The sequence below is a fragment of the Schistocerca piceifrons genome, chromosome 7, assembly GCF_021461385.2.
Source record: "Schistocerca piceifrons isolate TAMUIC-IGC-003096 chromosome 7, iqSchPice1.1, whole genome shotgun sequence".
In the NCBI taxonomy this organism is placed as follows: Eukaryota; Metazoa; Arthropoda; class Insecta; order Orthoptera; family Acrididae; genus Schistocerca; species Schistocerca piceifrons.
In genome coordinates, this window is record NC_060144.1 from 193,074,263 (window position 1) to 193,146,351 (window position 72,089).

The following is a 72,089-nucleotide window of genomic DNA, read 5'->3' on the forward strand; positions in this document are numbered from 1 at the left end:
TCTACAGTTCGTAGTAGCGCTCAGTGGTCAGCTAGCGCCGATGTTAGTCATCGTCTGCAGCTCAGTCATTGCTGCCATCAAGTCTTTGTAACCCAGTTGTAAAGTTCCGTAACAGTACTACAGTAAAGTCAACAGTACAAGTTCTGTCGTGTCGACAGCCAAGTTAGTCTTCAAATTCACCGGATTCGACATTCTTCTACAATTGTTCAAATGGTTCAAATGGCTCTGAGCACTATGGGACTAAACATCTGAGATCATCAGTACCCTAGAACTTAGAACTACTTAAACCTAACTGACCTAAAGACATCACATACATCCATGCCTGAGGCAGGATTCGAACCTGCGACCGTAGCGGTCGAGCGGTTCCAGACTGAAGCGCCTAGAACCGCTCGGCCACAACGTCTCTCTGTATAACTGTCAACCAACAGGTCATGGACTACAACTAAGTTAAATGATAAGTACATTCATAGTTAGTACTCCTGCTAATTAATTGTGTTTTCCTGTTGTAGCTACCAAGCAGTCTTGGCATAGTAGAGCCCACGTTTCCACCTCCTTGGCTACCTCATATTTGCTACCTCATGTTGATGGACTCAGTTATGGTGGAATCACAATAAGTGACAACGCGGACGAAAGTTTGTGTTGGGTGATCGTGACATACGGTCACTGAAGAGGACTGTGGGGAAAAATAAGAAGTCGAGAAATCTGTCTTCAGTAAAACAACATGAAGGGAACTGCATAAGCTGGGAACTGCAGGGCGAGCGAAAATTCCAAAACCACATGTCAGTAATGCAGATGCCCATTACAGGAAAATGTGATGCCGAAGTCGAAAAACCTGGAGCAATGGAAGAAAGTCATCTGGTTGGATGAGTCTTGTTGGGCTCTGCTTCCAGCTTCTGGCTGAGTTTACGTCCAACGAGTGAAATATGGTAGGGTTCGGTTATGATTTGCGCAGCTGTATCGTGATGTTCCATGGTTACCCTACAAGTTCGCATTACTGTCCAGAATTACGTATCCATTTTGGCTGATGAGGTCCATCTCATAGTATTGTGTTGGCTCCCCAGTGGTGATGCCGTGTTCCAAGACGACAATGATCCTGTTCAAGGACTGTCCAGCACTGGTTTGGTGAGCACGAGGATGAATTGTACATCCCCACTGGTCACAACAGTCACTAGATCTCAGTATTATTAAGCATTTGTGGTCACCTCAGGAGACTAGGGTGCGTGATTGCTATCCATCTCCATAATCGTTACCAGAACTTGCCACTATTTTGCAGGAAGATTGGTATAAAATTCCCTTGAAGTCCACGCAGGACCTGAATTTATCCATCCCAAGATGAGACAGGCGAAATACCCTCAGAGTTCAAGAAGAATATAATAATTCCAATCCCAAAGAAAGCAGGTGTTGACAGATGTGAAAATTACCGAACTATCCGTTTAATAAGTCACAGCTGCAAAATACTAACGCGAATTCTTTACAAACGAATCGAAAAACTGGTAGAAGCCGACCTCGGGGAAGATCAGTTTGGATTCCGTAGAAATATTGAAACACGTGAGGCAAACTGACCTTACGACTTATCTTAGAAGAAAGATTAAGGAAAGGCAAACCTACGTTTCTAGCATTTGTAGACTTAGAGAAAGCTTTTGACAGTGTTGACTGGAATACTCTCTTTGAAATTCTAAAGGTGGCAGGGGTAAAATACAGGGGACGAAAGGCTATTTACAATTTGCACAGAAACCAGGTGGCAGTTATAAGAGTCGAGGGACATGAAAGGGAAGCAGTGGTTGGGAAGGGAGTGAGACAGGATTGTAGCCTCTCCCCGATGTTATTCAATCTGTATATTGAGCAAGCAGTGAAGGAAACAAAAGAAAAATTCGGAGTAGGTATTAAAATCCATGGAGAAGAAATAGAAACTTTGAGGTTGGCTGATGACATTGTAATTCTGTCAGAGGCAGCAAAGGACTTGGAAGAGCAGTTGAACGGAATGGACAGTGTCTTGAAAGGATATAAGATGAACATCAACAAAAGCAAAACGAGGATAATGGAATGTAGTCGAATTAAGTCGGGTGATGCTGAGGGAATTAGATTAGTAAAGGAGTTTTGCAATTTGGGGAGCAAAATAACTGATGATTGTCGAAGTAGAGAGGATATAAAATGTAGACTGGCAATGGCAAGGAAAGCATTTCTGAAGAAGAGAAATTTGTTAACATCGAGTATAGATTTAAGTGTCAGGAATTCGTTTCTGAAAGCATTTGTATGGAGTGTAGCAATGTATGGAAGTGAGACATGGACGATAAATAGTTTGGACAAGAAGAGAATAGAAGCTTTCGAAATGTGGTGCTACAGAAGAATGCTGAAGATTAGATGGGTAGATCACATAACTAATGATGAAGTATTGAATAGAATTGGGGAGAAGAGGAGTTCGTGGCACAACATGACAAAAAGAAGGGACCGGTTAGTAGGACATGTTCTGAGGCATCAAGGGATCACAAATTTAGCATTGGAGGGCAGCGGGGAGGGCAGAAATCGTAGAGGGAGACCAAGATATGAATACACTAAGCAGATCCAGAAGGATGTAGGTTGCAGTAAGTGCTGGGAGATGAAGAAGCTTGCACATGATGGAGTAGCATGGAGAGCTGCATCAAACCAGTCTCAGGACTGAAGACCACAACAACAACAAGATGATTGGAAGCTGTATGGAAACCAACGGCTTTCCTACACTGTATTAGGCATGGTAATGTGTAGCGCTTTGGTGTTTCCATATCATTGTGCTCCCCTGTATGTAGAACATTATTCCAATCAGCAACAGTCTTACTCGTTGTTGCAAACAGCTTCATGTAGTTTGCATAGCTGTTGTGTGTGTGTGTGTGTGTGTGTTTGGTGCGCACCTTGGGTGTCTTCCCCTTGTCACAGAGTAACGCCACACTGTCAAGTGAGGGTGGCTCCACCCCCAGCCAAGTTTGAATGGCAGAGCCTGAGACGCTCTGGATGGTCACACATACACACACACACACACACACACACACACACACACACACACACACACAATAGCTGTGCGAACTGCTTTTTTTCCTGTGTTCCACCATATTCTAGCCATCATCGTGCCTGTGAATTGCGTGGCAACCATCTTGCTGTATGTTGTTTTGCAGCGCTTTCAGTCTTACAAAGTAAACCTTATCATCTCGAAAAAATAAATTTACATAATCCTTTTTTTTTATTTGCACGTATATTTCTGCAGTCATGATACGCATTGAAATCCCCGCGCCTCAGGTCCACAGCATGTGCTACAGGAATCAAAATGAAATGGTGCAGGTGATTGAGGTAATTTGTTTTCGGCCGCTGCGTGAATGTTGCTGCTGTGTTAGGACACACTAAGCGGCTAAAAAGGTCATCTGGACTGGCATGACGGCTGTAACAGTTGCGTTGCCGCCGAAAATGAATTACCTCACGATGCTCCATTTTTCTGTCCGTTTCCGCGGTCAGTGCGGCGGACTGCCCTGTGCAGGATCTGGGTTCGACTCCCGGTACTACCAGGGATTTTTACCTTGGTGGGAGGACTGGACTGGGGTGCACACAGTGTCGTGAGGCCATCTGAGGAGCTACTTGGCCGAGTAGTAGCGGTTCTAGGTCACGAAAATTGAAAACGGCCAGGAGAGTGGTATTCATTTATACAGGGTTATTACAAATGATTGAAGCGATTTCACAGCTCTACAATAACTTTATTATTTGAGATATTTTCACAATGCTTTGCACACACACACAAAAACTCAAAAAGTTTTTTTGGCATTCACAAATGTTCGATATGTGCCCCTTTAGTGATTCGGCAGACATCAAGCCGATAATCAAGTTCCTCCCACACTCGGCGCAGCATGTCCCCATCAATGAGTTCGAAAGCATCGTTGATGCGAGCTCGCTGTTCTGGCACGTTTCTTGGTAGAGGAGGTTTAAACACTGAATCTTTCACGTAACCCCACAGAAAGAAATCGCATGGGGTTAAGTCGGGAGAGCGTGGAGGCCATGACATGAATTGCTGATCATGATCTCCACCACGACCGATCCATCGGTTTTCCAATCTCCTGTTTAAGAAATGCCGAACATCATGATGGAAGTGCGGTGGAGCACCATCCTGTTGAAAGATGAAGTCGGCGCTGTCGGTCTCCAGTTGTGGCATGAGCAAATTTTCCTGCATCTCCAGATACACGTGTCCTGTAACGGTTTTTTCGCAGAAGAAAAAGAGGCCGTAAACTTTAAACCATGAAATTGCACAGAACACGTTTGCTTTTGGTGAACTGCGAATTTGCTGCACGAATGCATGAGAATTCTCTACCGCCCAGATTCGCACATTGTGTCTGTTCACTTCACCATTAAGAAAAAATGTTGCTTCATCACTGAAAACAAGTTTCGCACTGAACGCATCCTCTTCCATGAGCTGTTGCAACCGCGCCGAAAATTCAAAGCGTTTGACTTTGTCATCGGGTGTCAGGGCTTGTAGCAATTGTAAACGGTAAGGCTTCTGCTTTAGCCTTTTCCGTAAGATTTTCCAAACCGTCGGCTGTGGTACGTTTAGCTCCCTGCTTGCTTTATTTGTCGACTTCCGCGGGTTACGCGTGAAACTTGCCCGCACGCGTTCAACCGTTTCTTCGCTCACTGCAGGCCGACCCGTTGATTTCCCCTTACAGTGGCATCTAGAAGCTTTAAACTGCGCATACCATCGCCGAATGGAGTTAATAGTTGGTGGATCTTTGTTGACCCTCGTCCTGAAGTGTCGTTGCACTGTTATGACTCACTGATGTGAGTGCATTTCAAGCACGACATACGCTTTCTCGGCTCCTGTCGGCATTTTGTCTCACTGCGCTCTCGAGCGCTCTGGTGGCAGAAACCTGAAGTGCGGCTTCAGCCGAACAAAACTTTATGAGTTTTTCTACGTATCTGTAGTGTGTCGTGACCATATGTCAATGAATGGAGGTACAGTAAATTTATGAAATCGCTTCAATCATTTGTAATAGCCCTGTATATTTCATTAACAGCACTGAGTAACCCACCTCCTTGAAATGTAAGGTGGGTCGAATGCTTCTGAATCTAATAGCAAAGACTTCTCATTGTTACAGTCTTGTTGGTATACAGTTGTTAATGCTTTTTTAAAAATAATATAAAAAACATAATATATAAAGAGTTCTCTGAGGTTACAGCGAATTGAATGCTTAACAATTGTTAAAATGGTTCCATATAATTTCTTACTACCTAATTGATGAGAATATAATTTATACAATGCAAATGTCAAAGAAAAAGAAAAAAAGGAAAATGTAACACAATGAGCGTGGTTAAGAATAATTTGTAATGTAGAGAGAGCATGTTGGTTAGTAATGGCCGATTTCTGTCTATTTCAGATGAGAAGGTCTCGGTACAACCACGAGCTATTCTCATCTGAAATGGTTTGCGCTAATGTATGCTTACACAGATTATACAGATTAAATACTGTTTGAGCACTTCATACATGAAATACATGAATTTTAGCTTCACATGAGAAATACACTTACGTTTGTAACTTGTTAGTTGATATAGAATATAGCTCATTGCTACTTGAATGTATTATTCCTTAAATAACTTAATACATTTCTGATATATGAAATTCATTGATTATAGCTTTGAATAGACAAGAGAATATACTTCTGTCTGCACACAATAAGACGTGCAATACATTACTGCTCGTGTGCAGTATACTTTAAACACTATGCAGGATGCCATTGGGAAGGAGGAGCCTCGGAATAAAAGTTCTTCGAGCCTTCTCCTCCCACGCTACATTACCTTATTGCTACAGTCTTAGTATGTGGTGCCGATGTTTATTTGTTTTATGATTGTTATGTTGTTTGTGACTGTGTTGTGGCATGTAGTGTCATACATTGTTGGTTTTTGTCCGTTGCATGTTGGTCCCTTCGGAGTCATGTTCACTTAGCGTCCTTTCCTCGGTGTGCTGAGCACACAGCCCCCCGTGCTGCATCTAGTTACGCCATTGGCAGAGGATGACACGGCGGTCGGTCAGTACCAATGAGCATGTCAGAGCCTGTGGATAGAGTTACAGTTACGAGGGTTTCCCTGAAAGTAATACACGGCAGTTTTTCTCAGCCGAAAACAATGCTACGAATGCGAAACGTTACGTGTGTGTTATCTGAAGTGTCCTGAGTGAACGCGCCAAGTTTCCATCACTTCCGACAGATAGCGTAGTTTTAGGACAGTTTCGAAATGGCGTCTTTGGGTGATGTACGTTACAAGCAACGTGCCGTCATTGAATTTCTCACTGCAGAGAAAGAAACTGTGAGGAATATTCACAAACACTTGTCCCACGTCTATGGAATATCTGCTGTCGACAGAAGTACGATTAGTCTCTGGGTGAGGTCATCAGAAGGCGGTTCGGCGGAGCTCCACGATTTGCGGCGGTCGGGGAGACCGTCCACGGCTGTCACACCTGACATGCAGCGAGCTGATGTTGTCGTTCGCAAGGACAGACGCATTACGACTCGGCAGTTAGCACTGCACCTGTCAATCAGGAAAGGAAGTGTGAATGCAGTTACTTGCACTCTTGGATATTCAAAAATGTGTGCAAGATGGGTCCCGCAGTGCTTAACAGTGGATCACAAATCTCACAGAAAAAACATTTGTCTTGATTTTTTGCAACGTTTTGAAGCTGAAGAGGAGTCCTTCTTGTCGTGGATTATGACAGGTGATGAAACCTGGGTTTACCATTTTGAGCCCGAAACAAAACGACAGTCGATGGAATGGCGCCATTCCCACTGCCGGCAGAAGAAAACATTCAAAGCAACTACTTTCGCCGGTAAGATCATGATCACCGTGTTCTGGGACTGTGAAGGTGTGATTTTCATTGACGTGATGCGAAGAGGCGGCGCCATGAATTCAGAAGCATATGCAACACATTAACAAAACTCAAGACGCGCTTCCGGAGACTTCGGCGCCACAGCAACCCTGGAGATGTTTTGCTGCAACACGATAACACTCGGCTCCACACAAGTCTAAGGACTGCTGAACACATCGCAATACGGGGTTGGATAATGTTACCTCATCCATCCTACAGCCTGACCTTGCCCCCTCGGACTTCCACTTGTTTGGGCCATTAAAGGGTGCCATTCGTGGAAGACATTTTGAGGACTTTGAGGAGGTGATTCACACAGTGAAGTACTGGCTCCGCCGGCAGGACGAAGATTAGTACTGACATGGCGTAGACGCCCTTGTTTCACGCTGGAGGAAGGCCATAGAATGGGATGGAGATTACGTGGAAAAATAATTGGGGGGGGGGGGGGGAGATAAAACACCATTCTTTCGTGTGTGCAGTTCTCTTGATGTTCAATAAAGAACTGCTGAAGAAAAAAGTGCGGTACATTACTTTCTGGGCAACCCTCGTAAGTTTAATACATTTCACCAATGAGATGCGCCATTTCATTTGGGCTCCTCTAACACGTACTACGATACTGTGGCGGGAGGATTTCAAGGTCTACCAGGGCTGCAGACATATTCTCGTATACGAGGGCAGTTCAATGCAACACTTTTTCTTTCTCGGCCAATTTTGGTTGAAAAAACCAGAAATTTCTTGTGGAATATTTTCAAACATTCCCGCTTCGTCTCGTATAGTTTCATTGACTTCCGACAGGTGGCAGCGCTGTACGGAGCTGTTAAAATGGCGTCTGTAACGGATGTGCGTTGCAAACAACGGGCAGTGATCGGGTTTCTTTTGGCGGAAAACCAGGGCATCTCAGATATTCATAGGCGCTTGCAGAATGTCTACGGTGATCTGGCAGTGGACAAAAGCACGGTGAGTCGTTGGGCAAAGCGTGTTTCATCATCGCCGCAAGGTCAAGCAAGACTGTCTGATCTCCCGCGTGCGGGCCGGCCGTGCACAGCTGTGACTCCTGCAATGGCGGAGCGTGCGAACACACTCGTTCGAGATGATCGACGGATCACCATCAAACAACTCAGTGCTCAACTTGACATCTCTGTTGGTAGTGCTATCACAATTGTTCACCAGTTGGGATATTCAAAGGTTTGTTCCCGCTGGGTCCCTCATTGTCTAACCGAACACCATAAAGAGCAAAGGAGAACCATCTGTGCGGAATTGCTTGCTCGTCATGTGGCTGAGGGTGACAATTTCTTGTCAAAGATTGTTACAGGCGATGAAACATGGGTTCATCACTTCGAACCTGAAACAAAACGTCAATCAATGGAGTGGCGCCACACCCACTCCCCTACCAAGAAAAAGTTTAAAGCCATGCCCTCAGCCGGTAAAGTCATGGTTACAGTCTTCTGGGACGCTGAAGGGGTTATTCTGTTCGATGTCCTTCCCCATGGTCAAACGATCAACTCTGAAGTGTATTGTGCTACTCTTCAGAAATTGAAGAAACGACTTCAGCGTGTTCGTAGGCACAAAAATCTGAACGAACTTCTCCTTCTTCATGACAATGCAAGACCTCACACAAGTCTTCGCACCCGACAGGAGCTCACAAAACTTCAGTGGACTGTTCTTCCTCATGCACCCTACAGCCCCGATCTCGCACCGTCGGATTTCCATATGTTTGGCCCAATGAAGGACGCAATCCGTGGGAGGCACTACGCGGATGATGAAGAAGTTATTGATACAGTACGACGTTGGCTCCGACATCGACCAGTGGAATGGTACCGTGCAGGCACACAGGCCCTCATTTCAAGGTGGCGTAAGGCCGTAGCATTGAATGGAGATTACGTTGAAAAATAGTGTTGTGTAGCTAAAAGATTGGGGAATAACCTGGTGTATTTCAATGCTGAATAAAACAACCCCTGTTTCAGAAAAAAAATGTGTTGCATTACTTATTGAACTGCCCTGGTATAAACATAAAGTTGATTATGTAACTTAATTTTTGGAGGTGTTAATTAAGACTTTATGGTACCCCTCATAATCACACTACTTACCTCCGCTATAATCATCACCATCTCTAAAAGTTCGAGGGATGTCCCAATCCCATAGCATTTCTCTTTACATATAACAAGTCATTCTCCAAGCATTCCAGAGTTACAAGTCACTTGTCACTTCCCTCCCATCGGGTTAAATATCATCAGGACTGCCATTAACATATCCAATAAACCCTAAAACTACGGTTTGACACTTATACTGTTCGTTTTAGATCATTTTTAAAAATTTCGCACTGTTCAAATCCCCCCCCCCCTCCTCCCTGCAAAGTTACTATGGATGTTCTTCTCCTACATGTTATTTGTCCTTATATTGAGTCATATATGTACCATGTTTGGTTGGAATTACTTCGTGTGTTCCACAGCCATGTTCGAACACACACCAATTACATGTAATTTGATACATAAGGAACCTCCGTTAAACCCGCGAAATGTCGCAGATGTGCAGTGTTTGCACATCCATGTTTGATTCATTTAACCAGCGATAAATAACGGTCCAGAGTGTTGATGTAGATCCCCTATGACCTTACCTAGATTCCATTTGTACCTGTGTTTCAGTCCAATATTTCAAATAGAAATGTTTTATCAGAGCAGAATAATCTTTATTCGCTTCTGCGGAACATTTGGCACATGCACTCGACGCTTTGACAAGTGGTTTGTGCTTCAAACATAATTTTAATCCAGAATGAAATTCTCACTCTGCAGCGAAGTATGCGCTGATATGAAACTTCCTACCGAGACTCGAACTCAGTACCTTTGCCCTTGAGAGGCAGGTGCTCTACTGACCCAGCTTTACATCAGCTAGCATCTCACCTCCTCCCAAACACAGGAACTTTCCTGCGAAACTGCTAACGTAGCACTCCTATAAGAAACGATATTGCGGAGACATGGCTTGGCACAGACTGGGGGGTGTTTCCAGAATGAAATTTTCACTCTGCAGCATTAGCCAAAGGTCCTGAGTTCGAGTCTCGGTCCAGCATACAGCTTTAAGGGGCCATGAAATATCATATCAGCGCGCACACAGCGCAAGAAAGTGAAAATTTCATTCTGGAAACAGCCCCCAGGCTGTGGCTAAGCCATGTCTCCGCAATATCCTTTCTTTCAGTAGTGTTAGTCCCTCGAGGTTCGCAGGAGAACTTCGGTCAAGTTTGGAAGGAAGGAAACGAGGTACTGCAGGAACTAAGCTGTGAGGAGGGGTTGGTAGTCGTGCTAGGGTAGCTCGGTCGATAGAGCACTTTACAGCGAAAAGCAATGGGCCCGAGTTCGAGTCTCGGTCTGGCACATGGTTTCTATTTGCCAGGAAGTTTCACCATCTTAATAATTTTCTTTTGGAGCACCAGTGCCTTTCCCATGGAACCACCGATGTTGTTCCAAGCCACAGAGACCTCGTGGCACACCGAGGTACTTCTAAAAATATAGTTCATGGTAGCAGTCACTTAGGGAGTTCAAAGCGACAGTCGATGCAGAGACTGTGCTAAGTGACTGTGGGAGATTATGACATGCGTTTTTTTTTAAATAGTGATTGTACAGAGGAGATCATCGACAGTGAAAGTAAGAAGATCAATGTCTAAAATGGCTTCAAATTCTAAACTTATTGTTACGTAAGTTTGAGTTTGTACTATTGCTTTTGTGAGAGGTATTGAAATGAAACCACAGGGAGAGTATAAACTTTTCACATAAATTTATTTAATTTTGACCCCATTTTTGTTATTATTTAAGAATATAATTTGTTTTAGGCAATATGAGTTCTTGGAAGTTTCGAGATGTGAGATCGTGTTCAGAAAAAACGCGAAATGGGTTCCAGATGTATCACATGAAATTATGAGTCGTTGAAAACTTGTGTACATTGGTTCCAAAGTGAAACCATCTCCTTAAAATAATTATTTGTTTACTTTTTGCCAAATTCTTCCTGAATTCATTGCTTGCTGTAATAATAAAGATTAATTTTGTGAAAACTTTTGAAACTGACATATTTTCCTTTTTTTTCTGGAGTCAAATGATTAACATAGCTACCAATAAACGACTTCAAATTGCATCTGAATGTTACGACAATACTGTTACAAGAATGACTCTTGCCAACATCACTGTCACATAAACATTCGCACTACTTTTCGGTGTTAGTCTGGGTTTTTAGACGAAGAGAGAATCCTGTTCTACATGTGCCATACCCTGCATGTCACTATTTCACAGTTTCTCCGCTGCTGTGGGCTACAGCGGTGATGCAACCATTTATCTAACCTCTAACTGCTTTTAGTACAATCTTATCTTGAAAAGGAGCGTCGTTAGCAACTTCTGTCAATGATTTCTCAGCCACGCTTCGGTGTATAAACTGTCACTGAAATAGTCCGCTCACAGAAAATAACTACATCAAACACTTCGTGATCACTTTATTATGGCTTTCTGCCTGACACCAATTACGTTATTTTCCTCTCCATACAGCAATGATGCGGCATGATAGTTGAAATATTCCCGTACTGCTTGCTATCCATCAGTTCTTTCACATATACATAATATGTGTTGTATGGTAAGGGGGGCACTAGCCCACTTTTGATATCAAATTGATATGCAAATTAATTAAATTGATCAAAATTACCGCCCCAACCATGCCTATCCCTACCTCCACCCACTCCCCGGTGACGTCATACGTTTTCCTCAGCCAGCACGTGGGTCCACACCTACACACCCACACCCTAACACGTCCGCCACCCCCTCCCCCTCTACCCTATTGGCGGGAATTTTGAATTTTGACAGGAATTTCGAATTTTGACGGGAATTTCTTTGTCCCAGAGCTGTGCTGACGTCACACCCAACCCCCTGGTCGGGAACTGGCAGGAAATTAAAAATGGCGGTCCCCTTTCTGGGACTCGAACCCTGCTCCTTCTGGATGGGAAGCGCAAGTGCTTGACTCTTCGGTGAAGGTATGTTCTCAAAGCTTCAACAAAAGCCCATACCGAGCTACTGAGCGTCTCTCCTGCATAGTCTTCCACTGGAGTTTATCTATCATCTCCGTAACGCTTTTGCGATTACTAAATGATCCTGTAACGAAGCGCGCTGCTCTCCGTTGGATCTTCTCTATCTCTTCTATCAACCCTATCTGGTACGGATGCCACAGTGTTGAGCAGTATTCAAGCAGTGGACGAACAAGCGTACTGTAACCTACTTCATTTGTTTTCGAATTGTATTTCCTTAGGATTCTTCCAATGAATCTCAGTCTGGCATCTGCTTTACCAACGATCAACTTTATATGATCATTCCATTTTAAATCACTCCTAATGCGTACTCGCAGATAATTTATGGATTTAACTGCTTCCAGTTGCTGACCTGATATTTTGATGCTAAATGATAAGGGATCTGTCTTTCTGTGTATTCGCAGCACGTTACACTTGTCTACATTCAGATTCAGTTGCCATTCCCTGCACCATGCGTCAATTCGCCGCAGATCCTCCTGCATTTCAGTCCAATTTTCCGTTGTTACAACCTCTCGATATACCACAGCATCATCCGCAAAAAGACTCTGTGAACTTCCGATGTCATCCACAAGGTCATTTATGTATATTGTGAATAGCAACGGTCCTACGACACTCCCCTGCGGCATACCTGAAATCACTCTTACTTCGGAAGACTTCTCTCCATTGAGAGTGACATGCTGCGTTCTGTTATCTAGGAACTCTTCAGTCCAATCACACAATTGGTCTGATAGTCCATATGCTCTTACTTTGTTCATTAAACGACTGTGGGGAACTGCATCGAACGCCTTGCGGAAGTCAAGAAACACGGTTTCTACCTGTGAACCCGTGTCTATGGCCCTCTGAGTCTCGTGGACGAATAGTGCGAGCTGGGTTTCACACGACCGTCATTTTCGAAACCCAAGCTGATTCCTACAGAGTAGATTTCTAGTCTCCAGAAAAGTCATTATACTCGAACGTAATACGTGTTCCAAAATTCTACAACTGATCGACGTTAGAGATACAGGTCTATAGTTAAGCACATCTGTTCGACGTCCCTTCTTGAAAACGGGGATGACCTGTGCCCTTTTCCAATCCTTTGGAACGCTACGCTCTTCTAGGGACCTACGGTACACCACTGCAAGAAGGGGGGCAAGTTCCTTCGCGTGCTCTGTGTAAAATCGAACTGGTATCCCATCAGGTCCAGCCTTTCCTCTTTTGAGCGATTTTAATTGTTTCTCTATCCCTCTGTCGTCTATTTCGATATCTACCATTTTGTCATCTGTGCGACAATCTAGAGAAGGAACTACAGTGCAGTCTTCCTCTGTGAAACAGCTTTGGAAAAAGACATTTAGTATTTCGGGCTTTAGTCTGTCATTCTCTGTTTCAGTACCATTTTGGTCACAGAGTGTCTGGACATTTTGTTTTGATCCACCTACCGCTTTGACATGAGACCAATATTTCTTAGGATTTTCAGGTAAGTCAGTGTATAGAACTTTACTTTCGAATTAATTGAACGCCTCTCGCATAGCCCTCTTCACACTACATTTCGCTTCGCGTAATTTTTGTTTGTCTGCAAGGCTTTGGCTATGTTTATGTTTGCTGTGAAGTTCCCTTTGCTTCCGCAGCAGTTTTCTAACTCGGTTGTTGTACCACGGTGGCTCTTTTCCATCTCTTTCGATCTTGCTTGGCACATACTCATCAAACGCATATTGTACGATGGTTTTGAACTTTGTCCACTGATCCTCAACACTATCTGTACTTGAGACAAAACTTTTGTGTTGAGCCGTCAGTTACTCTGTAATCTGCTTTTTGTCACTTTTGCTAAACAGAAAAATCTTCCTACCTTTTTTAATATTTCTATTTACGGCTGAAATCATCGATGCAGTAACCGCTTTATGATGGCTGACTCCCTGTTCTGCTTTAGCTGTTTCAAATAGTTCGGGTCTGTTTGTCACCAGAAGGTCTAATATGTTATCGCCACGAGTCGGTTCTCTGTTTAACTGCTCAAGGTAGTTTTCAGATAAAGCACTTAAAAAATGTCGTTAGGCCGTCGATTTTAAGCTCTGCAAGTGGTTGTTCTGTTGGTAAATGCACAACATCCCGTCCAGTACACTTAGATGAAACTTAACAGTCCTTTTTAAGCAGATACAGGTCGTAATTAAGCTTTATAAAGAGATGTTTCGTGTGCTCTTTAATGTAGGCCACATGCTCCAATCCAACCTTTTCGGTCAGGACTCCAACATAAGGCCACTTACCATTGCTAATAAAAGTAAATGCAGATATTTTACATTCCCCAGTGGCCGCCAGATTTCACCACATACTGTGTTTAAAGCAGGATGTAAACCTTGCCCGTACATTTGCAATAGCTTCTTCCTTTTCCACTTGCAGTTTATATTCTTCCTTTATGGCAGTTGTTTTCGCTATATACTCCAGTTTTCGTTTCTTGACTTCGATCTCTTTCATTTCCGGTTTTCTTTTTCGTACACACACCAAATTAACTGCACTTAAAGGCGTAATTTCTTCAACGGGGAATGGCTTCAGTCTATTCGACACATTGGTCCTTTTCCTTAAGACTTGTGGAGTAACATTGTTTGTGGGTACCAGTCATAATTCGGCGGTATCTGTTTTTGATGATATTGTGGAGAACTATGTTCTAGCCTGAGAAAAATAAATTTCTCCTGATTTAACATAACACTGCTGTGCAATACTTACATTGTCTTGGAGTCAGAGTTACGAATCTCCACGTAGTTTACAGGTAGGTAATTAAAACTGTATGCAGACGGAGCATAACGTATAAGCTTTTCTCGGTCTTAAGAGTCTGACAGACTTACTTGCACACCAGTCAATTTTCGGGTGTTCTTATTACCCCAGTAGACAAATTGCAGAACGTTGTTAAACAGCACACAGCAACTGTGACGCAGTTGGCCCAGAGTAAAGCGGAGCACATCGTAAATACTGCTTGTTGGTGTCTAATACACTTAAACAGCCTTGCACTGGGCCAGACACATGATCCATTCTGTAAGTATGTTGTAGCCTCCAGCCTGGTAATGCCATGCTCCTTAGCCAAAGAAGACGTAAAAGTTTCTCGTAGTCGCGTGTCTGGACACTTTATGAAGTCTATAAGATGGTTGCCGATAACTCTGTTTATTCCCAGACTTGTGATTCGACATATAAATTTATTATACGTCTCTACTCTACAATTGGAGCTCATCCACATTAAACAGACTATTCCATCTGTCTTGTCGTTGTCGACAATCATATTGCTGCTTCCGTGGCGGTCTCCTTCCATCCGCAAGTCGTGGGTTGATATTAGGTAGTCGCGCATCTCGATTTTATTAAAAATTCCGGCAAAGTCTTGCATTATGTCTAAATCCAGAAGGTAATAATCGTCTGCAAGTAACTGCTGCAATATTCCAGGAAACTCTTCCATTAGTACATCCAATTTCACGTCGGCAAATTCCACTTTATATGGTATAGCCACAGGATTTTTATATTTCTTTGAAATGCTTTCCAGTGATTCCTTGCCGTCACACTGTCACTTCCATGTAGGAGAAATGGTAGCTTCGCCCTGACACCATGTCTTGCAGTGACACACTTGAAGAATTTAGTATGTAGATGATAGTTAAATAAGCCACGTATCTCCTTTAACATTACAGATCGTCTCTTCTCTAACTGCTCCTGACAGTCCACTTGATCACAGATTTTAACTACCATAAAGTTAAAATTACCAAATAAGCAGCAACCAGTCGCAAAATCATGTTTTCTTTATTTACTTTTGCAGTAAAAAGTATGCAAAAGTAAATAAAGAAAACATGATTTTGCGGCTAGTTGATACTTATTTGGTAATTTTATGGTTTACGGTCGCTGCACAACTTGGGAACCACGTGGAGCCCACCATTCAGTACCATAACGTTATCACAAAACAGTTCTGTATTAGGAAATTTAAATTCTTCTTGCTAACGAGTATACCATTTTTGGTGTAATTTATGCTGCCATCCCTGTGACAGAGAAATCCCGCCAAAATTCGAAATTCCCGCCAAAACGCGAAATTCTGGCCGATAGGATAGGTGGTGGAGGGGGAGGCGTGTGGAAGGGGAAGGGTGCAGGGACTCATGTGCAGGCTGAGGAAAACACATTACATCATCCAGGAGTGGGTGGGGGTGGGTGAGCTGTGGTTTGGGGGTAATTACTTGATGAATCTAAGTATTTTGCATATAAATTTGATATCAAAAGTGTTCCAGCACTGCCATTTCCCTACTACTCATATGTGGTTAGTATTTCAGGAAGGTCAACCCTCATCTCCGTCTCTCTCTCCTCCTCTCTCTCCCCCCCCCCCTGCCTCCCTTTCTCTCTCTCTCTCTCTCTCTCTCTCTCTCTCTCTCTCTCTCTCTCACACACACACACACACACACACACTGACACTGTCTCTCTCTCTTACACACGACAGATAAATATAACGTTTTCGCTATTGTCTTAAGTTATCCACTTGTTCCTACCATGTGGTTATAATTAAAGTGGAGCTGCTCATGGAGGTCCAGTGTGGACTGTAATTATGGTATTTCAGCGAGACTATGAACATACGCTAATGCGTTAATGTGGAACAGATTTCCGGTGGAAAAAATTAGTTTCAGTTTTAGCTACCAGGTGCAAATCTGGCGCTGTACAGCATCTCGTCGACATCTCTGGTGTTTATATTAAAGTAATTGTGTAAGTACTAAACTAAATTCCTCCCGAACAGGCCATGAATGCCTAACGGTGCCGACCAGCTGCCATCTTATCCTCAGCCCACAGGTGTCACGGGATGCGGATATGGAGGGGCGTGTGGTCAGCACACCGCTCTCCTGGCCGTATGTCAGTTTCCGAGACCGGAGCCGCTACTTCTCAATCAAGTAGCTCCTCAGTTTGCCTCACAACGGCTGAGTGCACTCCATTTGGCAACAGCACTCGGCAGACCGGAAGGTCACACATCCAAGTGCTAGACCAGCCCGCCATTGCTTAATTTTGGTGATCTGACGGGAACCGGTGTTACCACTGCTGCAAGGCTGTTGGCATTTGTGTAAGTGGCACTTAATAATAAAAATCAACATTTTGCCTTTCTCAATAGTTTGACCTTTTCTGTCCACGTACCGTTCCTAATGCATTACATATGGAAACATTTCTGTTGTGACTTGGCAAGACAGCCAAGCCACTAGGAGGTGAAGCCGAAAGGCACGCGTTTAAGCTCACGCAGGCTGGCGTGAGGTCTGGAACAGTTAAAGGATTTGAGTCTAGCAAATAAAGTACGTAGCTGTTGGAATACTTAACTTTAATCCATAATTGGTGAACGTCGGTCTGACGGTACATGCATCACAAGATAAATAGCAATTGATAATGGCGCCTTGCTAGGTCGTAGCTAATGACGTAGCTGAAGGCTATGCTAATTATCGTCTCGGCAAATGAGAGCGTAATTTGTCTGTGAACCATCGCTAGCAAAGTCGGCTATACAACTGGGGCGAGTGCTAGGGAGTCTCTCTAGATTAGACCTGCCGTGTGGCGGCGCTCGGTCTGCAATCACTGACAGTGGCGACACGCGGGTCCGACGTATACTACCGGACCGCGGCCGATTTAAAGGCTACCACCTAGCAAGTGTGGTGTCTGGCGGTGACACCACAATTTCTATATGTCTTTCTTGCATTAACAGCGCCAGATTTGCACTTGGTGACCAAAATTTGAACTATTTTTTTCGATCTTCAATCGGTTCCATATTAACGCATTATAATATCTGCCAAGTTTCGCTACCATTCGATAATTACATCCCACAATCACAGTGGACCACAGTGAGTAGCTCCATTTTAATAATAACCACCCAGCACACATTGTAGCCAAGCCTTGGTCCCCCTCTACAATTTTTACTTCCTCTCCCCAACATTTCTCTCCATTTCCAAAAGGTCTGTTCCTTGATACCTCAGGATGTGCCCTATCAACCGATTCCTTCTGTTGCACCACGGCATCACGAGGGGTGAAGAACTGTTCTCATATCATATTAACAGAATCTTCCATCGGTTCTTGGTAGAACAACATTGTTCTCATATCGCTCAGCAGAACGACGTCATTATGGGAGAAGGGTCTGACAGCCTGAATACCAGGCACCACTGAGCAAGAGAGCGTATTCAGGACGAAAAATGGCTCTGAGTGCTATGGGACTTAACATCGGAGGTCACCAGTCCCCTAGACTTAGACCTACTTAAACCTAACTAACAGAAGGACATCACACACATCCATGCCCGAGGCAGGATTCGAACCGGCGACCGTGACATCAGCGCGGTTCCCGACTGAACCGTCTAGAGCCGCTCGGCTGTAGCAGCCGGCCGTATTCAGGACGAAAGACATTCATTTGGTGAGCTGATGTTGCGGAACACACTACCAGCACCCCTGAAAGTCAAGTTTGCGGCGTCATACGACTACAGCGGGGCTTCTGGAGGAGCTTACTAGTCAGGGAAACCGGGGGCCAATCACTTCCCAAGCTGGACCAGCCTGGATGGTTTCCTCTGTGGGAGTGTTGCCAATTGAGAAACACTAGACAGCCGGCTCACATGTACAGGATGAGTTTCTTATCTTGAGACAACGAACTTTCTCAAGAACCACGCAACGGTCTAAAAAACGGAAAAACTCGTGATCAGTATTTTTTTAAAATGCTATCCAGTGACACCACTGTTGACTTCTCTGTCTTGTCATGAGGGGGAGGGCAACTTTGGAAACTTAAATAGGAGCGTCATATTTTTATTGCAGAATCGGATTCTACGGGAAAGGTACATAACTTTTGTGGGTAACACTTTTGTCCTCGAGCAATATATGGTACTGAAATAGACAAATAAGACAAGTGAGTTCCAAAACGGTATTATCTCGAGGAAAAAGACGTGTGTCGCAAACGATTCAGCGTTTTACAACTTTCTCTGTGTAGTTGTTTTGAAACTTTCATTCGTTATTTGACTTGATCTCATTGCGACCACGACGTCCCACACTCCTTAATTATGTTCTTTCATAACCTCACTGAGTTGCTGGTTAGAACACAGACAAACAAGGTGCTTCTTCCCGTAGAGGTAAATTGTTATAGTTGTGGGCCTGTGGGCCACATTCAGAAGCAGCAGTACCAGTCGTAATGCCATGAATGCAGAGTGGTGGGACACCTCACGTGGCATTGTAAGAATAGGAAACAGAATGGACTAGGGTGACCAACATTTGTCATGGTTTCAAGGGAGGTTTAAGGGAGGTTCATTCACAACAAATGTCAAATGCACAAATACATAGAAATCTTTTTGAATAAATATAAAAAAACTATCATACTTGCCTTACTTTTACGCTATTATGTCATAGAGTTTCGTGTTTGGGGGTAACTCTACAAAACCGACAGACAGTATTTTTAGTACAAAAATACACCGGAGAAACAGGTGGATAGTAGGGAAGAGGCATAATAAAAAAAAATAATAGTTCGGAAGATCCCGGGAAATACGGGATAGCTGGTTACCCAGGAATGGATGAGGACATGTTAGAGGTTCGTAAAATATTAAACGGTATTTCAAACCTGCCAGACGGCTGTCCCAATAGAAATCAGTGCTACAAAGACGTATGCAGAAATGGAAGTTTTGCTTGGTTGGCGTAAAAAATTGGACGGAACGCCGGCCAGTGTGGCCGAGCAGTTCTAGGCGCTTCAGTCTGGAACCGTGCGATCTCTACGGTCGCAGGTTCGAATCCTGCCTCGGTCATGGGTGTGTGTGACGTCCTTACTTAGTTAGGTTTAAGTGGTTCTAAGTTCTAGGGGACTGATGACCTCAGATGTTAAGTTCCATAGTGCTCAGATCCATTTGAACCATTTGGATGGAACATAAGGTTTTCATTGGACAAGGAAATATGACAGTGACGATTCGGCACCTCTTGAATAGGAGGACACCGAATCCTCCATGCTATAGGCTACATAAAATAATAAACAATGATGTGGAATCCTTAGGTTCAATGTCGGTCAGTTTTTGCTTTGGAGCAAAGAATTTTCGTGAAAATACAGAAGTGTTGCCCCGTGTAGATGAGCAATACTGGGGCTGGATTTATTGAGTAAACATAACGCAAAAAATGATCTTTCACAGCACAGTATCAAACTCAATGGAACATTGTTCCGACTGGGAGAGACCCTGCAAATGATATACAGTCACAAGGTTCTTCTGATATGAGGGAAGAAACGAGTTAACTACATACGCAATCAGTAAGGCTCATTTCGTGTGATGTAATGCCGAACGACACGGGGAAACTAATTTGTGTGAGTGCGGATAGAACTTATCAAATACTACTTTGTGCATGGTAGAGCCATGACGAATTGAATATATTCCATTATTTTATATGTAGGAGCATGGCACACGTGCAGTAAGTGAGTGGAGAATATACGGTTCTGGTTTTTCTGTATAATTTTGCCGCTGACAAGGTGGTTTTGGCAAAAGGGCCATTAGTTGACAATTTGGACATTCTGGATGAGAGCGATTTACACAGGTCAAGCGTGGTCTTCTGCCATAAGTAAATCGTCAATATATCTGCATTATACAAGAAAGTGCAGCATTTCAAAGCAGGAGATAGGATTGCGATGGAAAATTGTTGATAAAGTTCGCAGATTTGTTCAGTCCTAGGGGACCATTGCCGATGACACACATTACATAACATACAATCTCGACGAGGGATAAATCTTTCGTTTATAGGAAACCATATAGAATACGTCACCAGTGGCAATAAAAAATAGAGGAATTTTTCAATTAACAGTTGAATAATGGCGTTACTGAAGAAAGCAACAGATCTCGGGGAGAACCGGCTGTTATTGTGCCTAAGAACCCATCAGAGGGGAAGAAGAAACAACGATTCCGTTGCTATTATCGTTATTTAAATGCTAGAATAGTTATGGATGAATATCCTATACCGAATATAGCGGAAACATTAGATAACTTGAGACAGTGCAAGTACTTTTCAACGACGAATCTAAAAAGCGGTTTCCACCAGTTGAAAGTAGTGCTGGAGGACCAGCCGAAGACCCCATCTATTGTCCTCTGGGTGCATCACCAATACCAATAGATGCCCTTTGGGCTTTAGAATGTACCAACCACATTTCAACGATTGTCAAATGGGGTGTTCAGAGGGGTGAAGCCACATCATTGTATGGTCTATAAGGTTTTTCCCGAGGATCTGAAGGAGCACACACAGTGACTGAAAGAGGTGCTCAAAAGGCTTCATGCAGTTCACTTAATGTTGCGTATCGACAACTCCCACTCTATGATGACAGAAGGTGGACCTGTATAGGTCATGCAATTAGCCAAGACGATGTAAATACTGACCCAAGTTTGATACGTGCAGTGTATAATTCCCCACCAACACAAAGTAGAAAGCAACTATTACTGTTTTTATGATTATCGAATTATTATAGAAAATTTGTCAAAGGGTTTTCTGACATTGTCAGACTGTTGGCACATTTATTAAGGAAGGGCATAAAATTCCGTACTAACAAGCACTATATTTCCAAATTATGTAATATATAATATTTCCAAATTATGAAATAATATTGCCAAATTATGTAAAATAATTTATTCTCTTCTGTCACGTGAGCAATCACGCAGTAGGATGTGTTCTAAGTCAGGAAACAAATGGGAAGCAACACCCAGTAGTGTACACACAAAGAGAGTTAAATAAAGCTGAAAGAAATTACTCGACCACAGAGAAGGAAAATGTTGAGTTTAATACGTATATGGTGTTACCTATATGGCAGAAAATTCAGAGTCTTAACTGATCATGTGTCATTAAAATGACTATTGGAACTGAATGAGCCTTCGAGCAGTTTGCCTCTATGAGCATTGGAATTGAGCGAGTTCGATTTTGTGGTAGTTCACAAAACGGGCAGGAAGCGTGTCAGTGCAGATGGGCTAAACAGAAAGATTGGAATCATACGAGTCCTGGGCTGAAGCCTAGCAAAATGGCAGAACACACAGATCACTGGCACACTGTCAGCTATTCAAAACTCAACCACAGTTTGCTGCGCACAATGGGCTCCTGTGTGGAATGATGAAGTTTCAGCAATGGGTCATATGGCCTAAAGTGCTTAGAGAAGAAGTATTAAAAGTGGCTCACAAGCATGTGTTATCGGGACGAGCAACAGTTGTAGGACAACAGGCAATACTTGTGGAGGACACAAACACAGGATGTTGGCCAGGATGTGAAGAACTGCATGCCATGTGTACAATGTGTCAGTTTGAGCTATCAACAAATACGACTTCAAAGATTATTTGAGGCATGCAAGCCATTTGAGATTTTGGGGGGGGGGGGGCATGGACATCTGGGGTCCATTTAACCACAAACTGGTGGGCAATCACTTCGTGCTATATATGATGGACCATTTTTCATGGTACCATTATGAATAAGTAGCTTAAGCAATGCTGAATATCCGGTTATTGAAGTTCGGCATCCTCATTACAATAATTACCGGCCAGGGCACCGACTTCATTTCCCAACTAAATAAGGAACTATAGGCTATATTACATGGAGCCTATTTGTTCGCTCCATTACATAGTCTTTGTTCGCTTGGCACGTAGGCGAATAGCGAATGAATAAGCTGACACAAAGACGCGCAGAGACGTCAGACGCTAGCGTCTGCGTAACAACTGAAACACAACGAAGCTTATGTTCTTTTGTTTTTGAAGTTAGGTGATTACCAACTGTAAAACATGAAGTGGAATTGTAACCAAATTTCCAAATTTCTGGACTTTTATTACAGTTTTCCAATATTATGATACATTATAAATAAGAATTATATAAATACAAAACTTGAAGTACTCCATTTAACCAACTATTTGAGGAACTGAAGACTGAAGGCCTCTTGGGGAAATGGAAATCAAAGAGCTCAAAACCAAAATCAAAACAATAAAAGATGTTTACCTCAAGGAAGTTGCAAACACTGTTCGTTCCAAGAAAAGTGGTCAAGGAACAGATCATGTTTGTATGCCAAAATTTGCTTGGTTTGAAAATGCGGAATTCCTCAGAAAGGTGATATCGACATGGAAAACAAAAAAATCTGCTGAGTTCGAATTAGTTATAAGCACAACTAATTTCTAATTATGTAGTTACAATTTACAGTAATTCTGTTTGTAAGTAGATCTCATTAAAGTGATAACACTATAAAAATCAGTAGGTAAAATATTTTGGAGACTTTAGATATCCACAAATTGTTTGCAGAACTTACGTTAAACTTGCTGTTCAGCTTTACCCATTGTCATGTCAAATGTGTAGGCCTACGTTGTTAAAGTGGTTCTTTAATTCCAACTTTTTTCCACTACTAAGGTAGAGATCCTTCCTGCAGGAAATAGTCAGCATATGCCCATCGCACGTTTTCGGGTTCTCTTTGATGATTGTTGTTTCCCAAATGAGTCACTGATTGGAGATCAACTGTTTACTCGCGCCATGCTCCTGGAACATCCCCAGCTGTATTAAAATCTTCTTGGTCAACGTGTTGTGCTTGGAAATAGTTTCACGATATCATTCTTAACCAGTTGTGTAGACTGCAAGCAGCCCATATCACTTTATCAGTTGTAGAAAGTTTAAGTTCAATTGGCCCAACAAACATTCCAAATCGTCTTACAAGTATGCCAAAAGCATCCTCCATCTAGCTCTCGACAGTTTGTAATTAAACATTTTTTCAGCATTTGATAGCCCAGTTCTGCTGTAAGGTTTCATTAAATTTTTTCGCAAGGGAAAGGCATCATCACCTTCAATCACTGATTTTTCTGGTATGTAAAGCAGATTATTCTGCATTGCCATATTGAGAGTAGAGTCACGGAAAATGGCACTGTCACTAACACGTTCATTTCCACCCACATTTAAATATCGGAAACAGTAATCTACATCAACCAAGGCAATTAAAATAACTGCGAATGAAAAATGATCGGATGGCATGGTTGGCTGGGAGGCCCTTATCGGCGGAGTTCGGCCGCCGTATTACAAGTCCTTTTTCATTGACGCCTCTTCGGTGACTTGCGAGACAATGATTATGAAATGATGATGAAGGACACATAACACCCAGTCCCCTGCCGGGAATCGAACCCGGGCCCCCTGCGTGGTTGGCGGTAACGCTACCACTACGCTACGGAGGCGGACAAAATAACACTAAAAGTTCCCTTATAGTTAAAAAATGTAAAACCACTACGCGGGGGACACTATTTGGTCGTGATTCCCATCAACTGACCCACAGCATCCTGGAAAATTCCATCGATACTGGAAACTATTTGAAATTTGAATCCATTCATCCCTTTTGCCTGACACCTGAAAATAATAGTAATAATAATAATTTGTTTCAGAAAAATAAAGCAATGACCAGAGGAATCCCTCGAACAGGATGAATATGCATGTAGTAGTAATGATTCACGATTAGACTCGTTTCATGAAGCAACAACTACCTCAGCTAAGACATCACCAGAAAAAATGAAGCCCCCAGCAATGTCAGCACGGAAAATGAAGAAGAAATCGCCATCGTTATTTGACGAGCTATTAGAGAAGTTCAGTAATATTGTCGACAAGCTCAAAAACAAAGACGCATTTGACCATTTTGGAAAATATGTAGCAGCGAAATTGAGGAAACTTTCGCAGCATTCCGCAATTAAATTCCAGTTTGAAATAAAGAAGTCAACTATGGATGCCAAACTTCCCGAGTTAAGAGAAAACGAATGCGGTGAGAATCTTTCTATGTACATTCCATCCTCTCCCTCAAATGACGCAAATGAAGCACATTCGCCAAATGTGCACTATTTTCATTTTAAACCTTCAACCAAACCGGCAACAGGACTCTTGATATTCTGAAGGAAGTCGTTGCCGTTTCATTTATAGACAAAGACGACGAGAGTATTTTACTCAAGTAACCACAGACAGTATTATCATAAATCTTAATTTCAATTTATTTTTTTCGTTCCCCTTGCTTGCTATAAAATGTAGTTTGTAAAAGCATTGCTGTTTGATATTGTTCCTGCTAAACTTTTTGAAGATATTTAATAAATAAATAAGTAAACTTACATGTATATATGGTTTTAAATCCTCTTATTTTATCCTCTACCATTTCCAGTAACGTATCAAAGTTTTCTCATGGCATCCTCATTATATTTCTGTAGGCATAAGGATTCTCGCACGATAATCTCCTCAAAAGATTTGTGGAAGCATCATATTTATCCCTCCTCTCAATCCACCTTATCCATTTTCTTTTATTTTTTTCTACTTTTTTTATTTGACTATGTGTTCTCTTAAGATTGTTGCTAGTAACACAACACCAGCATTTATAGCTTCTTTCGACATTTTCACCCGGCTGATGGTTATGATACACGCTCATGCATATGACACTGGGCGACCGACACTAGGAGGCGACCAAAGAAGCCTCCGACAACCGAATAAAGTAGAGCATACTTCAACTTTTGACGCTCTCGTTTCCGAGTAGCTACTTTGTCCGCTGCGTCCAAGTACGCCAGCGAATAGCGAACGTATACGCTCCGTGTAATATAGCCTTATGTCACCTGTTGTGAATTTGGAAACTAAGAACTAGTCCCCTGCGTCCGTAGGTAAATGAGGGGACTGAGCACATTCACAGTATCATCAGTAAAATATTAAGCTACTGTGCAAATAGTCACCACAATGACTGGGAGGTTTACCTACCCTGTGCCACGGCTGCGCATAATTCAGAAGTTCATGATGGCATTGGCCTCTCGTCATACGAGCCGATGTATGGAAGGAGGATGCCGTCACCTTTCGAGGCTATTAAACCTAAAACTGGGAAAGAAGGAGAGCTGGTACGATATTTATTGAAACCATTAAGAGACATGTGGAATTTAGTGAAAAAGGCAAATACTAAAGCACTCTAATGACAAGATAAAATGGGATGACGTACTGTCAAGTAGCTGGAACATATGGTTGGCCAATGGGTAATGTTACCAAGCCCGTATACACCAAAGGGCCAAACAAACAAATTTCTTGTGTGTTGTCAAAGGCCATATCAAGTCATAGACATGACATCATCTGTAAATGTAAAATTACAGTTGTCAACGTGAACCAACGTTGTTCACTTGGGAAGCATCAAGTCTTTTAAGGGTGCCGCGGATGTAATACCACAAGTGTCAGCGCCACTACCTGAGAATAACGTAACGGGTAAAACAGGAAGAATAGAAGCAGAAACTTGGCGCAGAATGCACGTAAAATGCCTTACGCATTCAGGTTGTACCAATAAAGGATGAGGCTTCAGAAAAGTTTTAGTAAACTGTGTTACATTCATAGCATTATATTATATTTTATTAGATTGTTTTAATATAGGGATACTTTTGTCTTCATTTATTGATACATTTTGGTAATGTGGTTGATAGATAGCAGAGTAATGGTAGGCCATGTACATCTGGTCTTTTGAGAAGGCATGGGAGAGTGATACCAATTTCTTTCCCCGAGGTGGCATTACCATGGAGGATGAACATGATGCGTAGTGGTAATTCTGATACTGAAACTTCCTGGCAGATTAAAACTGCGTGCCGGACCGAGACTCGAACTCGGGACCTTTGCCTTTCGCGGGCAAGTGCTCTACCATCTGAGCTACCCAAGCACGACTCATGCCCCGTCCCCACAGCTTTACTTCTGCCAGTATCTCGTCTCTTACCTTCCAAACTTTACAGAAGCTCTCCTGCGAACCTTGCAGGACTAGCACCCCTGAAAGAAAGGATATTGCGGTGACATGGCTTAGCCACAGCCGGGAGGATGTTTCCAGAATGAGATTTTCACTCTGCAACGGAGTGTGCGCTGATATGAAACATCCTGGCAGATTAAAACTGTGTGCCGGACCGATTCTCGGCAATATCCTTTCTTTCACGAGTGTTAGTTCTGCAAGTTTCGCAGGAGAGCTCCTGTAAAATTTGGAAGGGTGGAGATGAGGTATTGGCAGAAGTAAAGCTGTGAGGAAGTGGCGTGAGTCGTGATTGGGTAGCTCAGTTGGTAGAGCACTTGCCCGCGAAAGGCAAATGTCCCGAGTTCGAGTCTCGGTCGGGCACACATTTTTAATCTGCCAGGAAGTTTCATATCAGCGCACACTCCGCTGCAGAGTGAAAATCTCAATTCTGATACTGACGTTTCGGTGGAGAAGTGATGGAAGCGCTACAGAAGCAGCAACTCGAAGAAGGACGTTGTATTAACCAGCCACCATTGGACACTAAGACTGACTTATAATGTGTGGAAAGAAATGAAATCGGTATAGAGGATGTTTGAGACATTCGCTGGATTAAAGCTCGCGGCTGGAAGGAAAGGAGTATTAAAAGAGATATAAGGAGAGTACCAGGTGTTACATCTCTTGTATGATTGGCTATGAGGCTAATTATGCTAAGTGACGGATGTAGCACCACGCGCATTGCAGCGTCAAAAAAAGGGGTGGCAAGCCACAGCAGGGAAATTACTGAAGACAGTATTTGAAACTGCAGAAACCGACGATATCTGGGAATTTGATTACGCGTTGCGACAAGTGCAAGAAATAGCGAAGAACAACTGAGCAGCTGTGGAGTAGCGTACCACACAGTTGACTATCTTGGAACAGGACATATTAAATAACACGGGAGTGATATAGGAACTGACTATGAAACTAACAGCATATATGAAAACAGCCATGGGCACAGTGAATCAGGATTTAAACGTGATACAGACCTGACTGAGTCTATTGGATGTTAGAGTAGCAGCAGCGAGACTTATACGATCACAAGCAGATAGCATAGGAGATGCAAGAGTGAAGTGACAGTCTTACAGGAGGTACACGGAAAACTGAGTCCTAATACTTCCTGGACAGTTCCTAGCTGGCCTACAGAAGGTTCAGAAAGAACTAATAGCTGAAATGTGGCATATAGTGAAACCTGTTTCTTGCACTTGTCCCAACACGTTTATTCAATTCGCTGATATCGTCGGTTTCTGCAGTTTCAAATACTGTCTTTAATAATTTCCCAGCTGTGGCTAGCCACCCCTTTTTTTGACGCTGCAGTACGTGTGGTGCTATATCCGTCACTTAGCATAACTAGCCTCGTAGCCATTCATAAAAGAGATGTAACATCTGGTACTCTCCTCGTATCTCTTTTAATATTCCCTTCCTTCCATACTTTCAGGTTCGCCGATGACATTGTAATTCTGTCAGAGACAGCAAAGTACTTGGAAGAGCAGTTGAACGGAATGGACAGTGTCTTGAAAGGAGGATATAAGATGAACATCAACAAAAGCAAACCGAGGATAATGGAATGTAGTCCAATTAAGTCGGGTGATGCTGAGGGAATTAGATTAGGAAATGAGGCACTTAAAGTAGTAAATGAGTTTTGCTATTTGGGGAGCAAAATAACTGATAATGGTCGAAGTAGAGAGGATATAAAATGTAGACTGGCAATGGTAAGGAAAGAATTTCTGAAGAAGAGAAATTTGATAACATCGAGTATAGATTTAAGTGTCAGGAAGTCGTTTCTGAAAGTATTTGTATGGAGTGTAGTGATGTATGGAAGTGAAACATGGACGATAAATAGTTTGGACAAGAAGAGAATAGCAGCTTTCGAAATGTGGTGCTACAGAAGAATGCTGAAGATTAGATGAGTAGATCACATAACTAATGAGGAGGTATTGAATAGAATTGGGGAGAAGAGGAGTTTGTGGCACAACTTGACCAGAAGAAAGGATCGGTTGGTAGGACATGCTCTGAGGCATCGAGGGATCACCAATTGAGTACTGGAGGGCAGCGTGGAGGGTGAAAATCGTAGAGGGAGACCAAGAGATGAATACACTAAACAGATTCAGAAGGATGTAGGTTGCAGTAGGTACTGGGAGATGAAGAAGCTTGCACAGGATAAAGTAGCATGGAGAGCTGCATAAAACCAGTCTCAGGACTGAAGACCACAACAACAACAACATACATCAGAGCTTGCCGCTGTTCTACGACACGGCAACCATAGAAATCAGCACAGTTAGAGCCCGAATCTGAGTACTAGTTCAGTTTCCAGCAGCACTGCTTACACATTATGAGTGTGTTATGGTCTACCCCTATCCGGTAAAATGTGAAGTTCTGGGGAAATACATACTGTGATAAGCCGAAACACTATGACCACTGCCCACCGCAAGGTTGGATGTCACCAGGTGGCGTCGCGGGATCATGATACGGTAAGGAAATTATATAAGCGTATCAAAGATGGATAGGGAATCAACCTAGCGACGACACGGGCCGCAAATGGGGAAGTCTGCTGGCATAAGAGAGTTTGACAAAGCTGATATTATTATTACCCAGAGCCTGTCAACGTGTATCTCTAAAACGGTGTAGCTGGTCGAATGTTCACACGCAACTGTAGTGAGCATCTATGGGAAGTGGTAGAACGACACTGAAACTACCACTGGGCGTAAGTCGTTGGACGCCCACGACTCTTCACAGAATGTGAGATTCGGAGGTTTGCCTGCTCTGCAAAGCGGGGTAGATGGGAATTTATTTATTTATTCATCCGTAGAACAATATACATTGCATGGATGTTGTCAAATGTCGGTACAATATTTCTTATAAAATAAACATGTCTCTTTACAGTATACACAGCTCTTATACTTAGTTCTACTTTTCTAATCATGTCAAGTCAAATTTATTACGCAGTATAGTGTTCATGAACATTAGTCTATAGTTATTTTAAATATTCATCTGCAGTGTAACAGCTATCATATAGTAGGTCGGCCGTTGTGGCCGAGCGGTTCTAGGTGCTACAGTCTGGAACCGTGCGACCACTGCGGTCGCAGGTCCGAATCCTGCCTCGGGCATGGATGTGTGTGATATCCTTGGGTTAGTTAGGTTTAAGTAGTTCTAAGTTCTAGGGGACTGATGACCTCAGAAGTTAAATCCCATAGCGCTCAGAGCCATTTGAACCATTTTGAACTATTATCTACTATATACTTTTTAGCCTCTGACTAAAGGTGTGGGGATCACTTACATCTTTTATTTCCAGTGGTAATCTGTTGTACAATTTTATAACATGATATAATACACAATTTTGAGCTTTTGACTTATTTCGTCTGTTGTAAACAGTGTCTGGATTTGGTACAGTTTGTGGTATACAGATTAATGTTTTTCCTTATATGCATTATGTTTTGATAACTATATTCACACGGAATTGGCAGGATTCCTAACTTTCTGAACAACTCATTACAGTGTGCCCTGTTACTGCTATTTGTTACTATTCGAACAGCTCTTTTCTCTATCTTGAAAATAGTTTGTATGTTTCCAGCACTTACCCCCTAAAACATTATCCCATAACTGAGGACTGAATGCATATATCCAAAGTAGGCTACTTTGAGGGATGAAATATTACACACTGGTGCAAGGATTCGTAGGGCGTAACATGCTGAAGATATCCTCTTTGCTAAAATTCTCACATGCCCTGTCCATTTTAGCTGACAGTCTACATTCATCCCCAAGAACTTTCTGTCTGTTACACAATCAAGTACCTCATTGTTTACTTTCAGTGTAATGTCAATGTTTTTTTTATTTAGTAGGAAGTTTATAAAGTTTGTCTTTTTGATATATACATAAGGAAGAGAATTGGGCCCAGTACATTTCCCTGGGGGGGGGGGGGGGGGGGGACCTATATTAATATATATTGGATCACAATGTTGGTGCACGCATATGTGTTTTGGAGTATATCGTTCATTGTACATTGTTGAACATGGGGTTCCACAGCAGACGACGGCTTCACATGTTGACCCATCGAAATCGTCACATTACAATTGCCTGTGTTGCTTCATGCTTAATGTCTTCCACGACGGTGATGTCATCTCTGAGCAGGATAACTATCCATGTCTCAAAGCCAGAACAGTGCTACAGTGTTATGAGAGACGTCACCAAATTCGCTTGATGTGAATCCAATGGATCCCATCTGGGTTGGTATCAGACGCAAACGCCACACCCAAAAATCACCATCCCTTTGTTTACCGAAATTATATGACTTACGCGTAGAAATCTGGTGTCACATACATCCAAAACCTACCTAAAAACTGTCGGATTCGTAATACATTGAATCGATGATGTATTGCGTTCCAGAGATAGCCTAAAAATCTGTTAGGCAGGTGGTATTAATGTTCTAGTTCGTCAGTCTACAAGTAAAGACTCCAGAATTAATTTTGATCTCCAAGGAGAGAGCATGTATACGTTGATGTAAACGAATGAACTCCATCAATACCAAAGGAAAAGAGTTACTATAAGCGTGACCAAGATGGTCAAGAATGACACGAAAGCAATTGGGTTCCAATTATTCTTAGATGAAATGGATGCAGAAGGATGCCAAAGCCAGAACATTGCGACAGGGTTTTGAGGAACGTCACCAAATTCGCCTGATGGGAATCGGTCGGTGAGGCCTGGCACCAAGTCGGCGTTCCAAAACATCCCAAAGGTGCTCTATAGGATTCAGGTCAGGACTCTGTGCACGCCAGTCCATTACAGGGATGTTATTGACGAGTAATCACTCCGCCACAGGCCATGCATTATAAACAGGTGACTGATGTGAATCCAATGCACCCATACTTCCAAGGGGTCAGCAATCATCGGATTTACACCGTGTTCACACCAAAAACAGTAATTATAAATTGTTACAGACAGCGTCGAGCCAAGAGAATGACGAGGATGGAATTGCAAGGTAGTGGATTACTGGTTAATGGTACCACCTGCGAAGTAGCAGGAACTACCTTCTGTCATTCAGTTACTATCACTGGGACCGCTATAATGAATTGGATACTGCGATCGTGTACTGGCTGGAAGAACCATTGGAAGTTTTGTCAACACAGGACTTGACCTACCTAAATACCGTTTAAAACATAAACTTCACCATTCGCTGAATGAACCTGTAACCATGCAGAAGGGTCGTATTACTACTGCACTAGATGCTGCTGCACCTAGTGCAGTGCCACGATAAACAGCACGATAAAACTGTGGCCACGATTGTCTCGGTTTCTGGTACCATTGTGGTTATGACACTGCTTATTGTAACCTGTACATACTTTATGTAGACAACTACTAAAGCTATTTAACTCCCAGTGCACCAGCTCCCAACAGACTGGGTTAATCTTAGGAGATAGCATTTAGATTAGTAGATAGCCAATTAACCATGTGGTTCACGCTACATTTGAGTACGACAACATGGAGAATATTGTATTTTTTACGTCAACCTATGAAAAATGTCTCAAGATTCTTTTGTCCAGAAATATAAACAGGTCAAAATCTGCATATGAGATGTTTTGAGGGAAGGAGGAGGTGGTGGCGAATTGTTTCCTCATCAATCAGACTGAAGACCAGGCGGTATCGAGCAAAAAGATTGTATTCAGGACGAACGAAAACTCATTCAGTCAGCTGATGCTGTTGACTGTGCTAATCAGCGTCTCTGAAAGCCAAAGTTGCGACATCTTACAGTTCCGACATGGTTTCAGGAGGAGCTGACTGGACAGAAAAGCTAGGGACAAATGAAGTAATCACTTCCCAACAGCAACACCTACACGCTCCAGACTGTTAACGTTTCTGGGGTGGGAGTGATGCCATTGGAGAAACACTAGCCAGGGAGGTCACAAACACTATGTGATCAAAAGTATCCAGACACCCCCAAAAACATACGTTTTTCATATTAGGTGCATTGTGCTGCCACCTACTGCGAGGTACTCCATAACAGCGACCTCAGTAGTCATTAGACATCGTGAGAGAGCAGAATGTGCCGCTTCGCAGAACTCGCGGACTTCGAAAGTGGTCAGGTGATTGGGTGTCGCTTGTGTAATACGTCTGTACGCGAGATTTCCACACTCATAAACATCCCTAGGTCCACTGTTCCCGATGTGATACTGAAGTGGAAACGTGAAGGGTCACGTGCAGCACAAAAGCGTACAGGCCGACCTCGTCTGTTGACTGACAGAGATCGCCGATAGTTGAAGAGGGTCGTAATGTGTTATAGGAAGACATCTATCCAGACCATCACACAGGAATTCCAAACTGCCTCAGGATCCACTGTAAGTACTATGACAGTTAGGCGGGAGGTGAGAAAACTTGGATTTCATGGTCGAGCAGCTGCTCATAAGCCACACATCACGCCGGTAAATGCCAAACAACACCTCGCTTGGTGTAAGGAGCGTAAACATTGGACGTTGAACAGTTGTGTGGAGTGACGAATCACGGTACACAGTGTGGCGGCGCGATGGCAGGGTGTGGGTATGGCGAATGCCTAGTGAACGCCATCTGCCAGCGTGTGTAGTGCCAACAGTAAAATTCGGAGGCGGTGGTGTTATGGTGTGGTCGTGCACTCCTTATTGTTTTGCGTGGCACTATCACAGCACAGGCCTACATTGATGTTTTAAGCACCTTCTTGCTTTCCACTGGAGATGAATAATTCGGGGATGGCGATTGCATCCTTCAACACGATCGAGCACCTGTTCATAATACACGACCTGTGGTGGAATGATTACACGACAATAACATCCCTGTAATGGACTGGCCTGCACAGAGTCCTGACCTGAATCCTATAGAACATCTTTTGGATGTTTTGGAACGCCGACTTCGTGCCAGGCCTCACTGGCCGACATCGATACCTCTCCGCAGCTGCCATTCCCCAAGAAACGTTCCAGCACCTGATTGAACGTATGCCTTCGCATAGCCTTCCGCAAATTGCTGCAGATTTCAATACTGGACCATCAAAGAGAGTCAGCGTGCGAACCATTCAATGAAACGTCATCTATATGGGCTCTTGGAGCCGAAGGCCCCTCGTGTACTCTTGATGATTGCACGACACAAAGCTTTACACCTCGCCTGGATACGTCAACACCAGCACTGGACTATTGATGACTAGAAACATGTTGCATGGTTTGACGAGTTTTGTTTCAAATTGTATCGAGCGGATGGACGTGTACGGGTATGGAGACAACCTCATGAATCCATGGACCCTGCATGTCAGCAGGAGAATGTTGAACCTGGTAGAGGCTCTGCAATGGCACGGGGCGTCTGTAGTTGGAGTGATATGGGACCCCTGATATGTCTAGATATGACTCCGACAGATGACAAGTACTTAAGCATGCTGTCTGATCGCTTGCATCCATTAATGTCCATTGTGCACTCCGACGGACTTGGGCAGTTCCAGATGGACGATGCGACATCCCACACGTCCAGAATTGCTAAAGTGGCTCCAGGAACACTTTTCTGAGTGTAAACATTACCGCTGGCCACCTAACTCCTCAGACACGAATATTATTGAGCATATCTATGATGTGTTGCAGCTTGCTGTTCAGGAGAGATCTCCACCCCTTCGTACGCTTACGGATTTATGGACAGCGGTGCAGGATTCATGGTGTCAATTTCCTCCAGCACTACTTCAGACATTAATCGATTCCATGCCACGTCGTGTTGCGGCACTTCTGCTTGCTTGCGGGGGCCCTACACGATATTAGGCAGGTATACGTTTCTTTGGATCTTCAGTGTATTTGATATGCTGTTTGGTTTGTGCAGAACTGATATGTTTAAATTTTAGGTTCCCAGTTTGTAAGGGAGAGGGGAGAAGGAGAAGAGAATTGTGTGTTGGCCCTAATGTTGAGAGAGTTGGTTGATTCCGAACAATCATGACGAGAAGCAACCTGCGCGAACTACTTACTTTTTATGCTTATCCGTGCTTCTTAAAAATATATGTTTCGCTTAGCAAGTTCTTGTATTTGCTGGTGGAGGCTATACGCTAACTGACGGAAAAGTTAAGCACCCAGAAGGGAGGAAGAAAGGAAATGAAAATTCACGAGTTTTGATGGTATGTGATGTAACTTCAGTGTTTGCGAAATCGGGACCAAATGTAGAAAGAACATGACATTATGAGCCCACTTATCAGTAAGACGTTGTACCCCATCTAGCCTAAGTGAATGTACTGATTCTGTTGGGAAAGTGTCATAAATCCTTTCCCGACACAAGCTGGCCCACAACTGTTGTAAATGGTCGTTGATGTCCCGGACTGGCACTGGAACATAGTTGACGTCCAAACTGGGCCTACAAATGTTCTACGGCGGACAGATGCAGGATCGTGTCGGCCTAAGGGGTACTTTAACATCACGCAGACATTTCATTGACATCGTGCCATGCGTGGATTACCAAAAAATTTTGACTTATCAAAAAATTGTTCCATGATACCATAGCATAAGAGATAACATATGAGGACTCAGTATGTCCGTGACATACTGATGTACCATTAGGGTTCCTTCCATCAGTATCATACGTGATGCCTCCCCACACCATGACGCCAGGAGTGCCGGCCGGGTTGGCCGAGCGGTTCTAGGCGCTACAGTATGGAACCGTCCGACCGCTACGGTCGCAGGTTCGAATCCTGCCTCGGGCATGGATGTGTGTGATGTCCTTAGGTTAGTTAGGTTTAAGTAGTTCCAAGTTATAGGGGACTGATGACCTCAGATGTTTAGTCCCATAGTGCTCAGAGCCATTTGAACCATTTGAACGCCAGGAGTACCATCACTGCCCTTCTCAAAAACACTGGAAGACTTGGACCTCTCCGCAGGTCGCCGACATACTCTCCGACGATAGTCAACAAGAGGAACGCAGAACCGCTGTTTATTGTGGAACACAGTGTGACGCCATTCCTCAGGAGTCCATGCACCCCACTCATGGGACCACTCCAAACGCATTCATTTGTGTTGTGGTATTAACAGCAGCCTACGCATGGGAGCGGTAATTCAGATGGTTCAAATGGCTCTAAGCACTATGAGACTTAACATCTGAGGTCATCAGTCCCCTAGAACTTAGAACTACTTAAACCTGACTAACCTAAGGACATCACACACATCCATGCCCGACGCAGGATTCGAACCTGCGACCGTAGCAGCCGCGTGGTTCCGGACTGAAGCGCCTAGAACCGCTCGGCCACAGAGGCCGGCGGAGCGGTAGTTTCCGAGTCTGGCTGGTACTAGTAGCTGAGTTATGGTGTGGGATAACTAAGAATGTGGCAGGGAGTCCATTACTTGTTCCATAAAATTTCGGGCGTGCAGCCGCATAAATTTCACTTCCCGTTCTAATATTTAGGCTGCATACCGTCCAGTCATCTTCAGAGTGACTGACACTCCAACACTTGCTCCGTCCTTGTAAAACCTGCGGACCGCGCCACTGCGCATGCGGCCGTAAATTAGATACACAAGGCGCCAGAGATGTTGATCGGCGGCAAAGAGGTACAACATATGCTTGAAATTAGATATGTGGCTGCATGGTTGATCCACACGGTGATATCGATGTATCATTGCGAGCTGCACCATTGCGACGTCTTTGTGAATTGATCACAGAAAGTGCCAGATTCTATCATTTGTTCAAGCTGAAGCTGTTATCTCTATTAATTAAATCCGTCGCAAACCGAATTTCAGTTGCTTCTTTCACTACTGAGTCCCAGAAAGATGAAGTCGAGGCTAAAATTTCGACGTTATCGTACACAATAGAGTGCCCAGTGTCAATACAGTGCTCTACCACCGCCGATTTATTAGGTTGTTAGAGCCGTGTGTACCTGAGATGCTCTGTGCATCTCTCAGGGACTGTACGTGCGCCTGTTCGATGTACGAACGACCACACTCACAGAGCATCTTGTAAACCCCAGGCTTCTGAAGTACCAAACCGTCTTTAACAGAACGCACAAGCGCTGGTGTCTATGGTGGAAGGCGAAAAATCACTTTTACTTTGTGTTGGTGAGGATGTGTTCTATTTTTGACGTGTAGAAGAAAAGTCACGGATTTAAAACTTTACGTGTATTCATCTGCGTTACTTACGCCCACTGTTGGTTTCATTTGTAGTGCCTTATATATCTGCTGTAGAGAGAACCCTGTGGCTTCAAAAACTCCTCTCAAATGTAGAAACTCGTCCTCCAAATTGCTCTCGTTAGCAATGACGCGAGCTCTGTACATCATAGTTGTGAGAACACTCGTCGCCTGCGAAGGACAGTGGCAGCTATTTGGACTTAAATATAAATCCGTATGGGTCGGTTTCCGATATACTGCATGTCCGAAAGTGCCATCATATTTTCATGGTATCAAAACATCCAAAAATGAAAGGCACCCATCTCTTTCGATTTCCATCGTGTACTGAATTTGTCTACTGATGGAATTCAGATGATTTAAAAATTCTTCTAATTTATCCTCAACATGGGGCCGCACTACAAACGTGTCATCAACATACCTCCAAAATACTGTGGGCTGAAAGCTAGCAGATATCAGCGCCTTTGATTCGAAGTCCTCCATAAAATGGTTGGCCGCCAAGGACGGCAAAGGACACCCATGGCGACACCGTCAGTCTGTTCATGAAATTCGTTGTTGAGTCGAGATCAAAACATGTTCAAACAAAGCTGAAATCTATATCAGAACTGTTCAGTTTGAGTGATTATAGTTTGCACAATGATGCCAATTTCAAACTTTGTCATGTACAGATAACGCTGCCTCACATGATTACGCGGCACCTTCACGTTCTTAACAGTGATCACTCAGCATCTGGCGCTGTTCATACCCCTTATATACCCTACCTGGCCTAATAACAACACTAAGCACGAACAACACTAACGAACTCCGGTGGCTGATGTACCTGTTACTGAGAACTGTAACTCTAAATCACTTACATACCCAGCGATGATGTGTACGTGTGCCAAATTACGATGTATCCGGCCATGTCTTTTGGGTGCTTCACTTTGTTTGTCAGGCAGTGTTTCAGGACATGAACGGCCTGTAGCTAGGTGTCCTTGGCGGCAATGCAAACGAGTCACAAGTGTCTGTTTTGCACTGAGCTAACGAATGGTCCCCGCCACTTTCATTCCTCCGTGGCTGTTCTCGACACTACTTGCTTATGTATCCATATCTTAAGCAGTAACAACACATGACGGAATAAAAAGGCCTACAGTACGTCTGATTTCCTGAATCTGCACATAGTGTGGAGGAAACTGAAAGTCAGCGCCCAAGTTTAAAAGTTGCTAATAGTCTTTTCATTATTTTGCAGCTCTAATTTCCTCATCCCTCTCGCATTTAAGACTTTAATATGTGATTGTATTTCTACTAATAGTTCTTCCATTTTTACATCCTGATGCAGACCGTTTATGACACCTTTTCCAAATATCAAATAATAGGGAACGCAAACGTCAGTCTCAAAAATGGTTCAAATGGCTCTGAGCACTATGCGACTCAACTTCTGAGGTCATCAGTCGCCTAGAACTTAGAACTAATTAAACCTAACTAACCTAAGGACATCACACACATCCATGCCCGAGGCAGGATTCGAACCTGCGACCGTAGCGGTCACGCGGTTCCAGACTGAAGCGCCTTTAACCGCACGGCCACACCGGCCGGCAAACGTCAGTCTCTTTACTTGCAAGTATTGCTGTCTTCATAATGTTATCAGCAACATCTGCACTGTATTTTAAGCCTGTTTGTACCTGAATTACAAATATTTAGTTTGTTATCCTTAGTTTTTGGACTAGAAGAATGAATCGGTTTCTCATCTGGTCCGCCTCTGCAAACACAACGTATGGCCCAACATCAGTTAGCCTATAAAGCGTTGGTAGGCTGGAGATCTTACTAACACCTTTAACATTGTTATTATTATTTACGATACTGACAGATTGTGCACACTTTTTCTACGTTAGTTATATTTTGAGAGCTATTTTTTGTTTGAGAGACCTCTCTGGGGTATTTGAAGTACGTAATGTATAATGGCAACGGCTATGGTTAGTATGTATTTCGTACACAGAAGCACTGCAATCATTTCTTTTCATATTCAGTGGAACTGATTCACAAGCAAACATGACCTACCGGATGCAATAGGGCAGCGGGTGTGACCAGTACATGCCTCCTATACAAAAGCACTGCAGTCATTTCTTTTCAAATTCAACAAAATTCATTTAAAAACAAAGGTGATCTTTGACGTTAAGTGGTGGCCCCAGCTTCAGCAAGAAGGTTTATGTTGATAACATTGTTTTAATTGAATTACAAAAGTATTATCAAATCATTCAGAGGGAATTAAAAAGAAATTCTACACATGGACATAACACAGCGCTGTGATAGGAAGCTATTAGTACAGAGTAGGGTAGAACAACTTATTTGAATTTGGCGCCCTGAAGCTCGGAGGAGGGTGAGGGTAGCCACATTCGAGAGGGTGGGGCGTACAGTTGTAGCTCCGCTTGGTTCAGTTAGCTTAGTGCTGTGGACGAAAGTGGAGAGCGCGTTGACTGCCGAGGCATACCTTTCTAAGATTAAGTGCAAAGTGAGGCGAATATAGCACGTGTGGAGTAACAAAATGGTTCAAATGGCTCTGAGCACTATGGGACTCAACTTCTGAGGTCATTAGTCCCCTAGAACTTAGAACTAGTTAAACGTAACTAACCTAAGGACATCACAAACATCCATGCCCGAAGCAGGATTCGAACCTGCGACCGTAGCAGTCTTGCGGTTCCAGACTGCAGCGCCTTTAACCGCACGGCCACTTCGGCCGGCTCGTGGAGTAACACAAAATTTGGTTAGCCTGTTGTATGATTAGTTTATTAATGCTGATAGGTGCACGCAACAACTGAAATACTTTTTCTCGTCACAACGATCTGATTAAAACATTGTCGTTCGTGCGGGTTGCTCGACTATTTCCGGCTTACAGAAAAAAAAGTGATGTCCGCACGATGTAATACGATGTCTCGTTACAGTACATCCAGATCCAAATAATCATAGTGAAATGTGCATACTTCAGTTGCTGGACGTTTTTTGCGGGAACACAAAGGGGATACATCTTTAGAAATTCCCACTTTTTGAATTTTTGTAACAGATCATAGCGATAATCCAGCATAACAGGCAGAAGTAGGAAACCTTGTTTCACTATATATTTAATCATCCGCGCGCAATGCGCATTCTTTACCCATTTCAATATTGCAGGCCGTGGCCGTGTTCCTGGCCGGCGGCCATTATTTAACGGGTAAACAACTTTAGGGAAACTGTTGATATGAAAAAAACCTGGGCTTCTACGAACAGTAAGGTCACCATGAAACACTGATGTGGTAAGACTTCCTGTTTTGCGATCACCTCGGCGTTCTGTCCGCAAACATGGGTTGTCTGCTCGTTCTGTGAGGCGAATACTTCATGAAGAATTAAAATTTTGTCCCTACAAACCGTGTATGTAGGCTGTTTAGGTTTTTTATTTGTAACGCTACCTCTGTATGAAAATCACTGGCTGTGCTGTGTGCAGTCTGTGGCTGCTTTGCATTGTTGTAATACTCGCCATTGTAGCGTTAGGCAGCTGGCTGTGAACAGCGCGTAGCGTTGGGCAGTTGGAGGTGAGCCGCCGGCAGTGGTGGATGTGGGGAGAGAGATGGCGGAGATTTGTAATTTGTCATCAACTGCTATATTTATATATGATGATATCAAGGTAAATACATTGTTTGTTCTCTACTAATATCTTTCATTTGCTAACTATCCCTATCAGTAGTTAGTGCCTTCCATAGTTTGAATCTTTTATTTAGCTGGCAGTAGTGGCGCTTGCTGTATTGCAGTAGTGGGAGAAACGAAGATTATTGTGAGGTAAGTGATTTAGTGATTTGTGAAAGGTATAGTTTAATGTTAGTCAGGGCCATCCTTTTGCAGGGATCTTTGAAAGTCAGATTGCGTTGCGCTAACAAAATATTGTGTCTCAGGTTAAGCACAGTCATGTATAATTGTTCTAAGGGGACGTTTCATATGTCGACCCTTAGCCTAGGATACCTCACTGGAATCTTCTGATTTTTTTCTTGTAGTTTGTGTAATTAGTGTAGCTATTGTTTATTGCTAGCGCGTAATTATAGAGAGAATTTCCTTTGTAGTTGTAGTTTTTCATTGTTGTACAGTAAAACAGTTGTGGCATGCATGTAGATTTGCACCAAGTATTTCGCAGCTGCGCTGGCAATTAAGTAGACATTATTTCCATTGCTATGTTATTTTATTTTGCTCTTCAAATTGCGCTTTTCTGTGTTGTCGTGTGAAATACTGTGACAATAATGGCGTGTGAAAAACGTAATACTAGGCTCCAAAGTAAACTGAGAAATGACAGTGAAAATGAAAGCAGTGTGTTAGCGCCACCGAGTAATGAATTAACTGATGTTCAAAGTAGTAATTTGGAAATTGTGCATAGGGAAATGGAGCGGGCGGCAAACAATGGTGTAGACAGTGAAACAGGTAGTGAACAGGGAAGCGTTATCGATCGATTGGTCGGCAACAGCTCGCCTCAGGAATCGGGAATGACAGAACACAATATTGCAAATACTGCAGACTCAGGTTTTGCGTCCTCACCGTTTTCTCAAATGAGTCAAGACACATTTTCCACTTGTCAAAATGTGAATGTTGCCGGTGCAACTTCACTGCCGAAAAGCACTGAGGAACATGTTTCAGACACCAGTGCGTTGTTATTACAATTAATGCAACAAATGGGACAAAAGCTTGAAAAGTTAGACACAATGGAACAACATCAGAGACAAACACAGCAACAGTTAGACACAATGGAACAACATCAGAGACAAACACAGCAACAGTTAGACACAATGGAACAAAATCAGAGACAAACACAGCAAAAGCTTCAAAAGTTAGACACAGTGGAACAAAATCTTAAAAAGTTAGACTCATTGGAACAAACACTTGAACAAACACGTGAAGATTTAACTACTGAGTTACATAACATTGAATCGAAATGTCAAAAAGTCTGTAATGACGTAAAAACACAAATTTGTGAGCATTTTCAACCTATTTTTTCGCGGCATGAAAATGCATTACAGAATCACGAAGCAGCCATAAAAGAACTGCAAATTATTGTTCATGAATATCATGAGACCTTGCAAGCTAAATTTGACTCAGTTGCATCTACCGATTCGGTTACGCAACTTGCAAAAACTCAGGAAAACTTTAAGGACACAGTAGATACTCTGAAACTTGGTTCAGAAAAACACATTGAGGAAATGTGTTCACTATCGAAGAAAGTAGCCGAACTTTCGGATCAGTTCACTAACTTATCTACGAAGGTAGATGATAATCTGAACGACACAAAACTGGTAGTCTTTAATGACACAGAAGAGTAGGAACAAATTAGGAAATTCAAACAAAATCAGAATCAAATTAATACACAACACCAAAGAGAAATCCGGGAAGTACAAGATCAGCTGACACAGGTAATACAAGAATTACGTATTTCAGAGGACACTCCCACTCCAACACGGGAAGAGGGACTTAGAAATACGGAAAAGCCGCAAAATGATAACACAGGGCATTTCGGAAGTTATGAAAGAAATTGGCAAGGTGCACCGAATTTTGAAATGGAACCGCCGAAACGACGTAACAATGACCGATATGCGACTCGCCGACATGATGACTTTGACTATAAGCTGTTCATTACTACACGTAAATTCAAAACATTTAAGAATTCTGGCAACGACATTTATCCACAAGCATGGCTCCATCAATTCTCTCATTGTTTTCCTCCCAACTGGTCGTTAGAACACAGATTAGAATTTATGTGTGGCTATTTAGAGAATGAACCAGCTGTAAGAATGCGATCGGTCATTCACGATTGTCACAGTGAAGGAGAGTTTTACCATGCCTTCCTCTCAGCATATTGGTCTCAAGCCACACAAGACCGAGTAAAACATGGTATCATAATGATGAAACATTTCGAACAATCTGAATTCTCCAGTCTTGTGAAATATTTTGAAGACATGTTGCACAAGAATCAGTACCTGTCAAACCCATACAGCCCCTCAGAACTCATCCGCATTTGCTTAATCAAATTACCTGAACATTTACGGCATATTATTTTAACAGGACGTTGCAAAGACGACATTGAAGCTTTTCAGGGACTGTTACAAGAACTAGAAATTGACACTGATAATCGCGGAACGCGAAAACAAGGACACAACAATTACAGGTCACATCCGTCACAATTCCGTGACGACAGAAACAATAACCGGACACGACTGGTCTATTCTTACAACGCAAATCGTGACCAAAATAGACACCACCCGTACGACAACCGTTGGCAGAGTAGTAATAATTATAGGGAAAGATCACCTCTCTGCGGTAGTGACTATCACAGAGACAATCAGAGAAACAGACAATATGGGAACCAAAATAATTATTATCAAGGGAGACAGAATAACTTCAGACGCAACAGTTCAGCGCGCAGTTACGATTCAGGGAGAAATTCTCCACCACTTAACCGACAAGAAAGAAACTACAGGAACTACCGACATGACGACAGACGATGTGATCGTAACGACAGACCTGAATTGCATCAGAACTGGCGGGATTCAAACAGAGCAGGGCCCTCTCGAGGAGGTGAATTTGTAGAAGTTAGGTCTCCAAATCCCAATAACGACGCGCGCCAACAAAGAGACAATAGGCAATGACTCACACCGCTGGCAGCCACAAAACGTTCTTATGACACTAACGACGCAGCTGCCGTAGCTAGTAATTACGTAAAAATGGAAGACATTAGGGACATCTTACTCCAGGAACACGACATAAAACATAACAACATTGCATATCCTGTGATTCACATTACTGTAAATGACGTAAAATTTACGGCAGTACTTGACTCTGGCAGTCCCATTTCAGTAATCAGTGAAACAGCCTTTAGCAAATGCAACAAATCGAACGATTGCCCCACACTTCCGTTACGTAAGATTAAATTACAAGGTGCAATCTTTGGAAAAAGTGTAGATGTACGCCAACAAACCAATTTAGAATTCTTTTGTCAAAGCCACAGCTTCTCTATGAACTTTCTCATTGTTCCATTATTGTCGACGGAAATTATATTGGGAGTAGATTTTTTGAATGAATACAAAGCAATCTTAAACTTTCACGATGCTGAAATAAGTTTAGAGAAAGAAGGTAAGTCAATAGCATTGAAATTTGAAGATTGGCTCTCAAACCATGACGAGGAAATTAATCGGCTTTACCTTCTGTTAGACAACAGTTCGGACCTTTCTATGGAACTAGACACTAACAATCACTCTGCAAGTACTGACAGGGATGATATCGACGGCGCATTTGACACTAATAAGTTAATTCAGAATAAAATTCAAACAATTGAGAATTGTAATGACACTGATAGGCAGGACCTTTTTGAGATTTTACAAGCACATTCCACAGTTTTTACTCATAAAACAGGATCAATCAAGGGATTTCAATACCAATTTCGTGTTCGTGAGCATACTAAATTTTGTGTTAGACCATACGTAATTCCGGCGCATTATAGGGACCGTGTTAGAACAGAAATACAATATATGCTTAATGAGGGCATTATTGAGCCTGCAGTAAGCTCATACAACAATCCATTACATGTTGTTGAGAAGAAAAATGGATCGATCAGGCTTGTCGTAGATTCGAGACAAATCAATACGATCATTATTCCTGAAACAGACAGGCCGCAAACGTTAGAAGAACTTCTCCAAAATTTTAATGGTGTAAAAGTGTTGTCTTCCATTGATCTCAGATCCAGCTTTTATCAGATCGAACTTCATCCAGAATGTAGAAAATACACAGCTTTCCTTTGTTTCGGCGTTTGTTATCAGTTTCGGAAACTTCCTTTTGGTTTGAACATTTCTTCGGCAGGATTCATTCGTGGGTTAAATTCCATATTACCTGAGTTCTTAAAACGTCACATCACCTTATATATGGACGATATTCTGATAGCAGAAGCTTCATGGGAACAACATAATCGCATCCTCAACAGTTTGTTACGTATTTTTGCAGAATCTGGAATTACAGTTAACTTGGAAAAGTCTGAATTCGGTAGGACAAAGGTGAAGTTTTTGGGACATATTATTTCTTCTGAAGGGATTCAGCCGGATCCTGAAAAGTTAGAAGCAATCAGAGCCATTCCAGTGCCATCCACAAAAAGACAAGTCCGCAGTTTTCTAGGTCTCGTAAATTTTTACCGTCGTTTTCTGAATATGCAAATTCTTGTTACACCAAAACTTTGTTCTCTCACTGGAAAAAATACTATTTGGAACTGGGACGAACAAGCACAGTTGGAATTCAATTCTTTGAAAGAAGCGTTACTTCACGCGCCAATCTTAGCTCATCCAGATCTGTCACAAGATTTCTGCCTTAGCACGGATTCTTCTAAAGTCGGTCTTGGTGCCCATTTATTTCAAGAAGCCATAGAAAATGGCACTACCATTCAGAAAACCATTGCTTTTGCTAGCCGAGTGCTAACAAAATCTAAAAAAAATTATTCCGTTACTGAATTAGAAGCTTTAGCTATCGTTTGGGCATTTAACAAATTCCGTTTCTTTCTTTCTGGTAAGCACGTAAAAGTATACAGTGATCATCGTGCATTACAATTTCTTATGTCTTCAAAATTAAATCATGACAGGTTAAAACGTTGGGCATTGTTTCTGCAAGAATTCCGCTTCACAATAGTCTGCATTCCCGGCAAGGAGAACATTGTTGCGGACGCACTGTCACGCGCACCGGCTGGGCTTGAGAAAAGTACCACAGAAGGCAACCTCGAGAAAAATTTCAGTATTCCTTACATTCAGAAAGTCGCCTTTGAAAACTTCATCACCACATCTTTAAAGGACATTGCTCATGAACAAGATAAAGATCCGATTTGGAAAGACATCAAGAGCAAATGGCATGAAAAGACACACACACAGATTCGGCATTATTATCTGGTTAGAAACAACATACTGTTCAAACGCTGCACTGTTGATGACAAGCTATGGGTACTTTGCATTCCTGACGATTTTGTTAATAAGCTCATTTGGTACATTCATTTCAGCTACGCACATTTTGGTCCACGAAAATGTTATCATATTCTTCGAACGACTTGTTATTTTAACAATATGGAAAAGAGAATTCGAAGAGTCTTGTCTATTTGTAAACTTTGTCAAAAGGCGAAACCATCTACTGTCTCACATCATGCTCCGTTGTTTCCTATCATTCCTTCTAAATTAAAAGAATTTGCTGCTGTTGATCTCTTGGGACCGCTTGTCAGAACATCTAATGGATTTTCGTACGTTCTAGTCGCTGTTGAACTTACTTCAAAATTTGTTTCTTTCACACCGTTACGTAAAGCCACTGGACGGTCTGTATCCAACGCCTTTGTAAAAAATTTCTTACGTGAAGTTGGCCACGTTGCTAAAGTCATTTCAGATAACGGACCGCAATTTAGATCTGCTGTTTGGTCACGCATGCTTCGCAACCATAAAATCAAACCTGTTTTTATTTCATTGTACTCACCACATTGTAACCCCTCCAAACGGATTATGAAAGAAATCAATAAGCTTTGCAGGCTTTATTGTCACAGAAAGCATCAGCATTGGGACAGATATTTACACTTATTTCAAAACGTGCTGAATGAAATGCCTCATGATTCCACTGCTTTACCACCTACTCTTGTACTGAAGAATGAAGAACCACCGAACAGAATCAGAGAGCTTGTACCTTTCCCGAATACACGTAAACTTCGACACAAAGACATAATTGATTTGGCTCTTAAAAATATAAAATCTGCAGCAGACAAAAGGAGAAAACTACACGGTAAAGCAAATGCAAAGAAATTGTATATTGGTCAGAAAGTTCTCATTAAAGCTCATTCATTGTCACATAAGAAGAAACACTTGAGTCACAAATTCTTTCTAGTTTACAATGGACCATACAGAATCCGACGTATACCACATGATAATTGCGTTGAAGTTGAAACTCTGCGTACTAGGAAGAGTAAAGGTTTACACCACATTTCACATGTAATACCATTTATTGAAAGATAATCTGCTTTTTAGCTTTGTCTTTGCCATAAAACTTTTCACTTCACATTTCTAGGATGCTTTGTCAGATTTAAGAAACTGTTAACATGCAACAATGTTTGAAGTTAAGTATCCAGTCTAGAACCTAGGGAACATTTTTAAACAGAAATTACGAATGCATTGTTATAGTGAACAGACGACACAGTGTTGTATTTGTACATTCTTGCTTGTTAGTTGCACGATTACGTAACGACTATCAGGCTTACATTCTTAGGACACATACTGGTACTGCTAATGAGATTTTAATGCAACATTTTGGTTTACTTGAAAATACATTCTGGGTTTAATGTACTTTCTGTGAGATACCAGACGACACAGTGGTTAGTTTAAGTGACAACTACACAGTTTTATCACGACGCTTCTAATGAGTGGCAATTTAGAATGTTGCTTTTGTAGTGTTTCTGTTTTATTTCTGCACAGTTTTTCTGTTTTATTCTGCAAAGTAAAACATGTTTTAGTAGTAACTTTTGTGGTATAGCTACAATGAGATTGCCTTTTCCGTAGCACAACAATACGTTACAGCACAGTACTTTCTTCATCATGGCAATAAGCGTAATAACTAAGATATCTATACATAAAGCATTTCACTTTTGTTTATCATGAGGTAAGTACATTGACTTCTGCAGAACTTAGCTTTCGGAGGACGATAAGTACGACACTTCCACAGAATTATCTTACAGCAAGACACACATTTAGCGCTACAGGACACGCATTTGAGTGATTAATTTTGTACTTAAAACATTTATTTTTAAAGATATTTGAAGTACAATGATACAAAGGTTTTCAGTGATACATTTCATTTCATTGCTGTAATCTGTAACACCTGAGGGTATAATTACATTAATCCTCAGGGGGGTACACACTTACTTTGTGTACCATGTGTGTGGCAACCACAAGGAACCCTAGCTAATATGGTATTTGCTTATACAACTTTACACATCGGTACCATATTTCCCTAACACACAAATTACCCAGCTATCTGATCTTTTAACTGAGAGATAAACATTTTTTTACTACATCAGTGACACATGTTTACGCAATACACAGTTGGGTAACTTCACACTTATGAAACTGTATTTTGTCTGTACTTTGTAAACTGTTCATATTTTTTCAGAATCATTGTGATACTATGAGAACTTTGAATGATGTATTTGGTAAGGGAGCATGATTTTAAAGTACGTTTGAGGTAGATGACACTATTGAAATGAGCAGAGAATTTTTTTTAGGTTTTGAAATTATTGCAGAAAGCTACGACGTTTTTGAGATTTAGCTGAGGTTTTATGATGTTATTATTATGACGACGATGTTTACTATGCTGTTGAGATATGTTTATGATCAATAAGATGATGATACCGTATATGAGGAATTTGATTATGCTACGTATTTCTTATGATGAAATATTGAAGAAGTGTCGACGAATATGTATATGTATTATAAGGTAAGGAATAATGAGTAGTGGTTAGGGACTCTGATTTGTGGAAAAGGATGTTGGAAACCAAGAATCGTACTTTAGAATTATGAAATCTGTGTACATGTGTGAATGTATCACAATGCCACTGAAAATTTTTTGGACACTGTTGTATTTATAGGATTTTGTTTCTACACATTTGTAACGCAAATTCTCGACCTGTGAAATTTTTTATATGAGACTGTCACTGTAGCGGAAACTGCTGTCGTAAATATGTCGGTAAGAAAGGTAGGTGACTGTGACGTAATGCGTTGCGAGCGGCCAGGTGTGCCAGTTGCCTGGAGGAAAAGCCATTATTGCGAGCCCTTTTCAGCGGCACAGGTAAAAAAAAAAAATAAAAAAAAGACGCCATTAACCTCGCTTCTGACATTCCTTTGTAGAAAGCATCGCAAAAACGACACGGTCGAACTTGAAAACATATGATTACACTGGATGCTTAATGAAATGACGAGAAATATTTTTATGTCTATACACCTGATTATGACTACTGTCTCTCTAGTTGAGAGATTTTTCTACTAACTTATGAAATGCCACATGGCTATTGAACGATGTTCTTATGCTTTGCTGTGTACATAGTTGCTTATTTCATTTGATATCTAGTTTCTAGCTGAACTGCTGCATTGGTTCAAATAAAATTTTATAGATGTACTAATATAAATATTTTCTGTCTACAGATCCAGTAAATAATAGTTTTGTGATATATTTCAAAAAAATGAGGGAGCACAAAAAGATATTTCCCTTCACAGGAACTGCATACATAATTTTCTTTACAATACTTGGTAATTTATTTCATAGAGTAAGTTATCGTGATGCATCACCTTAGTGTTAAGATGTGACATAGGTATTAGACATGGCCATTTTTAGTGTAATATTTTTTCTGCTTGAGCTTTGTCATGTTTAGGTATTTCATTTTCTGCTGCTGTTTGCCAGACATAGTGCTGCTAAATTTAACTTTGTATTACTCTGTTGAGCTTTTCTTGTTGCTGCACATTGGCTCATATTAGTTGTAATGTTGCATTGCTTGGTAATTTAGATTCACTGTAGCTTGCTTTGCAAATTTCCATTTTTTTTGTCATTGCTGTTTGTGTTAATTGTTTTGTGCTGCGGCATTGCTTCGTCCCTTAGTTTAATATCTGAGCTCAGTAGATTTAAGTTAGCTTAAGAGGGGGTAGACTATATAAGAACCTAACTATGGAGAATAGGGAAAGAATGCTTTGAAAGTTATATGAAAACGATTTGGGCCTAAATGAGTATTGTACAATGAGCCATATTTCTTTTGAAAGAAATATGGTTAGAATACAGAAAAGAGGTACAGATAGGACTTTTTGGGAATAATGATGAACGAAGGGAGATCTCCAAGAACAAAAAAGGTTTTGTTTGCAAAATACTGCAGTACCAAAAGTTACACTGAAAACGAACCCTGTCCTTTCCTTTGTGTTATCCCACTATATGTTTGTGTACCCTTGTGTATTTGTTTTCTTCCTGTCTCTGTGTAGTTTCATAGAATTTTTTCTTCTTTTAATATTAAGCTACATTCACTATGATGAGGAATACTGTTATCCTCGAATATAATTGGCATTAATAATATGTTATTTACTTTGTAAAGATGTTAGACATTATTAATTCCGTTCCGTTTAATGCTCATGTGTGAAGTTGATGTTTCAAAAGTTATTGTGATCTTTTATGTATGTACTCATGTCATAATTCCACTGATGTATATGTTAGTTCGATTCTTTTGTAAAGCCTGTACTACAAATGTTATCTGTGTAATTATGTTCTTTAATGATGTATTTTGTACCTTTGTTATTGTATTTTTATGTTACCAAATTGTAATTGTTACCAGTTCTTCAAATTAAGTAACATTTCACTGCACACGTTTCTGTTGGTCATAATACATGGACAATATGTGAGAAGTAGAGACTGATAGTGTTTGCACGTGTGTTAATGATTCAGCAAGGGACTGGATAACAGCATTGCTGGATCTAAGGACAATTCCAGAAACTTTATGAGTGCACAAGTGGTGGTTTATGAACTTGCTATATTGTCCGCAAGACTCTTCGATGGTGATTGTGCACCTGCACATTTGCAACAGATGGCTGCTGGCCATCTCTACCAGGACTACTGTGGGTCTGCATCTTTGATGGCACACCAATTGCTACAAGGACTGCAGTGGGTCTGCACCTCTGGTGGCCCACCAGCACCGTAATTTCTACCAGGACTACAGTGGGTCTGCTCTGTGATGACCTAACTACCAATATTCTTCAAAACGTCGACTGACTCTGCTGTGGGTTTACTCTGTTGTGGCCCATTACCTGTCTGCATGTCGAGTCAGCACTGTCTTTCCGTTGGAAGGACAACACTACTTCTTCAAGACTGTATGGAAATCCACTACTTCTATGCGCAATTTCTTTTACTAATGAGAAACTGTAATTACTATTATGATGAATGATCAGGACTATCTTTATGGACTATGAGAAAATTTTAGCTTTTGACCAACATTGTATCAATAAGTGTGTGCATTTTATATTTTTGTTACTGTAATTGTGAAAAATTTTTGTCAAATCTGTATTGGCCAGTGCCCAACACCATTTGTAAAAATTTTTTGTGGGGAGCATGGGGGCTATGTATGTAGGCTGTTTAGGTTTTTTATTGGTAACGCCACCTCTGCATGAAAATCACTGGCTGTGCTGTGTGCAGTCTGTGGCTGCTTTGCATTGTTGTAATACTCGCCATTGTAGCGTTAGGCAGCTGGCTGTGAACAGCGCGTAGCGTTGGGCAGTTGGAGGTGAGCCGCCGGCAGTGGTGGATGTGGGGAGAGAGATGGCGGAGATTTGTAATTTGTCATCAACTGCTATATTTATATATGATGATATCAAGGTAAATACATTGTTTGTTCTCTACTAATATCTTTCATTTGCTAACTATCCCTATCAGTAGTTAGTGCCTTCCATAGTTTGAATCTTTTATTTAGCTGACAGTAGTGGCGCTTGCTGTATTGCAGTAGTGGGAGAAACGAAGATTATTGTGAGGTAAGTGATTTAGTGATTTGTGAAAGGTATAGTTTAATGTTAGTCAGGGCCATCCTTTTGCAGGGATCTTTGAAAGTCAGATTGCGTTGCGCTAACAAAATATTGTGTGTCAGGTTAAGCACAGTCATGTATAATTGTTCTAAGGGGACGTTTCAACCGGCTATGGTTTAGGAATTTAACTCATGTGATTTCATTGCTCTAAAAAATGCTTGGGAGGCGTTTCTTGTCATGCCTCGTGACACACTTGTTTTCCTTAGTGTTGAAGCTCACTTTCATCTATCGGGATTTGTAAATAAGCAGAACATGCGCCTGATATCCCTAGACAACTTCATCAGCGTCCCCTATACTCAGAACGTGTAACTGTTTGGTGTGCACTACCGCGAGTTGAAATAATTGGTCCTTAGTTTCTTGAGGAAAACGAATGGGCAGTTTCGATGAGCTCTGACCATTATGTCCAAATGATTCAGGAGCTTTTCCTGCCACTCGACGAGATGGGTGTTGGAAGTATACGGTTCCAGCGGCACACATAGCGCGTCTCCCCCTGACTGCTTGACTGCGACACTTCCTACTAAGCCTCGTCTCCTTCATGGGCGATCTGCACTGGCCAGGACAGGCGCCTGATTTTGCCATACAGGAATAATTTTTAGGGAGCTGTCTAAAATCACTTGTTTACAACGATCGTCCTAGATCCGTAGCTCACCTAAAAAACAACGTTCGTCGAGCTGCCACCAACATATGCTGAAAAGTGCTGAACGAAACTTCTGAGTTCCACTAAAGCAGTGTATTGAAAATAATGAAAGCTATTTGCCTGATATCATCTTTAAAACTGTGTAAACATAACTTTCAATTATTGTACTTGATACTGTTCAAAGAAATAAATATGGAGTATGGTCAGAAACAGCCTGAAACGTTTTTAAGTGTGGCGCAGGTTAGGTTGTGCTGAGAAATAGTTGTTTGAAAAAAAATCGATACGTTGAGACGTTTCCGAGTTAATTAGCATTGAAGTTGGCCAATCAGGCCGTTGTGCGCGTAAATTCAAGCGGCACGCTAGGTACTATTAGTGTAAATTATTCTCGTAGCGTAGATGACAGCGCATGAGATATCTCAGCCGTTTGGCCCGGGTTCGATCCTTACTACCGTCCCATGCCCAAGTTTTGTATCGCTATCATGTTCGGTTTTAGGGAACTTGTACACGTTTGGCGACACGGTCTCGCCGCCCGGAGTGGCCGGGCTGTTCTAGGCGCTACAGTCTGGAACCGCGCGACCGCTAGGGTCGCAGGTTCGAATCCTGCCTAGGGCACGGATGTTTGTGATGTCCTTTGGTTAGTTAGGTTTAAGTATTTCTAAGTTCTAGGGGACTGCTGACATGAGAAGTTAAGTCCCATAGTGCTCAGAGCCATTTGAACCATTTGACACCGTCTCTGTGGGGCGGCATGAGACTGCATGCACAACGGCTTGGAAGGTTAACTTCAATACTATCTCGGAAACGGCGCAGTGTATCGAATTTCTTTTTCTTAACTATTATTTCTTAGCACAACCTACCCTGCAACACTCATGAAAACTTAAACACTTTCTGACCACCCTGTATATCTACATTACTTCTTTTAAATTGAATTTCTAAATAAGCAAGTTGCTCTGCCCAACCCAGTATCTTTGTGACATATGCAAGTACACAGTGTGGTATGTGGCCCTTGTTACGTATATGGTTGTGGGTGACGTAGTGCACAATGTGCCACTCCTTGCGTGGGACGGAGAGTTGATTCATTCAGGGACGCTGTGCCTTCGAGCCATTTGTTCACGTGACGTGTGCTGTAGAGTAGAACATTACTGTCTTTAAAAGTCTCATCTATGTTCCGAGAAGAGATTGATAACCTTTAAGATTTCACTTATTGCAATAAATTCTCATGTGGTACGGCGTTTCTTCTCCAAATTTAATAGCCTCGTGTGAATTGCAGGTATTATAAGATACATTCAAGATCCTGACTGTATGGTCCAAAAATCTTATTTTCCCAGTATGTAACTTAATTTTATTAGAATGGAGAATAAATAAGCCATCATCGTTAGACGCTTACGAATGTAATATTTTACGTATTTATTACTCTTCTCACAATCAAGTAAGTTATTGGCACTACGTCTGTTGAAATCTAATACAGACTGGAGATCGTTTACAAAAAAAAACAATTGTTTTCTAGAATATCCTGTTTTTTAATTAATATCCAGATATTTCTCAGAGATTCTGTAAAACATTACTGTAGCCAGTTGGCACTCCTATAGAACGGAACTACACTCACTGGAGGGCTTCTGGGTCATACTTGAAAAAGACAGCATTAAACATTACAATATTGCAGAAGTGTTCTTATCTTTTCCTCACTATCAACACTATCAACATAAAATAAGTAAAATAGAGTACCTGCAGTGGTCACAGGTTCCTTTCACTGTCATAACACATCACATGTACACTGTCATATTCTGTAAACAAATATGGCGTCTGGTAACTATTGGGTGCAAGGATCGTAATTTAGCAACAAATGACCACAGCACGATTACATGACTTTACAGTATGCTGTCAACAACAGACAGAATCCAGATCCCATATTTACGATCCTTGCACCCAATAGTTACCAGACACCATATATGTTTAAAAAATATGGCAGTGTACATGTGATGTATTACGACAGTGCCGGCCGCTGTGGCCGAGCGGTTCTAGGCGCTTCAGTCTGGAACTGCGCGACAGCTACGGTCGCATGTTCGAATCCTGCCTCGGGCATGGATGTCTGTGATGTCCTTAGGTTAGTTAGGTTTAAGTAGTTCTAAGTTCTAGGGGACTGATGACCTCAGATGTTAAGTCCCATAGTGCTCAGACCCATTTGAACCATTTGATTTTGATTTAGCTGCCTCTGTAGCTGTCGTTTTATGCAAACAACAATGTTATACCTACCCTTTATAAACCACTCGTGAGATTTTCATATTCTCTCCCTCGCTATGCACAAACTATTAGTCGTACAGGAAAAGTCTGCAGGAACTCTTCTTAGGAAATTTAATGTAATTAAATTTTGTTCTGGAATAAGTTTTCGATGGAGAACGTACAAAAGTGATCTTCAAAGCACCTCCACCCCCACACACATCCCTCACCAGTCAGCATTTCTAGTATATTCGTCGTGACGCTCTCTCATACCACTGTACAAAAATTTCCGACTACACGAACTAGTCCCGATATTCTATCTTTTTGATCTCTATTGACTGGGTTATTACGCCACCAGCATAGTGGGCTTCTTCGTTAACATTATTAATTTAAACACACCCATGAGGATATTGAACGAAACACGAATGTTGTAAGCATTATGCTAAAACAAATCGCGTTGACAGTTCGATCCAAACTTAAGCATTACAAGCGCAGTAATTTCCCAGTCAGAAGGCCTGACGAATTTTTATGTTGTTAAATTGTTAGGTAAAATTTACACAAACCTCCATTTTACAGTTTGTAATTGCTCGACTAAGCCATTAGCGCAATAGTCAATGAAGACCAAAAAAAGGTCGTATGAGGGAAATAATTCGTGCAGTCGGAAATATTTGTACAGTGGTAGGACGGAGTGCCATGAGCAACATACTAGAAATCCTGGCCGGTGGGAGCTGAGTATGGGAGGAGGGGGACGGGGTGCGTTTGAAGGTCACTTTCGTATATTTTTCTTGAATAACTCGACAACTACAGCCTCCAGCGAAAACGTACCTTAGTACAAAATTTAACTACATTAAATCCTTTCATCAAGCATTGTGGAGAATGTTTGCCAGTTTGCCTTCTTGAAATTGTACCTTCGAACCTCAGAGTCAATTCATGGCGCTCCAGATCCAGTCACCTTGCAGAGTGGATGATCTCGACCGAAAGCTTCCCACCAGGTCACGAAAAAAGCTGGTCAATATGGAAGACCCTCAACACGCTGCGTTCTGGAGTTGGAAGAACGAAGACCAACTTGAAAAAGTGGGGATTTGCATGCGACTCCAATGTGAATTTGGTGAAGAACAGACAATGAGTCATCTTCTTGTCTGCTGCCTATGCCCAACGCCATGCTTGCCACAGAATGTCATCGATGCCACGAAGGAAGCATGCGAAGTTGCTGCATACTGCTCAGGCCGCATTTAATTGTAATTGTAATGCTTATAGTACCATGTTTTGGAACATTTTGTATAACTTGTGAGCTATAGTGTGTGTTTCTGAGACGATTAAATAAATAAACTACATTAAACTTCCTACAAGAAGGTCCTGCTCGTTTTTTTCTATAGGTCTAATAGTTTGCGCGTAGCGAACAAGAAAATATGAAAATCTCGCGTGTGGCTTATGAAGACTAGCTATAACACTGTGAGTTGCGTAAAACGACAGCGGTAGGCGCAGCTGAATTACCCTGTATAAACACAAAGCCAGTGAAGTTAATTTGTTTACTTACATAAGAGAACTGGGCAGGAAACGCTGTGGAGGTATAGTCTGTAAACTAAAAGCGAGCAGCGATTCAGGTGAAAGAGATTTTTCTTTCCCAGAAGAATGATACAGTGCCTGCAGTGGATCACTAAAAAATAATTTCCTCTCGAACAGTGTGCAGGGATTTACGTAGAACCTGTCGATATGATTTTCTTGTGTTGGCATTATAAATTACTGCAACTCCGCTTAGCAGCTCTTACCCGTATGCAATGTAGAGTTGAAACACTTGGTTGGAAATTAACACCTACCCCGCCCAAAGGAGTGTTTGCACAGTGCGTCGCCGGTGACATAAGGTGAGCTGTAGAAGGGTCGATATAAATTTGGGAAATACCCTATAGTGCCTTTTTGTGACATTGGGGAGAAGAGCGAGTGTGGCTCGCCTGCTCGCTCTTCAGTTCGTAGACGTACAAAGGAGGGAAGTGCGTGACCATAGGCGGGCGACCTGCCCCCCCTCCACTCCACTCCACTCCATCCACGCTTCCCGAATCCAGCCAGTCACGTCCCCAGAACACAGATCACCCCTTAACACACTCCTGGAAATTGAAATAAGAACACCGTGAATTCATTGTCCCAGGAAGGGGAAACTTTATTGACACATTCCTGGGGTCAGATACATCACATGATCACACTGACAGAACCACAGGCACATAGACACAGGCAACAGAGCATGCACAATGTCGGCACTAGTACAGTCTATATCCACCTTTCGCAGCAATGCAGGCTACTATTCTCCCATGGAGACGATCGTAGAGATGCTGGATGTAGTCCTGTGGAACGGCTTGCCATGCCATTTCCACCTGGCGCCTCAGTTGGATCAGCGTTCGTGCTGGACGTGCAGACCGCGTGAGACGACGCTTCATCCAGTCCCAAACATGCTCAATGGGGGACAGATCCGGAGATCTTGCTGGCCAGGGTAGTTGACTTACACCTTCTAGAGCACGTTGGGTGGCACGGGATACATGCGGACGTGCATTGTCCTGTTGGAACAGCAAGTTCCCTTGCCGGTCTAGGAATGGTAGAACGATGGGTTAGATGACGGTTTGGATGTACCGTGCACTATTCAGTGTCCCCTCGACGATCACCAGTGGTGTACGGCCAGTGTAGGAGATCGCTCCCCACACCATGATGCCGGGTGTTGGCCCTGTGTGCCTCGGTCGTATGCAGTCCTGATTGTGGCGCTCACCCGCACGGCGCCAAACACGCATACGACCATCATTGGCACCAAGACAGAAGCGACTCTCATCGCTGAAGACGACACGTCTCCATTCGTCCCTCCATTCACGCCTGTCGCGACACCACTGGAGGCGGGCTGCACGATGTTGGGGCGTGAGCGGAAGACGGCCTAACGGTGTGCGGGACCGCAGCCCAGCTTCATGGAGACGGTTGCGAATGGTCCTCGCCGATACCCCAGGAGCAACAGTGTCCCTAATTTGCTGGGAAGCGGCGGTGCGGTCCCCTACGGCACTGCGTAGGATCCTACGGTCTTGGCGTGCATCCGTGCGTCGCTGCGGTCCAGTCCCAGGTCGACGGGCACGTGCACCTTCCGCCGACCACTGGCGACAACATCGATGTACTGTGGAGATCTCACGCCCCACGTGTTGAGCAATTCGGTGGTACGTCCACCCGGCCTCCCGCATGCCCACTATACGCCCTCGCTCAAAGTCCGTCAACTGCACATACGGTTCACGTCCACGCTGTCGCGGCATGCTACCAGTGTTAAAGACTGCGATGGAGCTCCGTATGCCACGGCAAACTGGCTGACACTGACGGCGGCGGTGCACAAATGCTGCGCAGCTAGCGCCATTCGACGGCCAACACCGCGGTTCCTGGTGTGTCCGCTGTGCCGTGCGTGTGATCATTGCTTGTACAGCCCTCTCGCAGTGTCCGGAGCAAGTATGGTGGGTCTGACACACCGGTGTCAATGTGTTCTTTTTTCCATTTCCAGGAGTGTACGTCCTACAATTCTTAACGCACTTCATTTAATAATAAATATCAATTTTATACCACTAATATAGCGTTTTTAATAACGTGAGGCTTTTCCATCCCTTGTAATGCAGGAACTGCTGGGTGGTTATAATTTAAGTGCAACTACTCACAAAGGACCTGTGCGGACTGTAATTATCGTATGCCAGTGAAACTTGGTAGTTATTCTGAGGAATCAATTTACGCTAGAAAAAAATTAGTTTCAGTTTTGGCCACAAAGTGTAAATCTGGCATTGTGAATGCAAGAAAGGCATATACAAATGTTTCCATATGGAATGGATTAGGAACGGGGCATTGGGAGAAGAGGACAAACAAGTGAGAAAGCCATAGTGTTGATCTCATTATTAATAGCCGTTTACACAATTTGTTCAACACAAGCAATGCAGACGCCGACATGATGCTGTACAGCGCCAGCTTTGCATCTAGTGGCCAAAATTGGAAGTAATTTGTTTCCAGCGTAAATAGTTTCCACATTAATTCATTTTAGCATCTACCAAGTTTCGCTGCCATACGATAATTACAGCCCACAATAGACCTCTGTGAATACCTGCGTTTTAATTACAGATAACCGACATTAGTATTATAGAAAAAATGAATAGGACCTTTTTTGTAGGAACTGTAATGTACTTTAATTTTATACTAGGAAACATTTTCGCTAGAAGCCGTGGTTTTCGAGATATTCAAGAAAAATATAAAAAGGTCACCGTTAAACGCGCACCCGACTTCCCCCCTCCCCCACACAAATACCCTTACGCCCTGCGGTCAGGATTTTTAGTGTGTTGTTCATGACACACCCGCCTCCAGCCCCCTTCCCTAAAAATTGAGACTATATGAACTTTTTCCTCCACTCGACCTTTATGATCTTCGTTGACTGCGCTAAAGCGACAGATACAGAAGGTGTCAGCTCTAATGGTCCGCGTATGTAAGTGGACGGCGCATCGCCAGCGAGTGCGGCTGAGAGAGCTGTTATGTCGAAACCCGTTCCACTTCGGAGCATCTGATGCACGTACCATTCACCGACCTCGGATGCTCTCCTTCGATATCAGCCTTTCATTGCGCTCTGCGTTCAAGGTGCTCCAGATCCTTAGAGTCAAAATTATGAAGATAGAATTGGGTTGATTCAACTTTCCAACATGGTATATCCTGTGCAGCTCTTTTCATCTCTAGATAACTACTGCATCTTACATCCATTTGAACCCTCTACAATTTTACCCCACCCCCGTATACTTCCTTCTACTACTGCAGTGATCACTTCTTCATGTATCCCACCAACTGATCTCTTTTTTAATCAAGTTTTATCACAATTTTTTTCTCTATTACATTTCCGCACCTCTTCATTAGTCATTAGATCTACCCATCTAATCTTCAGCATTCTTATGTAAAGCCACATTTCCAACGATTCTATTCTCTTCTTGTTTGAACTGGTTGTTGTACACGTTTCAGTTGTGTGCAAGGATACACTCCAGACAATCACCTTCTGAATAGACACCAGATTATTTAAATTTATATTGCATGTTAACAAATTTCTCCTTCAACAAATGCTTTTGTTGCTTGCCTTTTGTATCCTCACTATTTCGGTCATCGTTACTTATTTTGCTGCTCAAATAGAAAAACTCATCTACTACCTTCGCTGTCTCATTTGCTAATCTAAAGCCGCTTTTAAACAGGCATGAATCAGTACATGTGCACTTGTGTAAGTCAGCTTACATGAGGAAACACCCTACTTGTACACTGTCGTACCAACTTACGCGTAAGTTGTGAAAGTTAAAAGGATTTCCCACACGATTTCACTTCACCCACTATCGCCTACGAGCAATTCTACTCTCTGCCTGCTCTGGTTCGAAGCACAGACCAAGGATCGTTTGTTGATGTGTGTGACAAGTTAGCGTCATGACAGAATAATGGACTCAGTCTTCATTTAAGTAAATGAATACGTTGTAAAGTACCAAAATGTCTTTAAACAATGCGGTAGGAATATAACTGTAGCACCCAGCAATTCCTAACAATCACTTATTTGTAATAGAGTAACGCAACATCGTTTGAAGTGACAAAACGGATTAATAAGTATTGTAACTGAGAATATGAACTCGCTGAAGTTCATGTTACTGCAGAACAGTCTATATTGAAAAGTATTTTTTTTTATTTCAGTATAATGAAAATATTTTTTGCGTTAGTTATTGAGTGTAAATATTACGGTCAAATAGAAATTTATTTGTGGTTTTAGAAGCCGTGGTTTTCGAGATATTCAAGAAAATATTGAAAGGTCACCGTTAAACGCGCACCCGCCCTTCCACCTCCCCCACACGAACACCCTTACGAGACAGGAAAGATGCAGAAGTCACGCCAATACCCAAGGAAGAAAATAAGAGTAATACGCTGAATTACAGACACACATCACTAACGCCGATTTGCAGTGAGATTTCGGAACATATACCGTGCTCGAACATTATGAATTACCTCGAAGAAAACGGTTTATCGACAAACAGTACAAAGTAGTAAAATCAAGTACTATACCATTAAACCACCTATCACCTATCAGATCTGCGACTAACTCTAAAAATAAAAACGAAACTGTGTTGTTGATACCTTACTTTCCAAGGTATGGCTCTGAGTACCATGGGACTTAACTGCTGAGGTCATAATGAAAGCGTACAGTACCGCCCGGCATTGAAAATAGGTACAACATACTTCATTATTCTTGTCAGAACAACACATTTTTTGTAAAAATAACTCAATTTCAATTAATATAGCGAAGCCGGATACCAGTGTAGGAAAGAATGACAATTTATTTATTTAATTGATCACATGTGCACTCCCACTAAATAAATCCCTACATCCAGTTTGGTGAGATCTGTGAAATGAATGAATGTATGGTCGTCTGCTAACCGCAGATAGTGAATGTGAATATATGATCATCTTTGAGACGGTACTTGGGTCACCTTTGGTGGGACCAAAGAGATGAAATTTACCTGAGCTTTGAGCGCCTGAAATGTGGCTGACCAATTCGGTAGCAAGGTGCTCCCCCACTTCGGCAGAGGTGCGAGAGAACCTGAAGAACGGCCATGTTTCAGCACTCTGCCGCTGGATCTTGGGATGTTAAAACCTGTTTTAGTTGTGCTCCGTAATGACGAAAGAGTGGAGACATGGTATGATTGTGAAATACATAAGAGTAGTTTAGAATAATAATTTCTCTATTTCAGGAACTTTTGTGGGGAGAATTAAATGTCAGGCAGGTAATATTAAGGGGATCGTAGTAATCTTCGGAAGTGACCAACGGTCACAATGAAACCACGTGTGGCAATAAGTTGAAATACTTCCTAGTGGTTAAGTTAAGCTGAATTACTAGCGTGTGTACTATAAGTTGGAAATATTTAAGAAATGGCGTGTGCAGGACTTGAAATTAGAGACGAGTACTTCCACGTGGTGAGTACTGTGTGAGTCTCAATCTGTGTATGAGACAAGGATAAAGAGAAGTACTCGTCCATGGTATCAGTTGAGGACTCGCGTGTGTGATGAATATGTTCTTAATATTACTTTGCGTGTTATGTTTCCGTGTGACGCTTGATTCAAACTATAATACTCTGAGAGAGAAGCAAGGTGAGTCAGCCGTCTATCCAGCAACGCCACTTGGCTTGCACTGCACAGGAAGACGTGCATATATCGTCCAGAGTTCGTAGTAGGAAAGAAAAGTTACGAAGTGGGGCAGTGTCGTGTGAAACTGGGATGAATACTAATTGAAATGGGAAAGCTGAAAGTGATGTGATTATAATGTTGTGACTATTCCTTATGTTGTATTCCATGTTGCAATGTGGTGTATGTCATGTAATTTAAGTATGTGTGGTTTTCATGGGAGAGTAGCAAGGTAGTTTCAGAGGTAGTGGGTTATGCATGTTCATTTTTTACCGCTCGATCTGGAGGAAAGTTTCGTGATGATGGTTGTGAGAGTCGAAGTGTGAGATATAGCAAAAAAAAAGGATCCACCATCCTATCCAGAAAGTGCACTGTAGCATTAAATAATTACGAGACCATAAGATAGAGAATCACCATTGTAAAGCCATGCCCACTGGGCGGAATTTCTCATGTGTTATTGTTGTAGGTTATAGAATTTGTGTGTTTAGGTTATAGAATTTATCGGAATAAATAAGACAGTGAAAAGAAAAAGATTGGTGGCCTGGTGGCCTTTTCCTTCGAATTGTATGTTGTCATGATATCCAGAATTTATAATGTGTGCACCATTCATATTCAGTGCGATGGCCACGTGTTGATAAAAGCCGTTAAATAAAAAAAGAAAATGTGGTATTGCCAGTGCGTAGTGAACAGTCAGAGTAGTGTAAATTACTAATAGTCAGATTTGCGTTTCCGTTGCGTAATATTCATACAGGAGAATAATTTGTAACTTAATTGTGAGTACTAGAGTTCATGTTACTCGACAAATAAGAATGAATCCACTCGCTTGGCAGACCACTCATCTTGCAGGCCTGACTGCTTGATGCCACAGTATGAGCAAGGCATGTGGGTGCCTCTCAATAAGTCCCCTACAACTTAGAACTACTTAAACCTAACTAACCTAAGGACATCACACACATCCATGCCCGAGGCGGGATTCGAACCTGCGACCGTAGCGGTCGCGCAGTTCCAGACTGTAGCGCCTAGAACCGCTCGGCCACTCCAGCCGGCTTCCAATGTATCCTCAGTGGATTATATCTAGTATAAATCTAACTTGCCAGTGTACTGCAGATGACATAAAAATTTAAAAATACTGCTCTTTGGAAAGTAACTTCTCATTTAATGCAAGCTGACATGATATCTCGCGTACGCGGTCGTATGTAAAGTACACCAGCGGTAGGATGTAATCAATACCTTCACTGTGCGACAAAAAAATGGTTCAAATGACTCTGAGCACTATCGGACTTAACATCTGAGGTCAGCAGTCCCCTAGAACTTAGAACTACTTGAACCTAACTAACCTAAGGACATCACACACATCCATGCCCGAGGCAGGATTCGAACCTGCGACCGTAGCGGTCGCGCAGTTCCAGACTGTAGCGCCTAGAACCGCTCGGCCACTCCAGCCGGCTCCCAATGTATCCTCAGTGTATTATATCTAGTATAAATCTAACTTGCCAGTGTACTGCAGATGACATAAAAATTTAAAAATACTGCTCTTTGGAAAGTAACTTCTCATTTAATGCAAGCTGACATGATATCTCGCGTACGCGGTCGTATGTAAAGTACACCAGCGGTAGGATGTAATCAATACCTTCACTGTGCGACAAAAAAATGGTTCAAATGACTCTGAGCACTATCGGACTTAACATCTGAGGTCAGCAGTCCCCTAGAACTTAGAACTACTTGAACCTAACTAACCTAAGGACATCACACACATCCATGCCCGAGGCAGGATTCGAACCTGCGACCGTAGCAGTCGCGCGGTTCCGGACTGAAGCGCCTAGAACCGCTCGGCCACGGCGGCCGGCACTGTGCGACAATAACAGTGATGTTATCGATGATAGTTGCAATAAAGCATAGTTACTAAACATAGTTTTCCGAAATTCCTTCACAAAAGAAAACGAAGTAAATATTCCAGATTTCGAATCAAGAACAACCAACTGCCAACGCGAGTAACTCAGAAGTAGAAATCCTCGGCGTAGCGAGGTAGTTAAAAAACTTAGTAAAGGAAAGGCCTCCAGTCGAGATTGTATACCAATCAGGTTCCTTTCAGAGTGTGCCGATACAATAGCTGCTTACTTGGCAACCATACACAACCACTGGCTCCTAGAAAACTCCGTACCCAGAGACAGGAAAGATGCACAAGTCACGCCAATACCCAAGAAAGAAAATAGGAGTAATACGCTGAATTACAGACTCACATCACTAACGCCGATTTGCAGTGAGATTTCGGAACATATACCGTGCTCAAACATTATGAATTACCTCGAAGAAAACGGTTTTTTGACAAACAGGCAACACGGATTCAGAAAATACCGTTCTTGTGGAACACATTCTCACGATGTAATGAGTGCTATCGACAGGGGTCGTCGAATTGATTCCATGTTGTTATATTTACAGAAAACTTTAGACACTGTTTCTCATATGCGACATCCAATCAAATTGCGTGCCTATGGAGTATGGTCTCAGTTGTGTGGCTGGTTTCATGATTTGTTGTCAGAAAGGTCACAGTTCTTAATAAATGACGGACAGTCATCGAGTACAACAGATGTAATATCCGGATATCCCCAAGGAAGTGTTGTAGTCCTTCTGTTGTTCCTAACCTACATAAACGGTTTAGGAGATAATCTCAGCAGCTCTCTTAGACTGTAAAGTCATCAGATGATCAAAATGAATAGCAAACAGATTTAAACAGTACATCTGTATGGTGCAAAAAGTAAAAACTGACTTTAAAAATGATAAGTGTGAAGTCATCCAGATGAGTACTAAAAGGAATCCGCTAAGTTTTAGTTACACGATAAATCACAACATATTGTAAAGGCTGTAAACTCGACTACATACATAGGGATTACAATTACGGATAATTCAGATTGGACTGATCACATCGATAATGTTGTGGTAGAAGCAAAACAAAGACTGCGATTTATTGGCTCACATTTAGAAAATACAACAGGTCTCCTAAAGAGACTGTTTAACTACGCTTGCCCGCCCTCTTCTAGAATATTGCTGTGTGGTGTGGGATCCGCGTCAGATAGGACTGATGGCGTATGCCAAAAAAAGTTCAAAGAAGGACAGATCGTTTTGTATTATCGCGAAATAGAGGAGAGAGTGCTACAGATATCATACACAAACTGGCGTGGTAGTCATTAAAACAAACGTGATTTTCGCTGCGGCAGGACCTTCTCATGAAATTTCAACCACCAACTTTCTCCTCAGAGCGTGAAAATATTTTGTTGGCTCCCATCTACATAGGGAGGAATTATCATCATAATAAAATGAGAGAAATCAGAGATCGCACGTAAAGATTTAATGTTCGTTTTTTCCGCGCGCTTTTCGAGAGTGGAACAGAAGAGAAGTAACTTGGAAGTGGTTCAATGAACCATCTGCCAGGCGCTTAACTTTGACTTGCAGAATAATCACCTAAACGTACACACGTCATCCTCGGCAGATAACTCCCTGATTAGTGTGCTGAATGCTCCCAAATGATTCCTATGAGATGCCCATTTCCATACCCAATATTTGTGTCCGACTCTTTTTTCGTCAATGTCACGTAGCTCTTTGCTTAAAAGCTGTGCATCTCCTGTACGAATAATTGCGCTTGCCGCCGTCTTTAAAGTAGAGTAAGTAGCGTTCAAAACTTCAGCGTGTCGTGTACGTAAGGGTAGTTGTGGGGAGACACACGTATAAGAAATTCATGCCTGTGGAATCCCGGCGTCTCGTGATTTAATTCGACTGCATTCCGTGATCCTTGTTTTACTTTCGTTGACGCTTGCGGAAGATTTCCCCATTGGATGTTAGAAAAGTTCCAATAATGGATACGGGATGGTTGTGAGCGAGCAATACTTAATTGTGATCTAACGATACAAAACCGTGACTGCACAGTTGCATATCTTGCAGCATTTTTGTTATTGCACAGAGATTCCAGTCCGGCATCCCTACTGTCTCTGTCCACTGATGCTTACAGCTCCGGGCAGCGCTGTCAGTGTCGATATTCCTTCAGAGCCCCTCCTCCCCACCAATGGTGCGGAGGACTGGGGGAAGCTGTGTGTGGCGTGGAGTTTACATACGTTCTTGACCAGCCATGCCATGTCAAGAGTGGGGAACGGGCATGGCTGGACCGTTTCTCACACAAGCGTCACGCAGGTGTGCCTGACCAGTTGTGCCACGGCAGGCGCATTTGCGAGACACGACCAGACCGCTTCTCGGAGAACTTGCGCAGATGCGGCTGGCTGGTCGTGGCGTGGCCGGCACATAAGAGAGAGACTCGACATAACCATTCCTCAGAGAGGCGTCGCGTGTAGAGCGCTGATTTCATACAGGTGGCAAGGCAGCAGATGGCGTGGGAGCCGTCTGATGCAGCCATACCAGGATTCAGACTGAGTGGGTGGAGTCACTGGCTGCAGTGGAGGTGGTGGTCCATCAAAAATTGTGTGGACTTTTGAGTGGCATCTGTTATGTTAGAACCCTAAGGTGGATGCCTTTGAGGGTACTATCTGTTGATAAATGAGATGAAACTGAAGCATAGTTGATGTTGTGTGAGTGACCCGCTGCAAGCAGGCTGCATTCGAAATCATTGCAGTGTCACTATGGGGGTCCACCACGAAGATTTTGTAGACGATTGTGACACTTACGTTCTCTAGATGGAAGTCTTTATGGTCTATATTGATCCTGACGAGTTCTTCTGAGTCCGAAGAGGTCGAATGCATACTAGATGGTTGTCTGTCGTGAATGTCGTTTTCCCATTGCTGTGGTGTCATCGGCATTCGCTGTTTCATCGTTATGTAGGATCAATGCAGGCTTTAACTGTTGGTTAAGACAGTCGTCACCTTGACGTTGAGCAGGATGCTGAATTTGCATGTATCCCTTTTGAGGACTTTGAATGGTCCTGTGCAGGATACCTTAGGAGTCGGTCAAATTGTGTCATATTGCAGCATGATGTAATCATGCAGCGCTTTATGCAACAACACCTAAGAGGTTAAGTGTGGTATGGGTGGCTTGTGACTGTTGAGGTCTTTCACACTTCGAAGTAGAGTGGGAAGATGTGCCTGTTCAGGAAGCTGCATCGGTAAGACGAAATCTGCGGGTAATACCGTATTAAAACTCATCATAGAGAACTTTGGCTAGCGATGCTTGCAGATCCTCCTTGAATACTATTAATACTCCTAACAGAGCTCACAGTAGATTCTCTGCCCACAACCCCCCGTCGCATATGAGAGCAGATTTAAGTGTTCTGTGCCACTGTTCGACAAACCCGTTGCTCTGCGGGTGGTACAATGTCGTGCAGTTGCACTTAATGCTGCGTAGGTTGCATAGAGCTTTGAATAGTACCAATTCAAACTGTCGTCACTGATCAGTTGTTATAGTCTTGGGTGACCTGAATCTATCTATCCAATTACATATGAATGCATGAGCCGTTGATTCTGCTGTGATGTCTTTCAGCAGTATCACTTTGACCCATCAGGATGCCGTTCCGATTACTTGCAACAAGTATCTATATCCCTCTGATTCCAGGAGGGACTGATGAGGTCGAGATGTACATGGCGGAAAGGTTCCCATGGTATCTCGAATTTTCCTAACTGTGGTTATTTGTACCAGCTGACTTTTCTGCACTGGCAAGCTTCACGTGTTTGCGCCTGGTGCGTCAATCTCGTTGTAGTTGTATGTTTGACCACACAAATCGCTCTGTAATGAGGTGAACTGTACCTGATGCTCGGGTGAGACAAGTTGTGAAGTTGTTCAAAGATTGCGTCCTACATTGTCTTTGGCTCCAGTGGGTGCATTCTGTTGCAGGATACATCACAGAGTATCTGCACTTTAGACCCAATGCCATGCGCCGCTCAATGCGTCCAGCCATTGTTTAGTAAGTCTGCACGGTTTCCGTTGTTATTCTTTCAGGCTGCTAACTCATTACAGTCAATGTGGAGAGAAATGACACTGGTATGTGATAAGTAATCTACAGTTATGTTGTCTGTCTCACGTAAGTGGCGGACATCTGTAGAGTATTATGCCGTGAGATAAAGATGTCGTCAGCAGTGGGGGCTGACATCCTTTAATGGGAGGCGAATCGCTTCAGTGAGTGGCTTCTGTTCTGTAGACATGATGACGTATCTTCCCTTAACATCTTCGCTGAAGTACCGGACCACCTCACTGACTAGTAGTTCATGGTTGATGGCAGACCACTTTGAATGTGAAGCTGTGAGTTTCTTTGGAAAGAAGCTTAGGGTTTGAGTCTCACTTCCCCCCACTTCATTCAGTCCAGTCCCGATCGCTGTGCCAGTGGCATCTGTGGTGACAATGAGATGCACATCCAGGGTGGGATGAACCAATGTAATTGTTTGCAAGTGCTGTCTATGTTTGACGCCATTTGTGGCAAAGCAGAGTGCGCCATACTAACCTGTGTTGCGTGGGGCATGTTCGGCGCTGCTGACCGTATGGGCGCCAGGTGAGCTGACGGCGGGGCAATGCCAGGTGGAATGGGCGTGCCTGCATTTGCCCCCTCCCCCCTCCTCCCACCCCCTTTCCGCGGATGTGTGGCAGACACACACATGGTTCTTCTAGTGCTTTTGTGCCAGTGTGAGAGAAGTAGACGTGCCGTTTATGCGCTGTCAGAGTGTCGCATTTTCGACATGGAGCACTTCTAAAGTAGAGGATCAGTCGAGATACTACTGATGCATTCTCAACATGTTTCCCACTGTCATGACACACTCCTAGAGTGTGTCATATGCCTTATGCACAGTGTAGCACAGTGCTGTTCTATAGGATAATGGTGTCATACAGGCAAGGAGTCCCGGAATGTGATGGTCAGTGTCATGCTGCAGGAGCAACACGTTCCTTGGCACTGGTGAGAGATAGAAATCGATCCCCATTACCTGTACCTTGCGTTGTTTGCATAGACAGTGCATGGGAAGTAATATTGCGGGGAGAGGTGCAGGGTTTGGTCGATAGTTACGTGCACTGTGTTCTATGAACTGTTAGTGGCAGGCAGTTGGAGCAGTATCGTATGGAGAATGTTGAAGTAGTTTCCTTCAGACTTGGTTGGTGTCTGACTCTATGTCCACCGTGAAGTAGTTGCATGAGCTGTGATCATAGACATACAGTCTACCCTGGTAGGTGGGGATGGCCAGGTATGTGTTTCATGCAGCTGTTGTCGAATTTTTCTCTGCCTTGTGATGACTGGGTGTTGTGTGATGTCATCAGGTTAGTTAGGTTTAAGTAGTTCTAAGTTCTAGGGGACTGATGATCATAGATGTTAAGTCCCATGGTGCTCAGAGCCATTTGAACCATTTTGTTGTTGTTGAATTGTTGATTTGCTGCGGGCCAGGGCACCTACTGCAACCCATATGTGGAGACTAGGAACTCACAAGACTGTCAGGAGTTCCTTCCATCGACGCCAAAATGACAATAATGCAGAGCAATGGCTACATACTGCGAGGCGTGGATTTCCTGTGGTGTTCATTCGTTGATGGTGTTGCATCACAGTAAGCATCTTACCAGTCAGAACCAAGTTTTGTTCAAGTGACTCTGTCTCGAAGGCGATCATTACCATTTGGAATTGCTGTGGAGTTTTGACTATCCGCAGTGCCCATAGTCTTGCATCTGGCATGAGACTTATATCCACCATGCTGGTGGTGAGTTGCTCCTCGTATGTTGTTTGTTTTAACTGCTGTTCTGATGTGCGCGACAGGCGCTGCAGTAGGGCCGATTTTCCAAAATTATACTTGGTTTGAGTGGTGATGCGAGTATGCCATCACTGTTAAGGTCTCCGTGTTCTGCCAGATGGCAAATTAAAGTCATGTGTTGGGCGTCGTCATCCAGAATGGAAACACATTCCACAGTTGTAAACCAGAGGGCGTATCGTTCTAGGCAAAACGGCAGCAGTTTAGGGTGAGAGGCCATTCGATGCTCTTCATGATGGACATGTGGTAATGCCACAGTTGCAGTCGAATGAAACGCCGTCAAAGATGAGGTGACCTAAAGGTATTCTTGGCGCTCTTGTGAACCTGGCAACTATATTGTGGTGGCAGGTGGCTGGTTGTGGAACCATTTGTGACGAGATAATTTGTTCAACCTTTCTTTGTGGTATAGTTGATTGGGTGTCACACGAAACACAACACAGTTCGAAAGTAGTTCTATTTGTTGCACTGGTTCACACGGGTGTATTTGGAGGTAATTCGTGTCAAAAGTCTAACGGAAGATTATCCAGTTGCTGTCATTGTTGAGGGGGGTTTGGGCTGGGCCCGTTTGTAACACAGAACCTGTAGCCATCGTGTACATATATTTTACCACTGGTCGGTCATTGTCACACTGATAGGTTACTGAAACCAAGAAATGGTGGCCACATTGTAATGTGTGTTAACTGAAACTAAAGGAACATTTACTCATCATGGTATGCGGTTGACACAGAATCACCAGTATGGAAGATTTCCCCTCTGGGTGTAAGCAAAGTTCTAATAACAAAGACGAGATGACTGTGTGCGAACCTTACTTTATTGTGATTGAACAACACAATAGCGTGGCTGCACAGTCGCATCTCTCACAGCACACTTAAGTCTTCGTTTATGGTACAGATATTCCTGTTTGGCACCCATACTCTTTCTGTCCAGCGATGCTTTTGCCTCCGAGCAGCGATATCAATGTCGATACCCCCACAAGTTCTTCTTATAACCGCTTTTCACAATGCTGTTCACTCAAGTAAACTTGATTTTCAAGTTCTCTGATATCTCTGACAAAATATAAGGAGAAGAAATAAAAAGCACGAGGTTTTTTGATGCCATTGTAATCCTAATTCCTTTTCCAAATTTCTCCTAGGTTTCCTTCAAAGGTTCTCATTGTAAAGATTGAATAACAAGGCTAGTAGGCTACAACTGTGCCTCACAGCCTCCTCAATGGCTTCCTCCCTCTTATTTCTCTGGGCTCTTATTACTGCAGTTTTGTGTCTGTAGATCTTGTGAATAACTTTTCGCTCCTAGTATTTTATCCCTACCGACCCCAGAATTTGGAAGGATCATTATCATGCTATAAACGTAAGTTTGCCTTTCTTCAGTCTTCTGAGAGAAGTGGTAGGGACAGTTACTGGTGCAGCTAAAGTCGTGGGGAGCCTGTGGCAAATTTCGAAAACGGGAGTTCTCTCTCCCTCCTGCAAGCCCCCGATCACCCCATTACCACTTCAACAAAACGTCGCCTGTATATCATCTGCCACAGCACGTTCTTGCTTCGAGTTCAACCAGTTAAGAATTTTTTTAATGTTTCTGTAGCGCTCACTCGCCAGCGGAACTACCCTCTGACCACACGCACCTCTCTTATCCTATTCATAGACCAAATAATCGTTCCTGACTCACGAGTGTAGAAATGAAGTATATTTAAGTATGTTTAACTTCGAAAACGAACGATTAGCTTTTCCAACAGCTGTAGGTTCTATCAGTTGCATGAGGACCAGTGGTCGTCAAACTGCCACCCGGGGGCCGCATGCGACCTGAATAAGTATTCGTGCGGCCCACGGTACACTGCCGTTTTTATAATTTGCATCTAGCAGAAGCTCAATCTAAAAACATCAGTTAACATTAAGAGCTTCTGAGGAAAGCAGTTTTTCAGCTCAGTGGCAAACAGAAGTACTTGGCGGAGGCAGTATTATTTTAAGATGTGTTAATTTTAATTGACTTTAGTGAAATCAGCGGTGAGCTAAGTAAAGCTGGCCGCTTACCTCAGGGACGGAGGACTAACAAGGGGATGTCACGACGTTGGGATCGCGAATTTTCTTCAAACTTTCTACACCTTTAGTAGGCAATTAAAAAACATAATGTCCAATTAGTAAGGTGCACTACTCTGGCAATTCCGAGAAAATCGCAAGAGAAGTTTTACGCGTCTGTTGTATGACTCATGTATCTGTGCGAAGGTGCCGACCGGAAGAAGTCACTGGGGCCAAGTGCTAGAATCCGCGCGCTGTTGAAAGGTCGTGGTCATGGCGATTGTTCGAATACCGGAACCGGCACAGTAGCTCAACGTGTTCGGTCAGAGATGCTGGCTGCATCAGCAACGAACTTCAACGTATGTCATATGACGTCCGCTACGACCAAACACAATGAACAATAACGAACAAAATGCAGAACAAAAAACCGCTAACACTTTTTTTAGTCTATATTTTTTTCATCACAGCAACATTATTTAAGTCATAGGATATTTCAGAGATAATATCATAAAAAACCCACGTGCATTTTACTAAAGTTGTAGTGAATTCCATATGTTATTTACTACTTGTAATTAAATTTTGTCGGCCACTGGTGGCCGAGCGGTTCTAGGAGCTTGAGACTGGAACCGCGCGACCGCTACGGTCGCAAGTTCGAATCCTGCCTCGGGCATGGATGTATGTGATGTCCTTAGGTTAGTTAGATTTAAGTGGTTCTAAGTTCTAGGGGACTGATGACCTCAGATGTTAAGTCCCATTGTGCTCAGAGCCATTTGAACCATTTTTGAATTAAATTCTGAAGGACGAGGGACAGGCTTGGGAAGACCAAGTCAAACTTTGATAAATAATGATGCGGGAGACGTTATTCGCAACAGTAATACAGTAAGTCACAATGTGCCGGATCAAAAGGATAATGAACAGTTACTCGTCGGATGTGCTCTCAACAGACACGTTGCAGGATGGAATATGTCATACAGACATGGAAAACATAAATTGAAACTTAATACAAAAACACGTGGGTTTCTTTTCATTGCATTACCTCTCAA